The sequence below is a fragment of the Callionymus lyra genome, chromosome 6 (genome assembly GCF_982586985.1).
Source record: "Callionymus lyra chromosome 6, fCalLyr1.hap1.1, whole genome shotgun sequence".
Lineage (NCBI taxonomy): Eukaryota > Metazoa > Chordata > Actinopteri > Syngnathiformes > Callionymidae > Callionymus > Callionymus lyra.
In genome coordinates, this window is record NC_141823.1 from 251,165 (window position 1) to 307,500 (window position 56,336).

Below are 56,336 nucleotides of genomic sequence, written 5' to 3' on the forward strand. Positions count from 1 at the left end.
TAACTGTTTATCTTTAGCTGCTATAACTAACTTAACTGTTTATCTTAGCTGCTATAACTAACTTAACTGTTTATCTTTAGCTGCTATAACTAACTTAACTGTTTATCTTAGCTGCTATAACTAACTTAACTGTTTATCTTTAGCTGCTATAACTAACTTAACTGTTCATCTTAGCTGCTATAACTAACTTAACTGTTTATCTTAGCTGCTATAACTAACTTAACTGTTTATCTTAGCTGCTATAACTAACCTAACTGTTTATCTTTAGCTGCTATAACTAACTTAACTGTTTATCTTTAGCTGCTATAACTAACTTAACTGTTTATCTTAGCTGCTATAACTAACTTAACTGTGTATCTTAGCTGCTATAACTAACTTAACTGTTTATCTTTAGCTGCTATAACTAACTTAACTGTTTATCTTAGCTGCTATAACTAACTTAACTGTTTATCTTTAGCTGCTATAACTAACTTAACTGTTTATCTTAGCTGCTATAACTAACTTAACTGTGTATCTTAGCTGCTATAACTAACTTAACTGTTTATCTTTAGCTGCTATAACTAACTTAACTGTTTATCTTTAGCTGCTATAACTAACCTAACTGTTTATCTTTAGCTCCTATAACTAAGTTAACTGTTTATCTTTAGCTGCTATAACTAACTTAACTGTTTATCTTAGCTGCTATAACTAACTTAACTGTTTATCTTAGCTGCTATAACTAACCTAACTGTTCATCTTTAGCTGCTATAACTAACTTAACTGTTTATCTTAGCTGCTATAACTAACTTAACTGTTTATCTTAGCTGCTATAACTAACTTAACTGTTTATCTTTAGCTGCTATAACTAACTTAACTGTTTATCTTTAGCTGCTATAACTAACTTAACTTTTTATCTTAGCTGCTATAACTAACTTAACTGTTTATCTTTAGCTGCTATAACTAACTTAACTGTTTATCTTAGCTGCTATAACTAACTTAACTGTTTATCTTTAGCTGCTATAACTAACTTAACTGTTTATCTTAGCTGCTATAACTAACTTAACTGTTTATCTTAGCTGCTATAACTAACCTAACTGTTTATCTTTAGCTGCTATAACTAACCTAACTGTTTATCTTTAGCTCCTATAACTAAGTTAACTGTTTATCTTAGCTGCTATAACTAACTTAACTGTTTATCTTTAGCTGCTATAACTAACTTAACTGTTTATCTTTAGCTGCTATAACTAACTTAACTGTTTATCTTTAGCTGCTATAACTAACTTAACTGTTTATCTTAGCTGCTATAACTAACTTAACTGTTTATCTTTAGCTGCTATAACTAACTTAACTGTTTATCTTAGCTGCTATAACTAACTTAACTGTTTATCTTTAGCTGCTATAACTAACTTAACTGTTTATCTTTAGCTGCTATAACTAACTTAACTGTTTATCTTTAGCTGCTATAACTAACTTAACTGTTTATCTTAGCTGCTATAACTAACTTAACTGTTTATCTTTAGCTGCTATAACTAACTTAACTGTTTATCTTAGCTGCTATAACTAACTTAACTGTTTATCTTTAGCTGCTATAACTAACTTAACTGTTTATCTTTAGCTGCTATAGGCTGAGAATGCTGGAGAGTTTTAGACACCAGCTCTGTTTATCCTTCTTTTCTTCATTACATTCATCACCTGTTTAAACACCTTTTTATTTCTCTCAGGAGCTCCAGGACCTCCACAGCTGCTGCTGATCCAGGATCTTCACCACGTCATCAGTTCTCTCCAGCACCTCCATGGACTCTCCTACACTCTCCTCTTTTTTCTCACTATATCCTCCCTCACTCCTCTCCTTATCCATCTGTCTACCCCCCCATCCTTCCTCCCAGCCGGTCAAACAGGAGTCAACAATGAGTCTGGTTCTGCTCCAGGTTTCTTCATAGTTCACTGTACAGTGTTTCTCTTCTTGCTCTTTGTTGAATTGATCTGTTTTTCATTAATTAACTATAGTTTTATTTCAACTGTAAAGTGTCTTGAAATAACTTTGTTATGATGAGACACTTGAAATAAAATTGAATTGAATTGAATCTCATGATGTTCTTGAACACATCTCCTGATGTTCTTGAACACATCTCATGATGTTCTTGAACACATCTCATGATTTTCTTGAACACATCTCCTGATGTTCTTGAGACATCTCATGATGTCCTTGAACACATCTCCTGATGTTCTTGAGACATCTCATGATGTCCTTGAACACATCTCCTGATGTTCTTGAACACATCTCATGATGTTCTTGAACACATCTCATGATGTCCTTGAACACATCTCATGATGTTCTTGAACACGTCTAAAAATGTAAAGAATGTCCAGACATTTCCATCATTTCTTTATTCAAAGGTCAAAGGTTAGAGTTTGTCTGAAAACAAACAAAGTAAAGTGTGTGTGTACACCTGGCTAGCTGGGAGCAGAGAAGACATTCTTCAGAACAACATTTCCAGCTCAATGCTCAGAGGTCGTCATCCTCGCTCCACCTGTTGAGCAGGTGTGCTGGACATGATGATGATGGCCTGCAGGGGGAGACACAGCATGTCTGAGAGGTTCCAGTGAGTAGAGGGTAGATATTTACCTGACTCTTGGAGGAGCGAAGCGCCGTCCCAGCCAGAGTAGACATGATGATGAAGATGACCACGCCCACCACACAGTAGAAGAGGAAGATGGCCTCCACAGTGATGGTCATTTTCTGGAGACACAGAACATGAAACTGGTGTCTACGCTCTCACACGTGACCAGCAGGGGGTAGTAAATATCAACCAATGAAGCTCTGGTGTCATTAAACATCAACTAGTATCAACTCTGGGGTCATTAAACATCAACTAGTATCAACTCTGGTGTCATTAAACATCAACTAGTATCGACTCTGGTGTCATTAAACATCAACTAGTATCAACTCTGGTGTCATTAAACATCAACTAGTATCGACTCTGGTGTCATTAAACATCAACTAGTATCTACTCTGGTGTCATTAAACATCAACTAGTATCGACTCTGGTGTCATTAAACATCAACTAGTATCAACTCTGGTGTCATTAAACATCAACTAGTATCAACTCTGGTGTCATTAAACATCAACTAGTATCTACTCTGGTGTCATTAAACATCAACTAGTATCGTCTCTGGTGTCATTAAACATCAACTAGTATCGACTCTGGTGTCATTAAACATCAACTAGTATCGACTCTGGTGTCATTAAACATCAACTAGTATCGACTCTGGTGTCATTAAACATCAACTAGTATCGACTCTGGTGTCATTAAACATCAACTAGTATCAACTCTGGTGTCATTAAACATCAACTAGTATCAACTCTGGTGTCATTAAACATCAACTAGTATCAACTCTGGTGTCATTAAACATCAACTAGTATCAACTCTGGTGTCATTAAACATCAACTAGTATCAACTCTGGTGTCATTAAACATCAACTAGTATCAACTCTGGTGTCATTAAACATCAACTAGTATCGACTCTGGTGTCATTAAACATCAACTAGTATCAACTCTGGTGTCATTAAACATCAACTAGTATCGACTCTGGTGTCATTACACATCAACTAGTATCGACTCTGGTGTCATTAAACATCAACTAGTATCAACTCTGGTGTCATTAAACATCAACTAGTATCGACTCTGGTGTCATTAAACATCAACTAGTATCGACTCTGGTGTCATTAAACATCAACTAGTATCAACTCTGGTGTCATTAAACATCAACTAGTATCAACTCTGGTGTCATTAAACATCAACTAGTATCAACTCTGGTGTCATTAAAAAATCAACTAGTATCAACTCTGGTGTCATTAAACATCAACTAGTATCAACTCTGGTGTCATTAAACATCAACTAGTATCAACTCTGGTGTCATTAAACATCAACTAGTATCAACTCTGGTGTCATTAAACATCAACTAGTATCAACTCTGGTGTCATTAAACATCAACTAGTATCAACTCTAGTCTCATTAAACATCAACTAGTATCAACTCTGGTGTCATTAAACATCAACTAGTATCAACTCTGGTGTCATTAAACATCAACTAGTATCAACTCTGGTGTCATTACACATCAACTAGTATCAACTCTGGTGTCATTAAACATCAACTAGTATCAACTCTAGTCTCATTAAACATCAACTAGTATCAACTCTGGTGTCATTACACATCAACTAGTATCAACTCTGGTGTCATTAAACATCAACTAGTAACAACTCTGGTGTCATTAAACATCAACTAGTATCAACTCTGGTGTCATTAAACATCAACTAGTATCAACACTGGTGTCATTAAACATCAACTAGTATCAACTCTGGTGTCATTAAACATTTACTAGTATCAACTCTGGTGTCATTAAACATCAACTAGTATCAACTCTGGTGTCATTAAACATCAACTAGTATCGACTCTGGTGTCATAAAACATCAACTAGTATCAACTCTGGTGTCATTAAACATCAACTAGTATCGACTCTGGTGTCATTAAACATCAACTAGTATCAACTCTGGCGTCATTAAACATCAACTAGTATCAACTCTGGTGTCATTAAACATCAACTAGTATCAACTCTGGTGTCATTAAACATCAACTAGTATCAACTCTGGTGTCATTACACATCAACTAGTATCAACTCTGGTGTCATTAAACATAAACTAGTATCAACTCTGGTGTCATTAAACATCAACTAGTATCAACTCTGGTGTCATTAAACATCAACTAGTATCAACTCTGGTGTCATTAAACATCAACTAGTATCAACTCTGGCGTCATTAAACATCAACTAGTATCAACTCTGGCATCATTAAACATCAACTAGTATCAACTCTGGTGTCATTAAACATCAACTAGTATCAACTCTGGTGTCATTAAACATCAACTAGTATCAACTCTGGTGTCATTAAACATCAACTAGTATCAACTCTGGTGTCATTAAAAAATCAACTAGTATCAACTCTGGTGTCATTAAACATCAACTAGTATCAACTCTGGTGTCATTAAACATCAACTAGTATCAACTCTTGTGTCATTAAACATCAACTAGTATCAACTCTGGTGTCATTAAACATCAACTAGTATCAACTCTGGTGTCATTAAACATCAACTAGTATCAACTCTGGTGTCATTAAACATCAACTAGTATCAACTCTGGTGTCATTAAACATCAACTAGTATCAACTCTGGTGTCATTACACATCAACTAGTATCAACTCTGGTGTCATTAAACATCAACTAGTATCAACTCTGGTCTCATTAAACATCAACTAGTATCAACTCTGGTGTCATTACACATCAACTTGTATCAACTCTGGTGTCATTAAACATCAACTAGTAACAACTCTGGTGTCATTAAACATCAACTAGTATCAACTCTGGTGTCATTAAACATCAACTAGTATCAACACTGGTGTCATTAAACATCAACTAGTATCAACTCTGGTGTCATTAAACATTTACTAGTATCAACTCTGGTGTCATTAAACATCAACTAGTATCAACTCTGGTGTCATTAAACATCAACTAGTATCGACTCTGGTGTCATAAAACATCAACTAGTATCAACTCTGGTGTCATTAAACATCAACTAGTATCGACTCTGGTGTCATTAAACATCAACTAGTATCAACTCTGGTGTCATTAAACATCAACTAGTATCGACTCTGGTGTCATTAAACATCAACTAGTATCAACTCTGGCGTCATTAAACATCAACTAGTATCAACTCTGGTGTCATTAAACATCAACTAGTATCAACTCTGGTGTCATTAAACATCAACTAGTATCAACTCTGGTGTCATTACACATCAACTAGTATCAACTCTGGTGTCATTAAACATAAACTAGTATCAACTCTGGTGTCATTAAACATCAACTAGTATCAACTCTGGTGTCATTAAACATCAACTAGTATCAACTCTGGTGTCATTAAACATCAACTAGTAACAACTCTGGTGTCATTAAACATCAACTAGTATCAACTCTGGTGTCATTAAACATCAACTAGTATCAACACTGGTGTCATTAAACATCAACTAGTATCAACTCTGGTGTCATTAAACATTTACTAGTATCAACTCTGGTGTCATTAAACATCAACTAGTATCAACTCTGGTGTCATTAAACATCAACTAGTATCGACTCTGGTGTCATAAAACATCAACTAGTATCAACTCTGGTGTCATTAAACATCAACTAGTATCGACTCTGGTGTCATTAAACATCAACTAGTATCAACTCTGGCGTCATTAAACATCAACTAGTATCAACTCTGGTGTCATTAAACATCAACTAGTATCAACTCTGGTGTCATTAAACATCAACTAGTATCAACTCTGGTGTCATTACACATCAACTAGTATCAACTCTGGTGTCATTAAACATAAACTAGTATCAACTCTGGTGTCATTAAACATCAACTAGTATCAACTCTGGTGTCATTAAACATCAACTAGTATCAACTCTGGTGTCATTAAACATCAACTAGTATCAACTCTGGCGTCATTAAACATCAACTAGTATCAACTCTGGCATCATTAAACATCAACTAGTATCAACTCTGGTGTCATTAAACATCAACAAGTATCAACTCTGGTGTCATTACACATCAACTAGTATCAACTCTGGTGTCATTAAACATTAACTAGTATCAACTCTGGTGTCATTACACATCAACTAGTATCAACTCTGGTGTCATTAAACATCAACTAGTATCGACTCTGGTGTCATTAAACATCAACTAGTATCGACTCTGGTGTCATTAAACATCTTCTAGTATCAACTCTGGTGTCATTAAACATCAACTAGTATCAACTCTGGTGTCATTAAACATCAACTAGTATCAACTCTGGTGTCATTACACATCAACTAGTATCAACTCTGGTGTCATTAAACATCAACTAGTATCAACTCTAGTCTCATTAAACATCAACTAGTATCAACTCTGGTGTCATTACACATCAACTAGTATCAACTCTGGTGTCATTAAACATCAACTAGTAACAACTCTGGTGTCATTAAACATCAACTAGTATCAACTCTGGTGTCATTAAACATCAACTAGTATCAACACTGGTGTCATTAAACATCAACTAGTATCAACTCTGGTGTCATTAAACATTTACTAGTATCAACTCTGGTGTCATTAAACATCAACTAGTATCAACTCTGGTGTCATTAAACATCAACTAGTATCAACTCTGGTGTCATTACACATCAACTAGTATCAACTCTGGTGTCATTAAACATAAACTAGTATCAACTCTGGTGTCATTAAACATCAACTAGTATCAACTCTGGTGTCATTAAACATCAACTAGTATCAACTCTGGTGTCATTAAACATCAACTAGTATCAACTCTGGCGTCATTAAACATCAACTAGTATCAACTCTGGCATCATTAAACATCAACTAGTATCAACTCTGGTGTCATTAAACATCAACAAGTATCAACTCTGGTGTCATTACACATCAACTAGTATCAACTCTGGTGTCATTAAACATTAACTAGTATCAACTCTGGTGTCATTACACATCAACTAGTATCAACTCTGGTGTCATTAAACATCAACTAGTATCGACTCTGGTGTCATTAAACATCAACTAGTATCGACTCTGGTGTCATTAAACATCTTCTAGTATCAACTCTGGTGTCATTAAACATCAACTAGTATCAACTCTGGTGTCATTAAACATCAACTAGTATCAACTCTGGTGTCATTACACATCAACTAGTATCAACTCTGGTGTCATTAAACATCAACTAGTATCAACTCTAGTCTCATTAAACATCAACTAGTATCAACTCTGGTGTCATTACACATCAACTAGTATCAACTCTGGTGTCATTAAACATCAACTAGTAACAACTCTGGTGTCATTAAACATCAACTAGTATCAACTCTGGTGTCATTAAACATCAACTAGTATCAACACTGGTGTCATTAAACATCAACTAGTATCAACTCTGGTGTCATTAAACATTTACTAGTATCAACTCTGGTGTCATTAAACATCAACTAGTATCAACTCTGGTGTCATTAAACATCAACTAGTATCGACTCTGGTGTCATAAAACATCAACTAGTATCAACTCTGGTGTCATTAAACATCAACTAGTATCGACTCTGGTGTCATTAAACATCAACTAGTATCAACTCTGGCGTCATTAAACATCAACTAGTATCAACTCTGGTGTCATTAAACATCAACTAGTATCAACTCTGGTGTCATTAAACATCAACTAGTATCAACTCTGGTGTCATTACACATCAACTAGTATCAACTCTGGTGTCATTAAACATAAACTAGTATCAACTCTGGTGTCATTAAACATCAACTAGTATCAACTCTGGTGTCATTAAACATCAACTAGTATCAACTCTGGTGTCATTAAACATCAACTAGTATCAACTCTGGCGTCATTAAACATCAACTAGTATCAACTCTGGCATCATTAAACATCAACTAGTATCAACTCTGGTGTCATTAAACATCAACTAGTATCAACTCTGGTGTCATTAAACATCAACTAGTATCAACTCTGGCGTCATTAAACATCAACTAGTATCAACTCTGGTGTCATTAAACATCAACTAGTATCAACTCTGGTGTCATTAAACATCAACCAATATCAACTCTGGTGTCATTAAACATCAACTAGTATCAACTCTGGTGTCATTAAACATCAACTAGTATCAACTCTGGCGTCATTAAACATCAACTAGTATAAACTCTGGTGTCATTAAACATCAACTAGTATCAACTCTGGTGTCATAAAACATCAACTAGTATCAACTCTGGTGTCATTAAACATCAACTAGTATCAACTCTGGCATCATTAAACATCAACTAGTATCAACTCTGGTGTCATTAAACATCAACTAGTATCAACTCTGGTGTCATTAAACATCAACTAGTATCAACTCTGGCATCATTAAACATCAACTCGTATCAACTCTGGCGTCATTAAACATCAACTAGTATCAACTCTGGTGTCATTAAACATCAACTAGTATCAACTCTGGTGTCATTAAACATCAACTAGTATTGACTCTGGTGTCATTAAACATCAACAAGTATCAACTCTGGTGTCATTACACATCAACTAGTATCAACTCTGGTGTCATTAAACATTAACTAGTATCAACTCTGGTGTCATTACACATCAACTAGTATCAACTCTGGTGTCATTAAACATCAACTAGTATCGACTCTGGTGTCATTAAACATCAACTAGTATCGACTCTGGTGTCATTAAACATCTTCTAGTATCAACTCTGGTGTCATTAAACATCAACTAGTATCAACTCTGGTGTCATTAAACATCAACTAGTATCAACTCTGGTGTCATTACACATCAACTAGTATCAGCTCTGGTGTCATTAAACATCAACTAGTATCAACTCTGGTGTCATTACACATCAACTAGTATCAACTCTGGTGTCATTAAACATCAACTAGTATCAACTCTGGTGTCATTAAACATCAACTAGTATCAACTCTGGTGTCATTACACATCAACTAGTATCAACTCTGGTGTCATTAAACATCAACTAGTATCAACTCTGGTGTCATTACACATCAACTAGTATCAACTCTGGTGTCATTAAACATCAACTAGTATCAACTCTGGTGTCATTAAACATCAACTAGTATCCACTCTGATGTCATTACACATAAACTAGTATCAACTCTGGCGTCATTAAACATCAACTAGTATCAACTCTGGTGTCATTAAACATCAACTAGTATCAACTCTGGTGTCATTAAACATCAACTAGTATCAACTCTGGTGTCATTACACATCAACTAGTATCAACTCTGGTGTCATTAAACATAAACTAGTATCAACTCTGGTGTCATTAAACATCAACTAGTATCAACTCTGGTGTCATTAAACATCAACTAGTATCAACTCTGGTGTCATTAAACATCAACTAGTATCAACTCTGGCGTCATTAAACATCAACTAGTATCAACTCTGGCATCATTAAACATCAACTAGTATCAACTCTGGTGTCATTAAACATCAACTAGTATCAACTCTGGTGTCATTAAACATCAACTAGTATCAACTCTGGCGTCATTAAACATCAACTAGTATCAACTCTGGTGTCATTAAACATCAACTAGTATCAACTCTGGTGTCATTAAACATCAACCAATATCAACTCTGGTGTCATTAAACATCAACTAGTATCAACTCTGGTGTCATTAAACATCAACTAGTATCAACTCTGGCGTCATTAAACATCAACTAGTATCAACTCTGGTGTCATTAAACATCAACTAGTATCAACTCTGGCATCATTAAACATCAACTCGTATCAACTCTGGCGTCATTAAACATCAACTAGTATCAACTCTGGTGTCATTAAACATCAACTAGTATCAACTCTGGTGTCATTAAACATCAACTAGTATTGACTCTGGTGTCATTAAACATCAACAAGTATCAACTCTGGTGTCATTACACATCAACTAGTATCAACTCTGGTGTCATTAAACATTAACTAGTATCAACTCTGGTGTCATTACACATCAACTAGTATCAACTCTGGTGTCATTAAACATCAACTAGTATCGACTCTGGTGTCATTAAACATCAACTAGTATCGACTCTGGTGTCATTAAACATCTTCTAGTATCAACTCTGGTGTCATTAAACATCAACTAGTATCAACTCTGGTGTCATTAAACATCAACTAGTATCAACTCTGGTGTCATTACACATCAACTAGTATCAGCTCTGGTGTCATTAAACATCAACTAGTATCAACTCTGGTGTCATTACACATCAACTAGTATCAACTCTGGTGTCATTAAACATCAACTAGTATCAACTCTGGTGTCATTAAACATCAACTAGTATCAACTCTGGTGTCATTACACATCAACTAGTATCAACTCTGGTGTCATTAAACATCAACTAGTATCAACTCTGGTGTCATTACACATCAACTAGTATCAACTCTGGTGTCATTAAACATCAACTAGTATCAACTCTGGTGTCATTAAACATCAACTAGTATCCACTCTGATGTCATTACACATAAACTAGTATCAACTCTGGTGTCATTAAACATCAACAAGTATCAACTCTGGTGTCATTACACATCAACTAGTATCAACTCTGGTGTCATTAAACATCAACTAGTATCAACTCTGGTGTCAGTAAAAATCAACTAGTATCAACTCTGGTGTCATTAAACATCAACTAGTATCAACTCTGGTGTCATTAAACATCAACTAGTATCCACTCTGATGTCATTACACATAAACTAGTATCAACTCTGGTGTCATTAAACATCAACTAGTATCAACTCTGGTGTCAATAAAAATCAACTAGTATCAACTCTGGTGTCATTACACATCAACTAGTATCAACTCTGGTGTCATTAAACATCAACTAGTATCAACTCTGGTGTCATTACACATCAACTAGTATCAACTCTGGTGTCATTAAACATCAACTAGTATCAACTCTGGTGTCAATAAAAATCAACTAGTATCAACTCTGGTGTCATTAAACATCAACTAGTATCAACTCTGGTGTCATTAAACATCAACTAGTATCCACTCTGATGTCATTACACATAAACTAGTATCAACTCTGGTGTCATTAAACATCAACTAGTATCAACTCTGGTGTCATTAAACATCAACTAGTATCAACTCTGGTGTCATTAAACATCAACTAGTATCAACTCTGGTGTCATTAAACATCTACTAGTATCAACTCTGGTGTCATTAAACATCAACTAGTATCAACTCTGGTGTCATTAAACATCAACTAGTATCAACTCTGGTGTCATTAAACATCAACTAGTATCAACTCTGGTGTCATTAAACATCAACTAGTATCAACTCTGGCGTCATTAAACATCAACTAGTATCAACTCTGGTGTCATTAAACATCAACTAGTATCAACTCTGGTTTCATTAAACATCAACTAGTATCAACTCTGGTGTCATTAAACATCAACTAGTATCAACTCTGGTGTCATTAAACATCAACTAGTATCAACTCTGGTGTCATTAAACATCAACTAGTATCAACTCTGGTGTCATTACACATCAACTAGTATCAACTCTGGTGTCATTAAACATAAACTAGTATCAACTCTGGTGTCATTAAACATCAACTAGTATCAACTCTGGTGTCAATAAAAATCAACTAGTATCAACTCTGGTGTCATTAAACATCAACTAGTATCAACTCTGGTGTCATTAAACATCAACTAGTATCCACTCTGATGTCATTACACATAAACTAGTATCAACTCTGGTGTCATTAAACATCAACTAGTATCAACTCTGATGTCATTAAACATCAACTAGTATCAACTCTGGTGTCATTAAACATCAACTAGTATCAACTCTGGTGTCATTAAACATCTACTAGTATCAACTCTGGTGTCATTAAACATCAACTAGTATCAACTCTGGTGTCATTACACATCAACTAGTATCAACTCTGGTGTCATTAAACATCAACTAGTATCAACTCTGGTGTCATTAAACATCAACTAGTATCAACTCTGGCGTCATTAAACATCAACTAGTATCAACTCTGGTGTCATTAAACATCAACTAGTATCAACTCTGGTTTCATTAAACATCAACTAGTATCAACTCTGGTGTCATTAAACATCAACTAGTATCAACTCTGGTGTCATTAAACATCAACTAGTATCAACTCTGGTGTCATTAAACATCAACTAGTATCAACTCTGGTGTCATTAAACATCAACTAGTATCAACTCTGGTTTCATTAAACATCAACTAGTATCAACTCTGGTGTCATTAAACATCAACTAGTATCAACTCTGGTTTCATTAAACATCAACTAGTATCAACTCTGGTGTCATTAAACATCAACTAGTATCAACTCTGGTGTCATTAAACATCAACTAGTATCAACTCTGGTTTCATTAAACATCAACTAGTATCAACTCTGGTGTCATTAAACATCAACTAGTATCAACTCTGGTTTCATTAAACATCAACTAGTATCAACTCTGGTGTCATTAAACATCAACTAGTATCAACTCTGGTTTCATTAAACATCAACTAGTATCAACTCTGGATACTAGTCTCCTAAACCAAGAGAACCTGCGAGCGCGACGACCACACGTCACGCGTCATGGTGCCGTTCTCGTGCCAGTGATATTGTCGGTAGATGATGCTGTGCATGAGGTCGGGCAGGACGATGATGATGGTCCAGAAGGATCCGAGCACTGTGATGATGCTGAGAGCCAGAGACATGGTGACCTGTAGACACACAAACACACGGAACATCATGTGATACTCGATCATGTGACGCTCAGACGATCATGTGACCCTCGATCATGTGTCACTCGATCATGTGACACTTGGTTATGTGACCCTCAGACGATCATGTGACACTCGATCATGTGACACTCGGTCATTTGACCCTCGATCATGTGACTCTCAGACGGTCATGTGATGCTCAGACGATCATGTGACACTTGGTCATGTGATGCTCAGACGATCATGTGACGCTTGGTTATGTGACCCTCAGACGATCATGTGACCCTCGATCATGTGACGCTCAAACGGTCATGTGATGCTCAGACGATCATGTGACGCTCAGACAATCATGTGGCGCTCAGACGATCATGTGATGCTCAGATGATCATGTGACACTCTATCATGTGACGCTCAGAAGATCATGTGACACTCTATCATGTGACGCTCAGAAGATCATGTGACACTCTATCATGTGACACTCAGAAGATCATGTGACACTCTATCATGTGACACTCAGAAGATCATGTGACACTCTATCATGTGACACTCAGAAGATCATGTGACACTATCATGTGACACTAACATGTGACGCTTAGAAGATCATGTGACACTCTATCATGTGACACTCAGAAGATCATGTGACACTAACATGTGACACTAACATGTGACACTCAGAAGATCATGTGGCGCTCAGACGATAATGCGAAACTCAATCATGTGACGCTAAGACGATCATGTGACACTCTATCATCTGACGCTCAATCATGTAAGTAAGTAAGTAAGTAAGTAATATTTATTTATATAGCGCTTTTCGAGACCAGGGTCACATGACACTAAGACGATCATGTGACGCTCAGACGATCATGTGACGCTCAGACGATCATGTGACCCTCGATCATGTGACGCTCTATCATGTGACGCTCAGACGATCATGTGACACTCAATCATGTGACGCTCAGAAGATCATGTGACACTCTATCATGTGACACTCAGAAGATCATGTGACACTATCATGTGACACTATCATGTGACACTATCATGTGACACTATCATGTGACGCTCAGAAGATCATGTGACACTCTATCATGTGACGCTCAGAAGATCATGTGACACTCTATCATGTGACACTATCATGTGACACTATCATGTGACACTATCATGTGACACTATCATGTGACACTATCATGTGACACTATCATGTGACACTATCATGTGACACTATCATGTGACACTATCATGTGACGCTCAGACGATCATGTGACACTCTATCATTTGACGCTCAGGCGATCATGTGGCGCTCAGACGATAATGCGAAACTCAATCATGTGACGCTAAGACGATCATGTGACCCTCGATCATGTGACGCTCTATCATGTGACGCTCAGGCGATCATGTGACGCTCAGACGATCATGTGACGCTCAGACGATCATCTGACCCTCGATCATGTGACGCTCTATCATGTGACGCTCAGACGATCATGTGACACTCAATCATTTGACGCTCAGGCGATCATGTGGCGCTCAGACGATAATGCGAAACTCAATCATGTGACGCTAAGACGATCATGTGACCCTCGATCATGTGACGCTCTATCATGTGACGCTCAGGCGATCATGTGACGCTCAGACGATCATGTGACGCTCAGACGATCATCTGACCCTCGATCATGTGACGCTCTATCATGTGACGCTCAGACGATCATGTGACACTCAATCATGTGACGCTCAGACGATCATGTGACACTCTATCATGTGACACTCGATCATGTGACGCTCTATCATGTGGCGCTCAGAAGATCATGTGACACTCTATCATGTGACGCTCAGACGATCATGTGACACTCTATCATGTGACGCTCAGACAATCATGTGACACTCAATCATGTGACGCTCCGACGATCATGTGACACTCGATCATGTGACGCTAAGACGATCATGTGACACTCAATCATGTGACGCTCAGACGATCATGTGACCCTCGATCATGTGACGCTCTATCATGTGACACTCGATCATGTGACACTCTATCATGTGACGCTCAGACGATAATGTGACCCTCGATCATGTGACACTCTATCATGTGACACTCGATCATGTGACACTCTATCATGTGACGCTCAGACGATAATGTGACCCTCGATCATGTGACACTCTATCATGTGACACTCGATCATGTGACACTCTATCATGTGACGCTAAGACGATCATGTGACACTCAATCATGTGACGCTCAGACGATCATGTGACACTCTATCATGTGACGCTAAGACGATCATGTGACACTCAATCATGTGACGCTCAGACGATCATGTGACACTCTATCATGTGACGCTAAGACGATCATGTGACACTCAATCATGTGACGCTAAGACGATCATGTGACTGGGGGACTCACGGTCTTCTTGGTGGGATTGTGCTCCGTCAACACGAGACCAGGGTCACATGACACTAAGACGATCATGTGACGCTCAGACGATCATGTGACGCTCAGACGATCATGTGACGCTCAGACGATCATGTGACCCTCGATCATGTGACGCTCTATCATGTGACGCTCAGACGATCATGTGACACTCAATCATGTGACGCTCAGAAGATCATGTGACACTCTATCATGTGACACTCAGAAGATCATGTGACAATATCATGTGACACTATCATGTGACACTATCATGTGACACTATCATGTGACGCTCAGAAGATCATGTGACACTCTATCATGTGACGCTCAGAAGATCATGTGACACTATCATGTGACACTATCATGTGACACTATCATGTGACACTATCATGTGACACTATCATGTGACACTATCATGTGACACTCAGACGATCATGTGACACTCTATCATTTGACACTCAGGCGATCATGTGGCGCTCAGACGATAATGCGAAACTCAATCATGTGACGCTAAGACGATCATGTGACCCTCGATCATGTGACGCTCTATCATGTGACGCTCAGGCGATCATGTGACGCTCAGACGATCATGTGACGCTCAGACGATCATGTGACCCTCGATCATGTGACGCTCTATCATGTGACGCTCAGACGATCATGTGACACTCAATCATGTGACGCTCAGACGATCATGTTACACTCTATCATGTGACACTCGATCATGTGACGCTCTATCATGTGACGCTCAGAAGATCATGTGACACTCTATCATGTGACGCTCAGACGATCATGTGACATTCTATCATGTGACGCTCAGACGATCATGTGACACTCAATCATGTGACGCTCCGACGATTATGTGACACTCAATCATGTGACGCTAAGACGATCATGTGACACTCAATCATGTGACGCTCAGACGATCATGTGACCCTCGATCATGTGACGCTCTATCATGTGACACTCGATCATGTGACACTCTATCATGTGACGCTCAGACGATAATGTGACCCTCGATCATGTGACACTCTATCATGTGACACTCGATCATGTGACACTCTATCATGTGACGCTAAGACGATCATGTGACACTCAATCATGTGACGCTCAGACGATCATGTGACACTCTATCATGTGACGCTAAGACGATCATGTGACACTCAATCATGTGACGCTCAGACGATCATGTGACGCTAAGACGATCATGTGACACTCAATCATGTGACGCTCAGACGATCATGTGACACTCTATCATGTGACGCTAAGACAATCATGTGACACTCAATCATGTGACGCTCAGACGATCATGTGACCCTCGATCATGTGACGCTCTATCATGTGACACTCGATCATGTGACGCTCAGACGATAATGTGACCCTCGATCATGTGACACTCAATCATGTGACGCTCAGACGATCATGTGACACTCTATCATGTGACGCTAAGACGATCATGTGACACTCAATCATGTGACGCTCAGACGATCATGTGACACTCTATCATGTGACGCTAAGACGATCATGTGACACTCAATCATGTGACGCTAAGACGATCATGTGACACTCAATCATCTGACGCTCAGACGATCATGTGACACTCAATCATGTGACGCTAAGACGATCATGTGACACTCAATCATGTGACGCTAAGACGATCATGTGACACTCTATCATCTGACGCTAAGACGATCATGTGACACTCAATCATGTGACGCTCAGACGATCATGTGACACTCTATCATGTGACGCTAAGACGATCATGTGACACTCAATCATGTGACGCTAAGACGATCATGTGACACTCAATCATCTGACGCTCAGACGATCATGTGACACTCTATCATGTGACGCTCCGACGATCATGTGACACTCAATCATGTGACGCTAAGACGATCATGTGACACTCAATCATCTGACGCTCAGACGATCATGTGACACTCTATCATGTGACGCTAAGACGATCATGTGACACTCAATCATGTGACGCTAAGACGATCATGTGACTGGGGGACTCACGGTCTTCTTGGTGGGATTGTGCTCCGTCAACACGAACAGGATTCCACTGACGACAAACTAAGAGCAGAGAAGACGTGAGTGTGTGGAGGCAGCAGGGGGCGCTCTTGTCTGTACCAGCACGCCCAGCAAGAAGCCCGGAGCGATGACGGACCAGATGCTGAGGTCGTTGAAAGTGGCGGCGACGGAGACGACGGCGAAAGCAGCTCCTAGAATCATCACCACGATCTGAGGAACAAGCAGAGTGAGAGACACGTCGACCTTCACGAGTCAGAGTGACGCCTCACGCCGATGATCTTCGGCTGGCCCTTGATGAAGCGATGCAGGGGTTTGCTGCCCCCTACTGACGTCCCCTGAGCATCGTCTGCCCTGGTGCTGTAGAGCTCTGCAGGCATCTAGACACACATGACTAGAATTATTATTGTTGTTATTATAACTGTTGTTGTTATTATCGTTGTTGTTGTTATTATCATTGTTGTTATTATTACTGTTGTTGTTATTATCATTGTTGTTATTATTACTGATGTTGTTATTATCAATGTTGTTGTTATTATCATTGTTGTTTTTATTACTGATGTTGTTATTATCAATGTTGTTGTTATTATCATTGTTGTTATTATTACTGATGTTGTTATTATCAATGTTGTTGTTATTATCATTGTTGTTGTTATTATCATTGTTGTTATTATTACGGTTGTTGTTATTATCGTTGTTGTTGTTATTATCATTGTTGTTATTATTACTGATGTTGTTATTATCAATGTTGTTGTTATTATCATTGTTGTTATTATTACGGTTGTTGTTATTATCGTTGTTGTTGTTATTATCATTGTTGTTATTATTACTGTTGTTGTTATTATCATTGTTGTTGTTATTATCATTGTTGTTATTATTACTGTTGTTGTTATTATCAATGTTGTTGTTATTATCATTGTTGTTGTTATTATCATTGTTGTTATTATTACGGTTGTTGTTATTATCGTTGTTGTTGTTATTATCATTGTTGTTATTATTACTGATGTTGTTATTATCAATGTTGTTGTTATTATCATTGTTGTTATTATTACGGTTGTTGTTATTATCGTTGTTGTTGTTATTATCATTGTTGTTATTATTACTGTTGTTGTTATTATCGTTGTTGTTGTTATTATCATTGTTGTTATTATTACTGTTGTTGTTATTATCGTTGTTGTTGTTATTATCATTGTTGTTATTATTACTGTTGTTGTTATTATCAATGTTGTTGTTATTATCATTGTTGTTATTATTACTGTTGTTGTTATTATCGTTGTTGTTGTTATTATCATTGTTGTTATTATCAATGTTGTTGTTATTATCATTGTTGTTATTATCGTTGTTGTTGTTATTATCGTTGTTGTTGTTATTATCATTGTTGTTATTATAACTGTTGTTGTTATTATCGTTGTTGTTGTTATTATCATTGTTGTTATTATTACTGTTGTTGTTATTATTACTGTTGTTTTTATTATTACTGTTGTTGTTATTATCATTGTTGTTATTATTACTGTTGTTGTTATTATCATTGTTGTTGTTATTACTGTTGTTGTTATTATTACTGTTGTTGTTATTATCATTGTTGTTATTATTACTGTTGTTGTTATTATCATTGTTGTTGTTATTACTGTTGTTGTTATTATTACTGTTGTTGTTTTATCATTGTTGTTGTTATTATCATTGTTTTTATTATTACTGTTGTTGTTATTATCATTGTTGTTATTATTACTGTTGTTTTTATTATCATTGTTGTTGTTATTACTGTTGTTGTTATTATTACTGTTGTTTTTATTATCATTGTTGTTGCTATTATCATTATTGTTGTTATTATCATTGTTGTTATTATTACTGTTGTTGTTTTATCATTGTTGTTTTTATTATCATTGTTGTTATTATTACTGTTGTTGTTATTATCATTGTTGTTGTTATTATCATTTGTCATGTGTATGTTCCTTCCTGTTTTATTTTGAAAGCGTGTTTCCGTTTTTGGTTCGTTTCCTCTGTTTTGTCTTGACAGACGCTGGCAGGTGCGCGGCTGGGGATGATTGAATGGCGGGTTCTACGTCATTGGTGCTCCGCCCTCTAACGGCTTCGCTATTGGTTTACCCCGAGGCACCGCCTCGTCTCTGAGAAAGCTTAATGAACTCGCCACCCAGCAGGGGGCAGTCCACTTCCTATAAAGGCGGGAAGCACCCGCCGCACTTTCTCCTTTTTCAACTCAGCGAGAAAGCTCCTGGATACAGCATGGCGGACGTGAGCATGAACGTGGACGTAGATGACGTTTCTGTGGACCGTTCTGAGAGAGATGTTGGTAGTGTGCATGTGTTTCCGCCTGTGAGTGTGACGTATTCACAGGCGTCATTAGAAACTTTCGCCGCTAATGCTAAGCTAACATGCTCCGCCGTTCATAGACGGCGTGAATTTCCTCTCAAAACACAGTCCGAAGGAGGGTTTAAACCCCTTCGCCCGGGTCATGCCGAGACTGTAATAACGGAGTCTGTCCACACGAATGAGGGGCAGACTCCAACCACATGTGTTTTGTTTACAGACGAGCAGAGGTCCGCGAGACCGGCTAGTCCTCCGGCCCGCCCCGCCGGAGGACTACCCAAGGTTCGCCAGGGCTGCGGTTCTGACAGAACATTATTCGGCTTGGAGTCGCCTGGTTTTACTTCTAAGACCCACTTGGCTGGGGGGAGTAATCAGGCGGGGCTATGCGCTACAATTTGCCCGTCAACCCCCGCGTTTTTCAGGGATTCTCTGGAAGCGTATGGCGGAGCAGGAGAAATTATCCTGTTTGAGAAACGAGGTGTCTACTCTGCTGCAGAAGGAGGTCGTAGAACTGGTCCCTGCAGCCGAGATGATGACAGGGTTTTACTCCCGGTACTTCCTCGTGGCGAAGAAGACCCCCATTAGCCCTGAGTGTCTTTCCTTTGGCGTCGAGGAGTCTTCGGTGTCTTTGCGTCCTAACCCAGCGTTCCGCCCGAAGATTCTGAGTTCTTTGTTCCGGGCGACGACCTTCACGCTGCGGGCCTTTCACCCGCCGCCCCACTCGGACCCGGGTCAGGAACGTCTCCACCTGTTGTGTCCAGTGAGGGCGTTGGCCTGTTACTTGCGGCGGGTGGCCGTGTTTAGGCGCTCTGATGCCCTCTTTGTCTGCCATGGTAGATGCCGACGGGGAGAGGCGGTCTCCTCCCAGAGGTTCTCTCATTGGGTGAGATCGGCCATTATCCGGGCCTACCGAGCAGCGGGTGGATCCGCTCCTAGCGGTCTGAGGGCACATTCCACCCGTGGCGTGGCAGCCTCAGTTGCTCTTTTGCGGGGTGTGGCAGCAGAGGATATCTGCTCAGCTGCCTCTTGGGCGTCCACGTCTACCTTTGCTAAGGCCTATCTCCTCGACGTAACGGCGGGATCAGTAGCTCATACGGTTTTGAGCGCTGCTGTGCCCCCCTCAGGGCCCACGGCTCAAGTGGATTTGGATCCTGGGTCGGCGGGGCCCTAGCGATGCTGCTCCAGGAGCGGCGTCCAGCTGGGGGTACATTTATCCCGTCAGGCTTCGCCTTTGGGTTAAACCAATAGCGAAGCCGTTAGAGGGCGGAGCACCAATGACGTAGAACCCCTGAGTTATCTATCATAACCTCAGGTTCTACGAGTTGGTGCGAAGCCCTCTAACCTCGTCGCCCAGCGGCCGCCCTTCTCGCTGAGTTTCAGTTGGAGAAAGTGCGGCGGGTGCTTCCCGCCTTTATAGGAAGTGGACTGCCCCCTGCTGGGTGGCGAGTTCATTAAGCTTTCTCAGAGACGAGGCGGTGCCTCGGGGTAAATTGTTATTATCATTGTTGTTATTATTACTGTTGTTGTTGTTATTATCATTGTTGTTATTATTACTGTTGTTGTTGTTATTATCATTGTTGTTATTATTACTGTTGTTGTTGTTATCGTTGTTGTTGTGGTTGTTGTTATTATCATTGTTATTATTATTGTTGTTATTATTACTATTGTTGTTATTATTATTTTTATTATTTGTTACGTGTAAATTGTACATAAATAGAAAACATGATATCTTTGATATAAAAGACAAACATATATTTTGAAAAAACTAATGTTTGTATTTTTACCGCATCAATGTTTTGTGTGTATTATTTGTTCATATGAAGCTCAAGTGTGTGACTTTGATCGTCGTGTGCAGCGACGGCTGGTGAAGATATTTGATGTTTGGCTTTTTTGCAGTACATTTCCCCTCCTCTCCTATATATTACATTATATTATAGTATATCATATTATATTATATAATATTACATTATATTACATGTAAACATCAACACATTAATAGGAAGTAAAGGTTATTTTTAGCACCTTTAATCTTTAAGTTAATGATGGATAATATGTGTATTATGCTCCTTGTTTCATTCCAAATGAAAACATATTGTAATTATACTATTATATACGTCAGAATAAACTAAATGATTAAAAAACTAGAAACTGTCGTCTGTGCCAGAACAGTAGAGATACTTTTCTACCAAAAATATATATTTAAAAAACTAGTATTACTAAACTAATAAAATAACTAATTAATAAAAAAACAATCACCACAGATAGTATGTCTCAAACATACTTCTCTTAGTATACTAGAAGTTAGTATCATCAGGATAGTGTACGTACTAACTAGTAACTAATCCTCCACAGATAGTATCTCTCAAACATACTTCTCTTAGTATACTAGAAGTTAGTATCATCAGGATAGTGTACGTACTAACTAGTAACTAATCCTCCACAGATAGTGTGTCTCAAACATACTTCTCTTAGTACACTAGAAGTTAGTATCATCAGGATAGTGTACGTACTAACTAGTAACTAATCCTCCACAGATAGTATGTCTCAAACATACTTCTCTTAGTACACTAGAAGTTAGTATCATCAGGATAGTGTACGTACTAACTAGTAACTAATCCTCCTCAGATAGTATGTCTCAAACATACTTCTCTTAGTATACTAGAAGTTAGTATCATCTGGATAGTGTACGTACTAACTAGTAACTAATCCTCCACAGATAGTATGTCTCAAACATACCTCTCTTAGTATACTAGAAGTTAGTATCATCAGGATAGTGTACGTACTAACTAGTAACTAATCCTCCACAGATAGTATGTCTCAAACATACTTCTCTTAGTATACTAGAAGTTAGTATCATCAGGATAGTGTACGTACTAACTAGTAACTAATCCTCCACAGATAGTGTGTCTCAAACATACTTCTCTTAGTACACTAGAAGTTAGTATCATCTGGATAGTGTACGTACTAACTAGTAACTAATCCTCCACAGATAGTATGTCTCAAACATACTTCTCTTAGTACACTAGAAGTTAGTATCATCAGGATAGTGTACGTACTAACTAGTAACTAATCCTCCTCAGATAGTATGTCTCAAACATACTTCTCTTAGTATACTAGAAGTTAGTATAATCTGGATAGTGTACGTACTAACTAGTAACTAATCATCTCAGTGCTGCATTTGACACTGTCGACACCAAATCCTTCTACAGAGGCTAGAAAACCATAAAGACATTCGTGGAACTGCTCTTAACTGGTTTAAATCTTACCTGTCGGATAGAACGCACTATGAACATGTCAACCACCTCTCATCGACACACACTAAGGTCAGCTATGGTGTCCCACAAGGTTCTGTTCTTGGTCCAATACTATTCACAATCTATATGCTCCCACTAGACTTGATCAGAAGACACTCTATAAACTTTTACTGTTATGCTGATGACACCCAACTTTACTTGTCCATGAAGCCAGATGAAAGAATTCAGCTACATTACTACAGTCCTGTATCACAGATATCAAGTCATGGATGACCAAAAACTTCCTCCTACTGAACTCGGAAAAGACTGAGGTTTTACTAGTTGATCGCAACATCTCAGACAATTATTAACTAATGATCTAGCTTTACAAAACGGACTTGCTCCTGCTACGAGCACCACTGTAAAGAATCTGGGTGTATGCTTTGACGAGGACTTATCATTTAACTCACACATAAAACAAATCTCACCGACTGCTTATTTCCACCTTCGTAACATTTCAAAAATTAGGCATTTCCTTCCTTTAGATGCTGCTGAGAAGCTCATCCATGCTTTTGTTACCTCCAGGCTGGACTATTGTAACTCTCTTCTGTCAGGATGTTCTAAAAAGTCTCTCAGAATCTTCAGCTCATTCATCTGCAGCTCGTGTCCTGACTAAGACTAAGAGGCGCGAACACACCTGTACTGTCTTCCCTACATTGGCTTCCTGTAGAATTTAGAATACAATTTAAAATCCTTCTCCTAACCTATAAAGCCTTAGATGGTCTAGCACCAACATACATTAAAGATTTAATCCAAACTTACCAACCCTCAAGGACCTTACGATCCCTAAACTCTGATCTACTAGTTATACCACAAATCTCTAAATGTAGATTCGGAGCCAGGGCCTTTAGTTTTCAAGCCCCTCTACTGTGGAACAAACTACCGGCTTCAGTCCGGAGGGCAGACACCCTCTCTATGTTTAAAAATAATCTTAAAACCTTACTTTTCGATAAAGCCTATAATTAACTTGACTGTTTATCTCTAGCTGTCATAACTAAAAAAACTGTTTATCTTAGCTGCTATAGGCTGAGAATGATGGAGGAGTTTTAGTTTTAGTTTTAGACACCGAGCTCTGTATATCCTTCTTTTCTCGCCGGGGCCGTTCTGGCTTGGCCGGTTCGGGTGTGGGGGTCCGGCGGGTGGGGCCTGTGGGTGCCTTGGGCCTGGTGGTGGTCACCGCTGGTGCCGCGATGGCCCCGTGCGCCGGCGGGGGGGGTGGCCCGCTCCCGGGGGGTTTTTGATGGTGCGTGGGGGCGGGTGCTGGCGGGGGTGGCTGGGGTGGTGGATGGGGGGTTGCGCTGGGGGCGGTGCTGGGGCTGGGGGGTTGCTGGTCCGTCGGCGGGTGAGCCGTCGGGGGTGGGGCTGGGGCTGACCGGGTGTTCTGGATGACCTTCCGGCCCCGATGGCTTCGCCTGGTCTGTGGTGGGGGGCCTGTCTTGGGGTGGGTGTCTGCTGCAGCGGTGGCTGTGGTCCTCTACCCGCCCTGTGTGGCATGTGCCGTGGTCGGGGGGTTTGTCGCCCTTGGTCCTGGGGGTTCGTGGCCGGGCTGGTCGGTCTTTCGGGGGCTTCCCGGGTGGGGGGGGGGGCGCATTGGGGGGACGGCGGAGGCATTGGGCGGACCCATGTTACCGTAGTGACCATGTACCGCCCATGCAAGTGCTGCTGTCCCCCTGGGTGGTGCATGGTGGGTGGGGGCGGTGGCTGGGGGTCAGTACGTGTGATGGGCGGGGCCTCGGCACCTTAGAGACCGTGGACTGCCCATCGAATACTGCTGGCCCCCCAAACTTCCCTCATGGGGAGGTGGGCTGCGGCTGTTGGGGACGGTCTACAGTTAAAAGACTGGGGGCCGTTCCCGGACGGCTGTGGACCCATTGCCCCCGCCCTGCCCGCACAACCGTGGCCCCCCTGTGACCCGGGGGACCTGGCTACTGGCCGTGTCCACAGGGTATTGGGGGGGGTTCCGCCGCCGCTGCTGTGGTGGGTCCCCATCTCCTTGACTCGGTCCCCTGCTATGGACTTGTTGGCGGCCTGACGGTCTGGGGGTCCTCCGTTGCCCGGCCTGGCCCCGGGGCCCTATCCCCTGACTGGTTCTTCTGGCTGCCCCTCTGCCCCGGTGCCTGCGCCTGGTGCCTCCCCCTCTCTGCTTCCTCGGTCGTCCTCGCCTGTGCTCGCCCTCTCGCGCCCCCATGGTGGGGATAGTGTACGTACTAACTAGTAACTAATCCTCCACAGATAGTATGTCTCAAACATACTTCTCTTAGTATACTAGAAGTTAGTATCATCAGGATAGTGTACGTACTAACTAGTAACTAATCCTCCACAGATAGTATGTCTCAAATCACATATTTCTCTTAGTATACTAGAAGTTAGTATCATCAGGATAGTGTACGTACTAACTAGTAACTAATCCTCCACAGATAGTATGTCTCAAACATACTTCTCTTAGTATACTAGAAGTTAGTATCATCAGGATAGTGTACGTACTAACTAGTAACTAATCCTCCACAGAAAGTATGTCTCAAATCACATATTTCTCTTAGTATACTAGAAGTTAGTATCATCAGGATAGTGTACGTACTAACTAGTAACTAATCCTCCACAGATAGTATGTCTCACACATACTTCTCTTAGTATACTAGAAGTTAGTATCATCTGGATAGTGTACGTACTAACTAGTAACTAATCCTCCACAGATAGTATGTCTCAAACATACTTCTCTTAGTATACTAGAAGTTAGTATCATCAGGATAGTGTACGTACTAACTAGTAACTAATCCTCCACAGATAGTATGTCTCAAACATACTTCTCTTAGTATACTAGAAGTTAGTATCATCAGGATAGTGTACGTACTAACTAGTAACTAATCCTCCACAGATAGTATGTCTCAAACATACTTCTCTTAGTATACTAGAAGTTAGTATCATCAGGATAGTGTACGTACTAACTAGTAACTAATCCTCCACAGATAGTATGTCTCAAACATACTTCTCTTAGTATACTAGAAGTTAGTATCATCAGGATAGTGTACGTACTAACTAGTAACTAATCCCCCACAGATAGTATGTCTCAAACATACTTCTCTTAGTATACTAGAAGTTAGTATCATCAGGATAGTGTACGTACTAACTAGTAACTAATCCTCCACAGATAGTATGTCTCAAACATACTTATCTTAGTATACTAGAAGTTAGTATCATCAGGATAGTGTACGTACTAACTAGTAACTAATCCTCCACAGATAGTATGTCTCAAACATACTTCCCTTAGTATACTAGAAGTTAGTATCATCAGGATAGTGTACGTACTAACTAGTAACTAATCCTCCACAGATAGTATGTCTCAAACATACTTCTCTTAGTATACTAGAAGTTAGTATCATCAGGATAGTGTACGTACTAACTAGTAACTAATCCTCCACAGATAGTATGTCTCAAACATACTTCTCTTAGTATACTAGAAGTTAGTATCATCAGGATAGTGTACATACTAACTAGTAACTAATCCTCCACAGATAGTATGTCTCAAACATACTTCTCTTAGTATACTAGAAGTTAGTATCATCAGGATAGTGTACGTACTAACTAGTAACTAATCCTCCACAGATAGTATGTCTCAAACATACTTCTCTTAGTATACTAGAAGTTAGTATCATCAGGATAGTGTACGTACTAACTAGTAACTAATCCTCCACAGATAGTATGTCTCAAACATACTTCTCTTAGTATACTAGAAGTTAGTATCATCAGGATAGTGTACGTACTAACTAGTAACTAATCCTCCACAGAAAGTATGTCTCAAATCACATATTTCTCTTAGTATACTAGAAGTTAGTATCATCAGGATAGTGTACGTACTAACTAGTAACTAATCCTCCACAGATAGTATGTCTCACACATACTTCTCTTAGTATACTAGAAGTTAGTATCATCTGGATAGTGTACGTACTAACTAGTAACTAATCCTCCACAGATAGTATGTCTCAAACATACTTCTCTTAGTATACTAGAAGTTAGTATCATCAGGATAGTGTACGTACTAACTAGTAACTAATCCTCCACAGATAGTATGTCTCAAACATACTTCTCTTAGTATACTAGAAGTTAGTATCATCAGGATAGTGTACGTACTAACTAGTAACTAATCCTCCACAGATAGTATGTCTCAAACATACTTCTCTTAGTATACTAGAAGTTAGTATCATCAGGATAGTGTACGTACTAACTAGTAACTAATCCTCCACAGATAGTATGTCTCAAACATACTTCTCTTAGTATACTAGAAGTTAGTATCATCAGGATAGTGTACGTACTAACTAGTAACTAATCCCCCACAGATAGTATGTCTCAAACATACTTCTCTTAGTATACTAGAAGTTAGTATCATCAGGATAGTGTACGTACTAACTAGTAACTAATCCTCCACAGATAGTATGTCTCAAACATACTTATCTTAGTATACTAGAAGTTAGTATCATCAGGATAGTGTACGTACTAACTAGTAACTAATCCTCCACAGATAGTATGTCTCAAACATACTTCCCTTAGTATACTAGAAGTTAGTATCATCAGGATAGTGTACGTACTAACTAGTAACTAATCCTCCACAGATAGTATGTCTCAAACATACTTCTCTTAGTATACTAGAAGTTAGTATCATCAGGATAGTGTACGTACTAACTAGTAACTAATCCTCCACAGATAGTATGTCTCAAACATACTTCTCTTAGTATACTAGAAGTTAGTATCATCAGGATAGTGTACATACTAACTAGTAACTAATCCTCCACAGATAGTATGTCTCAAACATACTTCTCTTAGTATACTAGAAGTTAGTATCATCAGGATAGTGTACGTACTAACTAGTAACTAATCCTCCACAGATAGTATGTCTCAAACATACTTCTCTTAGTATACTAGAAGTTAGTATCATCAGGATAGTGTACGTACTAACTAGTAACTAATCCTCCACAGATAGTATGTCTCAAACATACTTCTCTTAGTATACTAGAAGTTAGTATCATCAGGATAGTGTACGTACTAACTAGTAACTAATCCTCCACAGATAGTATGTCTCAAACATACTTCTCTTAGTATACTAGAAGTTAGTATCATCAGGATAGTGTACGTACTAACTAGTAACTAATCCTCCACAGATAGTATGTCTCAAACATACTTATCTTAGTATACTAGAAGTTAGTATCATCAGGATAGTGTACGTACTAACTAGTAACTAATCCTCCACAGATAGTATGTCTCAAACATACTTATCTTAGTATACTAGAAGTTAGTATCATCAGGATAGTGTACGTACTAACTAGTAACTAATCCTCCACAGATAGTATGTCTCAAACATACTTCCCTTAGTATACTAGAAGTTAGTATCATCAGGATAGTGTACGTACTAACTAGTAACTAATCCTCCACAGATAGTATGTCTCTAACATACTTCTCTTAGTATACTAGAAGTTAGTATCATCAGGATAGTGTACGTACTAACTAGTAACTAATCCTCCACAGATAGTATGTCTCAAACATACTTCTCTTAGTATACTAGAAGTTAGTATCATCAGGATAGTGTACGTACTAACTAGTAACTAATCCTCCAAAGATAGTATGTCTCAAACATACTTATCTTAGTATACTAGAAGTTAGTATCATCAGGATAGTGTACGTACTAACTAGTAACTAATCCTCCACAGATGGTATGTCTCAAACATACTTATCTTAGTATACTAGAAGTTAGTATCATCAGGATAGTGTACATACTAACTAGTAACTAATCCTCCACAGATAGTATGTCTCAAACATACTTTGTAACATTACCAGATGTCACAAGGAATATATATACAGTGAAGAAAATAAGTATTTGAACACCCTGCTATTTTGCTAAGTTCTCCCACTTAGAAATCATGGAGGGTCTGAAATGTTCATGGAGGTTCATGTCTGTGTGAGAGATCATCTAGAAAGAAAAATCCAGAAATCAATCTATGATTTTTTAACAATGTATTTGTGTGATACAGCTGATAATAAGTATTTGAACACCTGTCTATCAGCTAGAATTTTGACCCTCAAAGACCTATTAGTCCGCCTTTAAAAGTCCTCCTCCACTCCACTGTATGATCCTGAATCAGATGGACCTGTGTGAGGTCTTTAGCTGCATAAAGACACCTGTCCACCATACAATCAGTAAGACCCAAACATTCATGGCTAAGAGCAAAGATCTTCCAAAGACACCAGAGACTAAACAACTCCACAAGGCTGGAAAGGGCTACGGAGAAATTGCCAAGCAGCTCGGTGAAGAAAGGTCCACTGTTGGAGCAATCATTAGAAAATGGAAGAAGCTAAACATGAAGATATCACCTCGTGGGTCTCAATGATGCTAAGAAAGGTGAGGAATCAGCCCAGAACTACACGGCAGGACTTGGTCAATGACCTGAAAAGAGCTGGACCACCGTTTCCATGGTCACTGTTGGTAATACACTAAGACGTCATGGTTTGAAATCATTGCACAGAAGGTTCTCCTTAAACCAGCCCATGTTAAGAAGGTTCCCCTTAAACCAGCACATGTTAAGAAGGTTCTCCTGCTTAAACCAGCACATGTTAAGAAGGTTCCCCTTAAACCAGCACATTTTAATAAGGTTCCCCTGCTTAAACCAGCACATGTTAAGAAGGTTCCCCTGCTTAAACCAGCACATTTTAATAAGGTTCCCCTGCTTAAACCAGCACATGTTAAGAAGGTTCTCCTGCTTAAACCAGCACATGTTAAGAAGGTTCCCCTTAAACCAGCACATGTTAAGAAGGTTCCCCTGCTTAAACCAGCACATGTTAAGAAGGTTCCCCTGCTTAAACCAGCACATGTTAAGAAGGTTCTCCTGCTTAAACCAGCACATGTTAAGAAGGTTCCCCTGCTTAAACCAGCACATGTTAAGAAGGTTCTCCTGCTTAAACCAGCACATGTTAAGAAGGTTCCCCTTAAACCAGCACATGTTAAGAAGGTTCCCCTGCTTAAACCAGCACGTGTTAAGAAGGTTCTCCTGCTTAAACCAGCACATGTTAAGAAGGTTCCCCTTAAACCAGCACATGTTAAGAAGGTTCCCCTGCTTAAACCAGCACATGTTAAGAAGGTTCCCCTGCTTAAACCAGCACATGTTAAGAAGGTTCCCCTTAAACCAGCACATGTTAAGAAGGTTCTCCTGCTTAAACCAGCACATGTTAAGAAGGTTCCCCTGCTTAAACCAGCACATGTTAAGAAGGTTCCCCTGCTTAAACCAGCACATGTTAAGAAGGTTCCCCTGCTTAAACCAGCACATGTTAAGAAGGTTCCCCTTAAACCAGCACATGTTAAGAAGGTTCTCCTGCTTAAACCAGCACATGTTAAGAAGGTTCCCCTGCTTAAACCAGCACATGTTAAGAAGGTTCCCCTGCTTAAACCAGCACATGTTTAGGCCCGTCTTAAGTTTGCCAATGACCATTTGGATGATCCAGAGGAGTCATGGGAGAAAGTTTTGTGGTGAGATGAGACCAAATAATTCCACTAAGCGTGTTTGGAGGAAGAAGAAGGATGCGTACCATCCCAAGAACACCATCCCTACTGTGAAGCATGGGGGTGCTAGCATCATGCTTTGGGGGTGTTTTTCTGCTCATGGGACGACTGTACTGTATTAAGGAGAGGATGACTGCAGCATGTATTGTGAGATTTTGGGGAACAACCTCTTTCCCTCAGTGAGATCATTGAAGATGAGTCGTGATCTTCCAACATGACAATCACCCAAAGCACAGCCAGGACAACCAAGGAGTGGCTTCGTAAGAAGCATATCAAGGTTCTGGAGTGGCCTAGCCAGTCTCCAGACCTAAATCCAATTGAAAATCCTCCTGCAGTCTGACTGATCTAGAGAAGATCTGTGTGGAGGAGTGGATCCTCCTGCAGTCTGACTGATCTAGAGAAGATCTGTGTGGAGGAGTGGATCCTCCTGCAGTCTGACTGATCTAGAGAAGATCTGTGTGGAGGAGTGGATCCTCCTGCAGTCTGACTGATCTAGAGAAGATCTGTGTGGAGGAGTGGATCCTCCTGCAGTCTGACTGATCTAGAGAAGATCTGTGTGGAGGAGTGGATCCTCCTGCAGTCTGACTGATCTAGAGGAGATCTGTGTGGAGGAGTGGATCCTCCTGCAGTCTGACTGACCTAGAGAAGATCTGTGTGGAGGAGTGGATCCTCCTGCAGTCTGACTGATCTAGAGAAGATCTGTGTGGAGGAGTGGATCCTCCTGCAGTCTGACTGACCTAGAGAAGACACCTGGGGAACCAGAGGAACCAGAGGAACCAGAGGAACCAGAGGAACCAGACTTAAGTAAAGTTGGCTCGATATTGGCAGATTGGATCTTTGCACAGTAATAACTCGGGAACGCTAAGGTGTTGAATCACAAATCTTACTTTTCAAATCACAGTCACCTGCTGTATCGACTACAAGCTCCTTTGAACCTTAATATCTCGTCATATTGTTGATAAAATACACGGATCTCTATGCAGGCGGCAAGTGAGGCGGCGTATAAGGGACTGTCCTCCAATAGATGAACACCGAAAAAGTGTTGACTTCATTTAATTCCCGTCTTTATAACTCCTTAATTTAAGTTTTTATGGTCACCTTGTTCATGTGACTAAAGAAGGGCCTCCATATATATGTTACTACACTCATTCGTTTTTTACATTTCTTTTTGAAATCACTATTTTTGTGCAATATTTCACATAGATTTTGTAATAGCTTTGTAATTACAACTCTGATGGTCACCAAATTCATGTCACTTATGAAGTACCTTCATATCAAGTTACTACACTCATTAGTTTTTCAAATTTATTCTTGAAATTTTCAAAATCACTATTTTTGTGCAATATTTCACATAGATTTTGTTCGCACTCACGCACTAAAGTACTAACTTTACTAGTTAGTTTCACTAGTATGTGATCAGAGACGCACTAAAGTACTAAAGTACTAACTTTACTAGTTAGTTTCACTAGTATGTGATCAGAGACGCACTCGCGCACTAAAGTACTAACTTTACTAGTTAGTTTCACTAGTATGTGATCAGAGACGCACTCGCGCACTAAAGTACTAACTTTACTAGTTAGTTTCACTAGTATGTGATCAGAGACGCACTCGCGCACTAAAGTACTAACTTTACTAGTTAGTTTCACTAGTATGTGATCAGAGACGCACTCGCGCACTAAAGTACTAACTTTACTAGTTAGTTTCACTAGTATGTGATCAGAGACGCACTCGCGCGCTAAAGTACTAACTTTACTAGTTAGTTTCACTAGTATGTGATCAGAGACGCACTCGCGCACTAAAGTACTAACTTTACTAGTTAGTTTCACTAGTATGTGATCAGAGACGCACTCGCGCGCTAAAGTACTAACTTTACTAGTTAGTTTCACTAGTATGTGATCAGAGACGCACTCGCGCACTAAAGTACTAACTTTACTAGTTAGTTTCACTAGTATGTGATCAGAGACGCAGCACAACATTATAATCAGAACGTAAATCAAAGTCGAGTTTTAAAAATATACAAACAAAATGTTTATGATCAAAACTACGTTGATTTGAAAGAAAAATAAATAAAAACCAAAACAATAAATAAAGTAAAAAGCGAACAATCGCCCCAGCGCCCCCTATGGGCGGCAGCTGGTGCGCATGTTGAAGAGACTTTAGGATCCTTTGATTCTCAAGCGATGACGTCGACAAGTTGTTCGTAAACGTCACGAACTCTCGCGACTGAACGACGAGCAGCAGAAGAAGAAAAACAAACCTTTTCTTGCAGCGAAGCTTCTTCTTCTTCTGGTTCTGGTTCTGGTTCTGGTTCTGGAGGGTCGGGGTCGCGGTGAGAAGTTCACACGAACAGATCTTCTGAAGCTCACGTTGAGACTTGAATGAAGCGTCGTTTGTTTGTGTCTCGAGCCTTTGATGCGTTTGTTTGTCAACAATCATCAGCGTCACGTGACTCAACACGTGACACCGGAAAGCTTCACGTCTCAGCGAACACGAAACTACACGAAACTACCCGAAACTACACGAAACAACACGAACCAAAAATCAGATCCGAAAACTGAGACTAACTTTCCACCGCCAGGAATGTTGTGACGTCACTTGGCCAGAACTTAAGGACATGTTGCTGGAAATGACAAGATGACGTCATAGAGATTCTGCAATAAATACATGAATAAATAAATAATATGTGTGTATATGTGTGTGTGTATGTGTGTATATGTGTGTATATGTATGTGTGTATATGTGTGTGTATATGTATGTGTGTATATGTGTGTATATGTGTGTATATGTATATGTGTGTATATGTATGTGTGTATATGTGTGTGTATATGTATGTGTGTATATGTGTGTATATGTATGTGTGTATATGTGTGTATATGTATGTGTGTATATGTGTGTATATGTATGTATATGTTTGTGTGTATATGTATATGTGTGTATATGTGTGTATATGTATGTGTGTATATGTATATGTGTGTATATGTATGTGTGTATATGTATATGTGTGTATATGTATATGTGTGTATGTGTGTGTATATGTGTGTATATGTATGTGTGTATATGTATGTGTGTGTATATGTATGTGTGTATATGTATATGTGTGTATGTGTGTGTATATGTGTGTGTATAAGTGTGTATATGTATATGTGTATATATATGTGTGTATATGTAAGTAAGTAAGTAAGTAATTGTTATTTGTATAGCGCTTTTCTAGACCAGGGTCACAAAGCGCTTATTTGTGTAAATGTGTGTATATGTGTGTATATATATATATATGTGTATAAATATGTGTGTATATGTATGTATATGTATATGTGTGTATATGTGTGTATATGTATATGTGTGTATATGTATATGTGTGTATGTGTATATGTGTATGTATATGTGTGTATATGTATATGTGTGTATATGTATATGTGTATGTGTCTCCTGCTCCTCAAATCACGCCTGTCTTCTGTGAAGCTGACAGCAATGCATTGTTGAGATTTTTTACTGACAAAATTAAATTGATCAAAGAGAAAATCTCTCCCCCTTTGTTTGGAACCCCTACTGTCTCTGAGCCCCTCTCCTCCTCTTGGTCCTCCTTCACTGCTGTATCTTTGGGTGATATTTCATCACTAGTGAACAAGATGAAACCCTCCTCTTGCTCAGATGACGTCCTTCCGTGTAGGCTTTTTATCAAAGTATTTGATGTAATTGGCCCCTGGGTTACCAATATGGTGAACCTCTCCCTTTCCACAGGGGTTTTTAATGCATTTAAACCATTGTGGAGCCTCTGCTCCAAAAAACAGGTTTAGACCCGACTGACCTCAGTAATTTCAGGCCTATTTCTAAGCTCCCTTTCTTGTCCAAGATCTTGGAGAAGGTGGTGTCTGAGCAGCTGTTCCTGGATCAGAGCGACATCCATGAGAAGTTTCAGTCTGGCTTCCATAAACATCTACGGAGACAGTCTTACTGAAAGTGTCCAGTGACATCATGATGTTCTGGTTCTCTTGGATCTGTCCTCAGCCTTTGACACAGTTGAACCAGATCCTGCTGAGAAGACTGAGGGATGAAGACTGTCTGGGTCTGTGTTAGAATGGTTCTCATCTTACCTTTCTGGGCGCAGTTTTAGTGTATCTGCCAATCAAATGAGGTCTGAATCGGCAGATCTGTTGTGTGGAGTCCCTCAAGGTTCTGTTCTGGGTCCTTTATTGTTTTTGCTGTACTTGATTCCCCTCGGTAAAATCATTCAGAGATTTCCAGATGTTTCTTATCACATTTTTGCTGATGACATCCAGCTCTACTGCTCTGTTGATCCAACTGAGCCTCAGAGGCTGAACTTAGTCAATTGTTTGCTAGAAATCAAACAATGAGTGAAAACACTTTACAGCTAAATGTGGACAAAACTGAAACTCTGGTGATTGTTGATGATAAGATTCCAGGGTTGAGTCAGTACTTGAGTGACTTATGTCAGTCTGTCAAACTGAGCCTGAGAAACCTGGGTGTTGTATTTGATAAAGACATGTCTCTTGTTCAACTCTGTAGAAAACTGACCAGAAACTGTTTCCTTCAACTGAGAAAAATCTCTAAACTTAGGAAAATGTTGTCGGAACATGATCTGGATCTTATAATCCATGCGTTTGTTTCTTCTCGTCTGGACTATTGTAACAGTTTGTTTTCATGTCTTAACAAGAAGGATCGTCTCGTCTGCAGTTGATTCAGAACTCTGAGCCGCTCTAGTAGAAGAACTCACATTTCTCCTTCAAACTCTTCACTGGCTTCCAGTTTCTTTTAGGATCAACTTTAAAATTCTGGTTCTTACTTTCAGATCTATTCATGGTCAGACCTTCATGATCTGATCCAGCCTTACACCACACCTCGGGCTCTGAGGTCTGTGGATCAGAATCTACTTATGGTTCCTGAACACGGTTCAGGACCAGAGGAGAGAAATCTTTTCAGGCTGTTGCTCCTAAGCTTTGGAACGATCTTCTCTCTCTTTGTGCTTGAAGAAACATCTGTGTTTGATGATCTACTGACTCCTTCAAGAAACATCTGTGTTTGATGATCTACTGACTCCTTCAAGAAACATGTGTGTTTGATGATCTACTGACTCCTTCAAGAAACATCTGTGTTTGATGATCTACTGACTCCTTCAAGAAACATCTGTGTTTGATGATCTACTGACTCCTTTAAGAAACATCTGTGTTTGATGATCTACTGACTCCTTTAAGAAACATCTGTGTTTGATGATCTACTGACTCCTTCAAGAAACATCTGTGTTTGATGATCTACTGACTCCTTCAAGAAACATCTGTGTTTGATGATCTACTGACTCCTTCAAGAAACATCTGTGTTTGATGATCTACTGACTCCTTCAAGAAACATGTGTGTTTGATGATCTACTGACTCCTTCAAGAAACATCTGTGTTTGATGATCTACTGACTCCTTCAAGAAACATCTGTGTTTGATGATCTACTGACTCCTTTAAGAAACATCTGTGTTTGATGATCTACTGACTCCTTCAAGAAACATCTGTGTTTGATGATCTACTGACTCCTTCAAGAAACATCTGTGTTTGATGATCTACTGACTCCTTCAAGAAACATCTGTGTTTGATGATCTACTGACTCCTTTAAGAAACATTTGTGTTTGATGATCTACTGACTCCTTCAAGAAACATCTGTGTTTGATGATCTACTGACTCCTTTAAGAAACATCTGTGTTTGATGATCTACTGACTCCTTCTAGAAACATATGTGTTTGATGATCTACTGACTCCTTCAAGAAACATCTGTGTTTGATGATCTACTGACTCCTTCAAGAAACATCTGTGTTTGATTATCTACTGACTCCTTCAAGAAACAATTGTGTTTGATGATCTACTGACTCCTTTAAGAAACATCTGTGTTTGATGATCTACTGACTCCTTTAAGAAACATCTGTGTTTGATGATCTACTGACTCCTTCTAGAAACATCTGTGTTTGATGATCTACTGACTCCTTCAAGAAACATCTGTGTTTGATGATCTACTGACTCCTTCAAGAAACATCTGTGTTTGATGATCTACTGACTCCTTCAAGAAACATCTGTGTTTGATGATCTACTGACTCCTTCAAGAAACATGTGTGTTTGATGATCTACTGACTCCTTCAAGAAACATCTGTGTTTGTGTGTTTGATGATCTACTGACTCCTTTAAGAAACATCTGTGTTTGATGATCTACTGACTCCTTCAAGAAACATCTGTGTTTGATGATCTACTGACTCCTTCAAGAAACATCTGTGTTTGATGATCTACTGACTCCTTCAAGAAACATCTGTGTTTGATGATCTACTGACTCCTTCAAGAAACATCTGTGTTTGATGATCTACTGACTCCTTCAAGAAACATCTGTGTTTAATGATCTACTGACTCCTTTAAGAAACATCTGTGTTTGATGATCTACTGACTCCTTCAAGAAACATCTGTGTTTGATGATCTACTGACTCCTTCAAGAAACATCTGTGTTTGATGATCTACTGACTCCTTCAAGAAACATGTGTGTTTGATGATCTACTGACTCCTTCAAGAAACATCTGTGTTTGATGATCTACTGACTCCTTCAAGAAACATCTGTGTTTGATGATCTACTGACTCCTTCAAGAAACATCTGTGTTTGATGATCTACTGACTCCTTCAAGAAACATCTGTGTTTGATGATCTACTGACTCCTTCAAGAAACATCTGTGTTTGATGATCTACTGACTCCTTCAAGAAACATCTGTGTTTAATGATCTACTGACTCCTTTAAGAAACATCTGTGTTTGATGATCTACTGACTCCTTCAAGAAACATCTGTGTTTGATGATCTACTGACTCCTTCAAGAAACATCTGTGTTTGATGATCTACTGACTCCTTCAAGAAACATCTGTGTTTGATGATCTACTGACTCCTTTAAGAAACATCTGTGTTTGATGATCTACTGACTCCTTCAAGAAACATCTGTGTTTGATGATCTACTGACTCCTTCAAGAAACATCTGTGTTTGATGATCTACTGACTCCTTCAAGAAACATCTGTGTTTGATGATCTACTGACTCCTTCAAGAAACATCTGTGTTTGATGATCTACTGACTCCTTCAAGAAACATCTGTGTTTGATGATCTACTGACTCCTTCAAGAAACATCTGTGTTTGATGATCTACTGACTCCTTCAAGAAACATCTGTGTTTGATGATCTACTGACTCCTTCAAGAAACATCTGTGTTTGATGATCTACTGACTCCTTCAAGAAACATCTGTGTTTGATGATCTACTGACTCCTTCAAGAAACATCTGTGTTTGATGATCTACTGACTCCTTTAAGAAACATCTGTGTTTGATGATCTACTGACTCCTTCAAGAAACATCTGTGTTTGATGATCTACTGACTCCTTCAAGAAACATCTGTGTTTGATGATCTACTGACTCCTTCAAGAAACATCTGTGTTTGATGATCTACTGACTCCTTCAAGAAACATCTGTGTTTGATGATCTACTGACTCCTTCAAGAAACATGTGTGTTTGATGATCTACTGACTCCTTCAAGAAACATGTGTGTTTGATGATCTACTGACTCCTTCAAGAAACATCTGTGTTTGATGATCTACTGACTCCTTCAAGAAACATCTGTGTTTGATGATCTACTGACTCCTTCAAGAAACATGTGTGTTTGATGATCTACTGACTCCTTCAAGAAACATGTGTGTTTGATGATCTACTGACTCCTTCAAGAAACATGTGTGTTTGATGATCTACTGACTCCTTTAAGAAACATCTGTGTGTTTGATGATCTACTGACTCCTTCAAGAAACATGTGTGTTTGATGATCTACTGACTCCTTCAAGAAACATGTGTGTTTGATGATCTACTGACTCCTTTAAGAAACATCTGTGTGTTTGATGATCTACTGACTCCTTCAAGAAACATGTGTGTTTGATGATCTACTGACTCCTTCAAGAAACATGTGTGTTTGATGATCTACTGACTCCTTCAAGAAACATCTGTGTTTGATGATCTACTGACTCCTTCAAGAAACATCTGTGTTTGATGATCTACTGACTCCTTCAAGAAACATCTGTGTTTGATGATCTACTGACTCCTTCAAGAAACATCTGTGTTTGATGATCTACTGACTCCTTCAAGAAACATCTGTGTTTGATGATCTACTGACTCCTTCAAGAAACATGTGTGTTTGATGATCTACTGACTCCTTCAAGAAACATGTGTGTTTGATGATCTACTGACTCCTTCAAGAAACATCTGTGTTTGATGATCTACTGACTCCTTCAAGAAACATCTGTGTTTGATGATCTACTGACTCCTTTAAGAAACATCTTAAGACGTTTTTATTTGTTCAGGCTTTTCCTTGAATTTCTGGAACTCCTGTGTTGTTCTCAGTATTATCTTGATCTTTAAAGTATGTACTTTTTTGAGTATTGTTTTGATTGTTTAAGCGCTTTGTGACCCTGGTCTCGAAAAGCGCTATATAAATAAATATTACTTACTTACATACTTACTATGTATATGTGTGTATATGTATATGTGTGTATATGTATGTGTGTATATGTGTGTATATGCGTGTACATGTATGTGTGTATATGTGTGTATATGTATGTGTGTATATGTGTGTATATGTGTGTATATGTGTGTATATGTATGTATATGTATGTGTGTATGTGGCGTGTCAAGTGCTGCTGCCAACAAGGAAAGAGAGTATAATATATAAAATATTTTTATAAACTATTAAAATGAAGTATTTCTAATGAATCTAAATTACTTTCGAACTTAATTAAGTTCAAAGTGGCTCCAGTTTGATGAGGATCTGGATCGAGTCCTTGAAGCCACTGCAGAACATCTAGACCAGAAGCTGTGGACGATGATCCTCAGCATCACTGATGAAAGTTTGTCATGAAGGACCAGAGGTCGAGGTCGAGCTCATCATTCTCTCATCATTCTCTCCATCATTCTCTCATCATTCTCTCCATTATTCTCTCATCATTCTCTCCATCATTCTCTCATCATTCTCTCCATTATTCTCTCATCATTCTCTCATCATTCTCTCCATCATTCTCTCATCATTCTCTCATCATTCTCTCCATCATTCTCTCATCATTCTCTCATCATTCTCTCCATCATTCTCTCATCATTCTCTCCATTATTCTCTCATCATTCTCTCATCATTCTCTCCATCATTCTCTCATCATTCTCTCCATCATTCTCTCATCATTCTCTCCATTATTCTCTCATCATTCTCTCATCATTCTCTCCATCATTCTCTCATCTTAGATTCGTTTGTCTTTCATTCATAAACTGCTAAAGGTAGTTCATCCGTATTTTTGTGTGTCGTACACGACAACAAGTTACAGACACACAACTGTGTGTTTGAAAGAATATTTATTGAACACAAGAGTTGATCAACATCTCACTCATGGAGCTGAACCATGCATATGTGTGTGTATTTGTTTTTGTGTGTTCATGTGTGTGTTACACACAAAGACATCAACAATATTTACAGTATTATTGTATACTTATATACAGGTATAAAAAGACACATCAGTGCAGAACATTCATCGACAGGCGAGAGTCGTGTGTTGTGTGTTGTGTGTCCACCACACTAACACAAAGTGTGCAACACAACTGAAGTGTGGTCCAGAGCAGCTGAGCGAGGCACAGTCAGATGTGTTTCCCCGTCAGGAAGAAGAGCGGTCGGTCTTCTTTGGCGTTGGCCGTTTGAAACTCGTCGCTGAGCCTGAACCTCCATTTGTCCTCGAGCTCCAGCCGGACCAGCGTCTGCCTCAGAGAACTTCGGTCTGAGCTGATCACACACAGGGTCGCTCCTGCGGGTCAGAGGTGAGGGTCAGAGTTGCAGGTGACAGTTGAGGGTCACAGTTGAGGGTCACTGTTGAAGGTCACAGTTGAGGGTCACAGTTGAGGGTCACAGTTGAGGGTCACAGTTGAAGGTCACAGTTGAGGGTCACAGTTGAGGGTGACAGTTGAGGATCACAGTTGCAGGTCACAGTTGAGGGTCACAGTTGCGGGTCACAGTTGAAGGTCACAGTTGAAGGTCACAGTTGCAGGTCACAGTTGAAGGTCACAGTTGAGGGTCACAGTTGCGGGTCACAGTTGCAGGTCACAGTTGAAGGTCACAGTTGAGGGTCACAGTTGCGGGTCACAGTTGAAGGTCACAGTTGAAGGTCACAGTTGAAGGTCACAGTTGAGTACCTTGCATGAAGGAGAAGCTCTTGAGGAAACAGGGCGTCACAAAGGAGTCTGGGAAACACAGCAGGAGTCCAGAGAAGGTCATGTGACTTGTATTGATGTTGACCGAGTGAGGCCTGGAGCTCACGAAACACAACGACACCTGCAGGAACACAATAACGCACACAAGTTTTTACGTGTCTATTGTGTGTGTATATGTTTGTATATGTATGTATTTGTATATTTGTGTATGTGTGTTGTGTGTGTTTATACTGTATGTGTGTTTATATGTGAGTGTGTGTTTATACTGTATGTGTGTTTATATGTGAGTGTGTTTGTGTGTGTTTATACTGTATGTGTGTTTATATGTGAGTGTGTTTGTGTGCTGTGTGTGTTTATACTGTATGTGTGTTTATATGTGAGTGTGTTTGTGTGTGTTTATACTGTATGTGTGTTTATATGTGAGTGTGTTTGTGTGTTGTGTGTGTTTATACTGTATGTGTGTTTATATGTGAGTGTGTTTGGTGTGTTTATATGTGAGTGTGTTTGAGTGTGTTTATATGTGAGTGTGTTTGTGTGTTGTGTGTGTTTATATGTGAGTGTGTTTGTGTGTGTTTATATGTGAGTGTGTTTGTGTGTGTTTATATGTGAGTGTGTTTGTGTGTTGGGTGTGTTTATATGTGAGTGTGTTGGGTGTGTTTATATGTGAGTTTGTTTGTGTGTTGGGTGTGTTTATATGTGAGTGTGTTTGTGTGTGTTTATATGTGAGTGTGTTTATATGTGAGTGTGTTTGTGTGTTGTGTTTGTTTACATGTGAATGTGTTTTTTTTTGTTTTGTTTTTTAGAATCCCTTATTAGTCCCGCGATGGGAAATTCAACCATTCACACACTGATGGGAGTAGGCTGTAGGCTGTACACCTGTACACCTGCACACCTACACACCTGCACACCTGCACACCTGCACACCTGCACACTTTCAAGTTCACCATCAGGAGCAATCAGTGTCTTCAGGGACACAACGACACAAGCTTGTCTGGAGCTGGGATTGAACCTGCAACCTTTTGGACTGCAGGCAACCACTCATCTGAGCTATGACGCCCCTTGTGTTTATATGTGAGTGTGTTTGTGTGTGTTTTTGTGTGTGTTTATATGTGAGTGTGTTTGTGTGTGTTTATATGTGAGTGTGTTTGTGTGTGTTTATATGTGAGTGTGAGTGTGTTTGTGTTTGTTTATACTGTATGTGTGTTTATATGTGAGTGTGTTTGTGTGTGTTTATGTGAGTGTGTTTGTGTGTGTTTATATGTGAGTGTGTTTGTGTGTGTTTATATGTGAGTGTGTTTGTGTGTTGTGTGTGTTTATATGTGTGTGTTTGTGTGTGTTTATATGTGAGTGTGTTTGTCTGTGTTTATATGTGAGTGTGTTTGTGTGTTGTGTGTGTTTATATGTGAGTGTGTTTGTGTGTGTTTATATGTGAGTGTGTTTGTGTGTGTTTATATGTGAGTGTGTTTGTGTGTTGTGTGTGTTTATATGTGAGTGTGTTTGTGTGTGTTTATATGTGAGTGTGTTTGTGTGTTGTGTGTGTTTATATGTGAGTGTGTTTGTGTGTTGTGTGTGTTTATATGTGAGTGTGTTTGTGTGTGTTTATATGTGAGTGTGTTTGTGTGTTGTGTGTGTTTATATGTGAGTGTGTTTGTGTGTTGTGTGTGTTTATATGTGAGTGTGTTTGTGTGTTGTGTACCTCTGGGCCCAGGTTGAGGTAACAGTCCACAGACAGGACAGGTTGTGTGTAGTTGTTGGTACTGAGTGGGAACAGTTTGTAACTTGTGTGTTGCAGGTATTTCTCCAGGAGCAGTTGAGGGGGCGTGGCCAAGAACAGGTGTTTGCTGTCAGGGGCGCAGACATACTGTGGGGGTCCCACCGAGGTCGGCACGTCCGTCACCTGAAGGTCACATGAATGTCAACAAGAATGTTATCGATTAAAACAACAATTATTATTATTTAAAGTATGTTATTATTTTAATGATTTTTTTGTTATGATCATCATTATTCTTAACATAATTATTCTTATCATTACTATCATCATGACTATCATCATGACTGTCATCATGACTATCATCATGACTGTCATCATTACTATCACCATCACTATCATCATTACTATTATCATGACTATCATCATTACTATCATCATTACTATCACCATCATTATAACCATAACTATCATCATTACTATTATCATGACTATCATCATGACTTTCATCATCACTATCATCATTATTCTTAACATAATTATTCTTATCATTACTATTATCATGACTATCATCATGACTGTCATCATTACTATCACCATCACTATCATCATTACTATTATCATTACTATCATCATTACTATCATCATTACTATCACCATCATTATAACCATAACTATCATCATTACTATTATCATGACTATCATCATGACTTTCATCATCACTATCATCATTATTCTTAACATAATTATTCTTATCATTACTATTATCATGACTATCATCATGACTGTCATCATTACTATCACCATCACTATCATCATTACTATTATCATGACTATCATCATGACTGTCATCATGACTATCATCATTACTATCATCATTACTATCATCATTACTATTATCATGACTATCATCATGACTGTCATCATTACTATCATCATTACTATCATCATCACTATCATCATTACTATTATCATGACTATCATCATGACTGTCATCATTACTATCATCATTACTATCATCATCACTATCATCATTACTATTATCATGACTATCATCATGACTGTCATCATTACTATCATCATTACTATCATCATCACTATCATCATTACTATTATCATGACTATCATCATGACTGTCATCATCACTATCATCATTACTATCACCATCACTATCATCATTACTATTATCATGACTATCATCATGACTGTCATCATGACTATCACCATCACTATCATCATTACTATTATCATGACTATCATCATGACTGTCATCATTACTATCATCATCACTATCATCATCACTATCACCATCACTATCACCATCACTATCATCATCACTATTATCATTACTATCACCATTACTATCACCATTACTATCACCATCACTATTATCATCACTATTATCATTACTATCACCATTACTATCACCATTACTATCACCATCACTATCATCATCACTATCACCATCACTATCACCATCACTATCACCATCACTATCACCATCACTATTATCATCACTATTATCATTACTATCACCATTACTATCATCATTACTATCACCATCACTATCACCATCACTATCACCATCACTATCACCATCACTATCATCATCACTATCACCATCACTATCATCATCACTATCACCATCACCATCACTATCACCATCACTATTATCATCACTATTATCATTACTATCACCATTACTATCATCATCACTATCATCATTACTATCAACATTACTATCATCATCACTATCATCATTACTATCATCATCACTATCATCATTACTATCACCATTAATATCATCATCACTATCATCATTACTATCATCATTGCTATCACCATCACTATCACCATCACTATTATCATCACTATTATCATTACTATCACCATCACTATCATCATTACTATTATCATGACTATCATCATGACTGTCATCATGACTATCACCATCACTATCATCATTACTATTATCATGACTATCATCATGACTGTCATCATTACTATCATCATTACTTTCATCATCACTATCATCATCACTATTTCCATCACTATCATCATCACTATCATCATTACTATCATCATTACTATCATCATTACTATCACCATCATTATAACCATAACTATCATCATTACTATTATCATCACTATCATCATTACTATCACCATCACTATCATCATTACTATCATCATTGCTATCATCATCACTATCACCATCACTATCACCATCACTATCACATCACTATTATCATCACTATTATCATTACTATCACCATTACTATCATCATCACTATCATCATTACTATCAACATTACTATCATCATCACTATTATCATTACTATCACCATTACTATCATCATCACTATCATCATTACTATCAACATTACTATCATCATCACTATCATCATTACTATCACCATTAATATCATCATCACTATCATCATTACTATCATCATTGATATCACCATCACTATCACCATCACTATCACCATCACTATTATCATCACTATTATCATTACTATCACCATCACTATCATCATTACTATTATCATGACTATCATCATGACTGTCATCATGACTATCACCATCACTATCATCATTACTATTATCATGACTATCATCATGACTGTCATCATTACTATCATCATTACTATCATCATCACTATCATCATCACTATTTCCATCACTATCACCATCACTATCATCATTACTATCATCATTACTATCACCATCATTATAACCATAACTATCATCATTACTATTATCATCACTATCATCATTACTATCACCATCACTATCATCATTACTATCATCATTGCTATCATCATCACTATCACCATCACTATCACCATCACTATCATCATCACTATCACCATCACTATCACCATCACTATTATCATCACTATTATCATTACTATCACCATTACTATCATCATCACTATCAACATTACTATCATCATCACTATTATCATTACTATCACCATTACTATCATCATCACTATCATCATTACTAACACCATTAATATCATCATCACTATCAACATTACTATCATCATCACTATTATCATTACTATCACCATTACTATCATCATCACTATCATCATTACTAACACCCTTAATATCATCATCACTATCATCATTACTATCATCATCACTATCATCATTACTATCACCATCACTATCATCATCACTATCATCATTACTATCATCATCACTATCATCATCACTATCATCATTACTATCACCATTAATATCATCATCACTATCATCATTACTATCATCATTACTATCACCATCACTATCACTATTATCATCACTATTATCATTACTATCATCATTACTATCATCATCACTATCATCATTACTATCAACATTACTATCATCATCACTATCATCATTACTATCATCATCACTATCATCATTACTATCACCATTAATATCATCATCACTATCATCATTACTATCATCATCACTATCATCATTACTATCATCATTACTATCATCATCACTATCATCATTACTATCACCATCACTATCATCATTACTATCACCATTACTATCATCATCACTATCATCATTACTATCAACATTACTACCATCATCACTATTATCATTACTATCACCATTACTATCATCATCACTATCATCATTACTATCATCATCACTATCATCATTACTATCATCATCACTATCATCATTACTATCACCATTAATATCATCATCACTATCATCATTACTATCATCATCACTATCATCATTACTATCACCATTAATATCATCATCACTATCATCATTACTATCATCATTACTATCATCATCACTATCATCATTACTATCACCATCACTATCATCATCACTATCATCATTACTATCATCATCACTATCATCATTACTATCATCATTACTATCACCATTAATATCATCATCACTATCATCATTACTATCATCATTACTATCACCATCACTATCACCATCACTATTATCATCACTATTATCATTACTATCACCATTACTATCATCATCACTATCATCATTACTTTCATCATCACTATCATCATTACTATCATCATCACTATCATCATTACTATCACCATTAATATCATCATCACTATCATCATCACTATCATCATTACTATCATTATTACTATCATCATTACTATCATCATCACTATCATCATTACTATCACCATTAATATCATCATCACTATCATCATTACTATCATCATCACTATCATCATTACTATCACCATCACTATCATCATCACTATCATCATTACTATCATCATCACTATCATCATTACTATCACCATCACTATCACCATCACTATCATCATCACTATCATCATTACTATCAACATTACTATCATCATCACTATCATCATTACTATCATCATCACTATCATCATTACTATCACCATTAATATCATCATCGCTATCATCATTACTATCATCATTGCTATCACCATCACTATCACCATCACTATTATCATCACTATTATCATTACTATCACCATTACTATCATCATCACTATCATCATTACTATCAACATTACTATCATCATCACTATCATCATTACTATCACCATCACTATCATCATCACTATCATCATTACTATCATCATTACTATCATCATCACTATCATCATTATTATCACCATCACTATCATCATCACTATCATCATTACTATCATCATCACTATCATCATTACTATCATCATCACTATCATCATTACTATCACCATCACTATCATCAATACTATCATCATCACTATCATCATTACTATCACCATCACTATCATCATCACTATCATCATCACTATCATCATTACTATCACCATCACTATCACCATCACTGTGTTCATGTCCCTGACCTTGGTCTTGATGATGAAGGTCGTGAACCCTCCAATAGGAATCTGCTTCTTCATGAGGCTGAAGCGGTTGAAGCGACACACCAACAGTCCGGCGCTGTGCAGCCGCAGAGTGAAGTCCACGTCGTGACAGGTGAAGCGATTCTGGTCGTACTGGACGTTCTGACTGCGGTCCACGTTGAGGAGGAGGAAGTCGTGGAGGTGACCTCTGGAGAAGGAGTCGGCCTGTTTGACTCCTGTGGATCATTCTTAGTGAAGTCAAGTTCGTGCATCCGTGGGTCGATCTGGACTTTACCTGCCAGTCCACGACTGCTCCACTTCCTGAGCCCACACAGTCCGTAGCGTGTCAAGTCCGGGTAGGTTTCCATGTGCTGCAGGATCTGCTTCAGAGACACGGCTCGCTCCGACACCCCGCTGAGCCACAGAGAGAACCGGGTCAACAGGGTCATTGAACATCAGAACTACCAGACCCCACCAGACCCACAAGACCCACCGGACCCAGCAGGCCCAACCAGACCCCACCATAATCCACCAGACCCCAACAGACTCCACCAGACCCACCATACCCCACCAGACCCAGCAGACCTACAAAACCCCACCAGACTAACCAGACCACACCAGACCCAGCAGACCCCACCAGACTCCACCATACCCCACCAGACTCCACCAGACCCACCAGAACCACAAGACCTACCAGAACCCAGCAGACCCAGCAGACCCCACCATACCCCAACAGACTCCACCAGACCCACCAGACCCCACCAGACCCCACCAGACCCAGCAGACCTACAAAACCCCACCAGACCAACCAGACCACACCATACCTAGCAGACCCCACCAGACTCCACAAGACCCCGCCAGACCCAGCATAACCCACCAGACCCCACCATATGCCACCATACCCCACAATACCCCACCAGACTCCACCAGACCCACCAGACCTCACCATACCCCACCAGACCCCGCCAGACCCACCATACCCCACCAGACCCAGCAGACCTACAAAGGCCCACCAGACCAACCAGACCACACCAGACCCCAGAAAACCCAGAAAACCTACCAGACCCAACAGACCCAGGAAGCCTCAGTACCTTGCCGACTCCTCGTCCGCAGCGTTCCACATGACGCATGAGTCGTCGGCGATGATGACGAAGGGCCAGACGTCGGCGGTGGCTCCGCCCCCCTCGGCCCGCCGTCCTCGCTCCAGCTCCAGGTTGTTATAGGACAGTTCTTTAATGAGGAAGTGTGCGGCTCCGATGCCGGCGCCGTTGAAACCGGTGGGCAGAACCAGCAGGATGTGGTTGGGCCAGTACTTCTTGTAGACCGCCACCTCATACTCCTTGACCACCAAGATGTGCAGGTGCGACGCTCCGTCCATGGCGTGGAAGAGGTTGAAGAGGCCGTGCTCGTGACGACCGGTGGTCGGAGTGAAGATCGGAGTCTTGATGGTGTCTGAGTTCTATGAGGAGAAAAGTTACAAGATTTTCTACTGACTCCATCATCGCCCATGATACGTCCGAGGTCAGAGGTCAGAGGGACTCACCTGGTCAGAGGTCAGAGGGAGTCTCAGGCTCTCCAGACGTCCTCCTGACTGGCTGAAGCTGAAATGATGCTTCTTTGACTCCGGGATGATGAAGTAGAGCTGGATCTCCTCTCCCAGCAGCAGGTGAGTGAAGGCGAAGGTGTGCAGCGAGGACTCGTACATCTGAGCAGCAGACCAGGGTGTGAGGTTTGCTCAGGACTGGCAGGTGTGACTCACCTGGTAGCCGGGGTTGAAGCCCAGGTAGGCGTGGCACTGCTCGCAGTGATGGTAGGTGTTGTATGCGGCGTACTTGGACAGCTTGATCCTCGTGGTGTGTCTGCGGAGGAACACGTCCTCGTGACGAGCAGAGGTCGCTGCAGAGGTCAGAAGGTCAGACACACGTGACATCTCAAGGTCAAACCTTGGATGTTTGTCAAGGTCAAAGTAGATCAATGTTCGACTTTAAATGAACCTGATGTGAGAAAAGTTTCTGCAGCTCCAAGTTGAAGACTTGAAACAATTGATCACGTAAATGTTGATCTGAACACAAACTACATGTTCGTCTGTAAATCTTTTCTTAAATAATAACAAAGATTTAAACATATATTCAGGACTGAAAAGATTGACTCACCGCGAGGACCGGGTCTGAACTCTGGGCAGAAGACGGCGCTGATGTCGTCGTACTTGGGGTCGTGGACGGTGTAGTCGAAGGTGGTGCTCCTCATCACGTCTGCGTCCGGCCAGGCCGGGTTGGCCGGGTCGAACCGGACCTGGGCTGTGACAGGACCTGAGCAGGGAACCATCAGAACTTCTGGACCCACAGCCATAGGTGACGACTTCTGCTCACGCTTCATCTCCTCCTCGTCGTAAATGTCCACTTCCATCAGTCTGATCAGCATTCGCGACAGAATCCCAAGGAAGTGCAGGTACGCCCCTGTCTTTCCCACCTTAACACCAACAACACAATGTCACCGAGGACTCACAATTCACACAAAAACATACACACTCAAACACTAACACTAGTTGTTGTAACCTCTGAGGTAACGGAAATGATTTGTGTGGTTTCATGTCAGTCTTGTGATGATCATTCATCTGAACAACTCATACACAACTCACTGTGACCAACAACACGTTACACACTCGCCTGAGGGGGTCCACTGAGCAACAGTCTGCGTGGATGGAAGTTGTCGCTCCGGCCTTCAGTGCGATTGTTGCTGTCCATGTGTTGTGGTCCTGGTACTGTCCACTGCCGGTAGTACAGAGACTGCTCCGTGCACGTCATCATGTTGCTCAGCAACGGCCTGAACACACACATGAGTATGTGTCAGACACACAACTGACACATACTCATGACAGATGCACAATACACACACCAAAACTGACCTGAGGCACACTCACAACACACTACTTGTGTCTCTATGTTGTGTCTGCATATGTGTGTGTATGTGATTGTACGAGTGTTGGTTTGTGGTCAGTTGATGGATAGTTAATAATTAAGTTATACTTCATTGGTGCTCTGCCCTCGACAGGCTGTTGCTATGGTAACCTGAGAGATATCAATGCACCCTCCACCCTGCAGGGGGCATTCGCCCTGTATGAGGCCTGGCCTCCCTCAAGATGGTTCTATTCCCTGAGCTCAAAGGTTGCTGGTCAGGAAGGTCCTGGTCTTGGATGCGAGTGTGTCTGGTTGTATCTTCAGAGAAGGATCTTCCAGATGGTTGTTGCCGGACTAACCTGAGCCTCGGAGCAAACATGGATGTGGAGGCCGCGGGTTCGAGACCGGCCACGAGCTCCAGATGCTTGAGCATCAACTGTTGATCTGAGCACGACCTTCAGCCTCCGGAACATTGAGCAGTTCCGCTGCAGAGATTGAACACCAGGTCGTGACCCTGATCAGAAAGATCTGCAGATTCAGGAAAGAATCCGTCGACAAGAAAGATGTTCTCGACTCTCAAGTGCAGTCTGGTCGCCTCGAGCATCTGGGTCTGTGAGCTGGACCAAGACCTTCATTTCTAGGAATCATCAACACCTCCTAGATGATGCACGGACGTCATTCGACCAATGATCTCGTCAACAATTGTGACTAGAGAATCTGTGAGATCCTCCTCCTCAGCGAGAGCCTCTTCCACCATCACTGGACCGACTTCTGGTCCCTCATCGGTCCGATGGATCCGAGCTGGTTCAGCCCTGGTCGAGTCTCTACTGTCGCGTTGAAGGACCACACGTCAGTGAGCGACACCAGAGAGTGTCTTTGGTCTGATCTGTCGTCGTCACGTGTTTCACTCAAGATCAGAGTTTCTTCTTCACTTGAAGAAAGGAACAAGGTGTGGATCGTCCTCATAGGTTTCGTGGTCAGAGCCTGATGTTCCTGAATTCATCCTAATCTCTGTTTTTTAACGTTTGGTCAGCACCTGCTGCGATACCTGTGGTCGTGGAGCAGCGAAGCAGTCGTGTGAGACCATGTGCTCGCTGGAGTCTCTGTCCACCTGCTGGACCTGCTGGACGTCTACGCTACTTTAAGACCTTCTGCTCGACTGTCACATGTTCTGCTTTGTGCGTTCCATCAACGTGACGTCTACAAAGACGGCGTCGTCCTCCTCACAGTGTCACCTACAGTCACCACGACTGTTGTCTGACGGTGGGTTAGAGAAGTCCGACCTGTCTAGGACTTGTTTTTACACTGGTGTGAGACCTGGCAGGTCCACTTTGTGAGTCATGGTTCTCTTGATGGTCGCAGGGAATTCTTGTCGACTCTGCGGATGTCGCAGTTTTTTGCTACAAGTCTGATCGTAGCTTCTTGCTCAGCAGTTTTGTCTGGAGCATGGAAACCATGGCGGTCAGTGAGATCTTGTCCACTCTGGGACATCAGGCTGGTTTTGTGATGACTTGTCCTTGTAATCCTTGGAGCAGACGGACGGTCCTCCTGCTCTAGTTCAGCTGACGTGTAACGATCTGTTCCTGATCTCGTTGTTGTTGAATCTCTGCTCACGCTCAGGCTGGATCCCACTTCTGAAGGTTCTTCATCTTCTTGGGAGTCTGGTTCCAAAAGTGCCCCCAGACGTCATGACTGTGAGGCAGCAGGTCGTGAACCCTAACTCCACTGAGGATCGGCTGTAGGAGTAGAAGGTCCCTGTGTCTCCTCGTTGAGTGTCATTGTCACGTTTAACTTTTACGCTGATGGCCTGAGATGATTACACACACTAGGGTTGACAGAAGAACAAAAACACACAATAGTTGGTTTGCTACAGTAATAATTAAGGTGATATATTTATAGTTCTACTTCATTTTGTGCTCTGCCCTCCACAGGCTGTCGCTATGAGCTCCTCTTTGAACTTCTTGAGAAAAGTTAATGCTCTCGCCACCCAGCAGGGGGCAGTTGGACGCCCCTATATAAGGCCTCAACTCCCACAAGATGGCAGTGTTTTCTCGCTCAGCATCGACGAAAGGTTACGTGCTCGTCAAGATTCTACTTGTAAATGGATTCCACATGTGTGTCTATGGCGTGACACGTCAAGACTGTGTTTGTCCTTCAGTGAATGATCTGCTGCTGCCTGACGTGGTCATGTTCAGGTGTGTGGAGGACTGAGGCGGATCAGGTGTCGCTCGAGCCCAGCTTGTTTGAACACAAGGACCGCTTGAACACAAGGACCTTCAGACTCTAGGAGGACCACTACCTTCAAACTCGTGTCCCAGAACCAGCACCGAGCGAAGCTGTCAGCGGTGGAAACCTTGTGCAGTGGGTCAGGTCTAGACCCTCTTCTGCAGCCTCACCTGTCATCAGGTCTGTCAGTAACGGTCTGTAGATGGCGTCGATGGAAGACGGTCCTCCCGTCTGGCCTGATGGATCCCATCGACCGTCAAGATGCACGACCTCAGGTAAGTGGACGACACCCGAGAGCGTCACGGCAGCTTTGATTCAAGTGAATAAAGAACCCTCCGTATATGACAAAGGTCAACAGTGTGTTTCTCATCATATGCTAGAACTGGTTGGCTTTAGATGAAGCATGTTTTCACGCGGCAGGTCAATTTAATATTCTCGCTCCTTAGCTGAGGTTGTTTCTCTTCAGACCCTGGTGGATGCAGGATCTGGCGTCCACTCCTCGGTTGTTTCTGCATCAGCATCCACTCCTGGTTCGACACTTTTCTGATCAGAACCTCCCGCTGAACGTTTTTTTGCTTGGAACTTTGAGACTTCGACTGCCGGCGAGATCTTGTCTCTCGGACCCTTGACTCGCCGAAAGGTGACGAGTCTTTGTTGTTGTTTTGTTGGCGTTGTAAGACGTTTGTTCAAGGCCGTGTTTGGTCAAAGGGCGTCCATTGATCCCAGCGCTGTGCATGGTGTAACCCATAGCAACAGTCTGTAGAGGGCAGAGCACCAATGAAGTAGGAACCCAGGTTATCTATACAACCCTATTCTACGATTTGTGGATTTATACAGTTTTAAAGTTATAGTTTTATAGTCATAGTATAGTTAAAGTTATATTTGTATAGTGATGTAGTTAAAGTTATACAGTTACAGTTATATAGTCATATATAGTTAAAGTTATACAGTTACAGTTATATAGTCATGTATAGTTAAAGTTATACAGTTACAGTTATATAGTCATACATAGTTAAAGTTATACAGTTACAGTTATATAGTCATATATAGTTAAAGTTATACAGTTACAGTTATATAGTCATACATAGTTAAAGTTATACAGTTACAGTTATATAGTCATATATAGTTAAAGTTATACAGTTACAGTTATATAGTCATACATAGTAAAAGTTATACAGTTACAGTTATATAGTCATATATAGTTAAAGTTATACAGTTACAGTTATATAGTCATACATAGTTAAAGTTATACAGTTACAGTTATATAGTCATATATAGTTAAAGTTATACAGTTACAGTTATATAGTCATATATAGTTAAAGTTATACAGTTACAGTTATATAGTCATATATAGTTAAAGTTATACAGTTACAGTTATATAGTCATACATAGTTAAAGTTATACAGTTACAGTTATATAGTCATATATAGTTAAAGTTATACAGTTACAGTTATATAGTCATATATAGGTAAAGTTATACAGTTACAGTTATATAGTCATATATAGTTAAAGTTATACAGTTACAGTTATATAGTCATATATAGTTAAAGTTATACAGTTACAGTTATATAGTCATATATAGTTAAAGTTATATAGTTACAGTTATATAGTCATATATAGGTAAAGTTATATAGTTACAGTTATATAGTCATATATAGTTAAAGTTATACAGTTACAGTTATATAGTCATATATAGTTAAAGTTATACAGTTACAGTTATATAGTCATATATAGTTAAAGTTATATAGTTACAGTTATATTGTCATATATAGTTAAAGTTATACAGTTACAGTTATATAGTCATATATAGTTAAAGTTATATATTTACAGTTATATAGTCATATATAGGTAAAGTTATACAGTTAGAGTTATATAGTCATATATCAGTATGTGTGAATGGCTGTCAAAGCGCTTTGTGACCCTGGTCTAGAAAGGCGCTATATAAATAGAGATTATTATTATTATTATTATATATAGTTAAAGTTATACAGTTAAAGTTATATAGTCATATATAGTTAAAGTTATACAGTTACAGTTATATAGTCATATATAGTTAAAGTTATACAGTTACAGTTATATAGTCATATATAGGTAAAGTTATACAGTTACAGTTATATAGTCATATATAGTTAAAGTTATACAGTTACAGTTATATAGTCATATATAGGTAAAGTTATACAGTTACAGTTATATAGTCATATATAGTTAAAGTTATACAGTTACAGTTATATAGTCATATATAGTTAAAGTTATACAGTTACAGTTATATAGTCATATATAGTTAAAGTTATACAGTTACAGTTATATAGTCATATATAGGTAAAGTTATACAGTTACAGTTATATAGTCATATATAGTTAAAGTTATACAGTTACAGTTATATAGTCATATATAGTTAAAGTTATACAGTTACAGTTATATAGTCATATATAGTTAAAGATATATAGTTACAGTTATATAGTCATATATAGGTAAAGTTATACAGTTACAGTTATATAGTCATATATAGTTAAAGTTATATAGTTACAGTTATATAGTCATATATAGGTAAAGTCATATAGTTACAGTTATATAGTCATATATAGTTACAGTTATATAGTCATATATAGTTAAAGTTATACAGTTACAGTTATATAGTCATATATAGTTACAGTTATATAGTCATATATAGTTACAGTTATACAGTTACAGTTATATAGTCATATATAGTTACAGTTATATAGTCATATATACTTAAAGTTATACAGTTACAGTTATATAGTCATATATAGTTAAAGTTATACAGTTACAGCTATATAGTCATATATAGGTAAAGTTATATAGTTACAGTTATATAGTCATATATAGCTAAAGTTATACAGTTACAGTTATATAGTCATATATAGTTAAAGTTATACAGTTACAGAGTCATATATAGTTAAAGTTATACAGTTACAGTTATATAGTCATATATAGTTACAGTTATATAGTCATATATAGTTAAAGTTATACAGTTACAGTTATATAGTCATATATAGTTAAAGATATACAGTTACAGTTATATAGTCATATATAGTTAAAGTTATACAGTTACAGTTATATAGTCATAAATAGTTAAAGTTATACAGTTACAGTTATATAGTCATATATAGTTAAAGTTATATAGTTACAGTTATATAGTCATATATAGGTAAAGTTATATAGTTACAGTTATATAGTCATATATAGGTAAAGTTATACAGTTACAGTTATATAGTCATATATAGTTAAAGTTATATAGTTACAGTTATATAGTCATATATAGGTAAAGTTATACAGTTACAGTTATATAGTCATATATAGTTTAAGATATACAGTTACAGTTATATAGTCATATATAGTTAAAGTTATACAGTTACAGTTATATAGTCATATATAGTTAAAGTTATACAGTTACAGTTATATAGTCATATATAGTTAAAGTTATACAGTTACAGTTATATAGTCATATATAGGTAAAGTTATACAGTTACAGTTATATAGTCATAT

The 56,336-nt window shown here is 39.1% G+C and overlaps 2 protein-coding genes across 2 annotated transcripts in view; both read right to left on the bottom strand.

Moving 5' to 3' along the window:
- Positions 1-2,352: 2,352 nt before the first annotated feature.
- LOC148076138 (uncharacterized) lies at positions 2,353-33,341 on the bottom strand. The gene is made up of 7 exons (XM_087793104.1): positions 33,146-33,341; positions 17,997-18,104; positions 17,827-17,937; positions 17,713-17,769; positions 13,137-13,295; positions 2,606-2,719; positions 2,353-2,546 (listed from the first exon to the last, which is right to left on the bottom strand). Exons 2-7 carry the CDS (start codon positions 18,102-18,104, stop codon positions 2,496-2,498), a joined length of 600 nt encoding a protein of 199 aa, XP_087649230.1. The 5' UTR covers positions 33,146-33,341; the 3' UTR covers positions 2,353-2,495.
- Positions 33,342-40,357: 7,016 nt separating this feature from the next.
- The window catches only part of greb1 (growth regulating estrogen receptor binding 1), a 46,575-nt gene continuing 30,596 nt past the window's right edge, over positions 40,358-56,336 (bottom strand). The window contains 11 exon segments of the mRNA XM_087793103.1: positions 40,358-40,727; positions 41,113-41,251; positions 42,827-43,027; positions 47,710-47,942; positions 48,002-48,120; positions 48,798-49,165; positions 49,250-49,411; positions 49,466-49,602; positions 49,860-50,015; positions 50,076-50,175; positions 50,373-50,529. Coding sequence (XP_087649229.1) covers positions 40,564-40,727; positions 41,113-41,251; positions 42,827-43,027; positions 47,710-47,942; positions 48,002-48,120; positions 48,798-49,165; positions 49,250-49,411; positions 49,466-49,602; positions 49,860-50,015; positions 50,076-50,175; positions 50,373-50,529 — 1,936 coding nt within the window. The 3' untranslated portion in view covers positions 40,358-40,563.

What these genes read in the sequence shown, in the direction of transcription:
- LOC148076138 (XM_087793104.1), bottom strand. Translation starts at nt 18,104, where the DNA reads ATGCCTGCAGAGCTCTACAGCACCAGGGCAGACGATGCTCAGGGGACG. An exon ending in ACAATCCCACCAAGAAGACC is followed by an intron (nt 13,296 to 17,712) that starts GTGAGTCCCCCA and finishes GTGTGTCTACAG; the next exon opens with GTCACCATGTCTCTGGCTCT. An exon ending in TTCGCTCCTCCAAGAGTCAG is followed by an intron (nt 2,547 to 2,605) that starts GTAAATATCTAC and finishes CTCCCCCTGCAG; the next exon opens with GCCATCATCATCATGTCCAG.